The 72,089-nt window shown below is 35.6% G+C and overlaps 2 protein-coding genes across 2 annotated transcripts; one reads left to right on the forward strand and one right to left on the reverse strand.

The window, feature by feature from the left end:
* The first annotated feature begins 9,895 nt into the window (after positions 1-9,895).
* LOC137397351 (guanine nucleotide exchange factor subunit RIC1-like) lies at positions 9,896-10,606 on the forward strand. The gene has a single exon (XM_068083640.1). It carries the CDS (start codon positions 9,896-9,898, stop codon positions 10,604-10,606), a length of 711 nt encoding a protein of 236 aa, XP_067939741.1.
* A 23,847-nt stretch (positions 10,607-34,453) lies between these two features.
* Positions 34,454-37,550, reverse strand: LOC137397352 (uncharacterized). Its single transcript, XM_068083641.1, has 4 exons — positions 36,812-37,550; positions 35,516-36,696; positions 34,861-35,398; positions 34,454-34,767 (listed from the first exon to the last, which is right to left on the reverse strand). The coding sequence occupies exons 1-4, from the start codon at positions 37,548-37,550 to the stop codon at positions 34,454-34,456; spliced, it is 2,772 nt and encodes a 923-aa protein (XP_067939742.1).
* Positions 37,551-72,089: the final 34,539 nt, after the last annotated feature.

Genomic DNA, 72,089 nt, shown 5'->3' on the forward strand with positions numbered 1-72,089 from the left:
CCACTAGCTAAAAAGAAGTGCATATGATAAAGAAGTGCAAACAGGTGTTATCTCACGACGAACAATTGTCAAGCTCATTCAAACAATTACAATGTATGTGTCAAATTTGACACAATGGGAATTTTGCATTTTCAATATGATGTACTGAAAGTTACAATTTACATAGGCAATGTTTCAGAGCAAACTACTAGCTAGTGTTGTCAACGAATTATGATAAACAACTATAGTTTGAATAACCATTGCTTGCTAAGTATTCGGCTCTAAAAATGTGTCAAAAAATTATAACACTATGCGCATTGTTGATCAACATTATGCACTAGTGTGATGTTCATAAGGAATACTCATTAGCAAACTAGTAGCTACCTGTCATTGTCAGCAGATGGTAAATATTACTACCGTACCTTTGTGACTTTCACTGCAAAATCATATTTTTCTCTTACAGTAACAGGTAACTGTGCTAAGTACTAAAATGGATAGAAGTAGAAGAACAAGGATCCGTGTCCATAAGATAGTAGACTTGATAGTTGGGATGTCAGCAATTATGAAGACAGAAAACAGTAATGATGGTGAAGACTTTGAGTCACAGCAGCATGTTGTTTTGGCAGCTATTAGAGTTTTGAAGTATTTGGCAGTTACAATTCTTTATGGCAAACAATTAATAATCCTTGGTCACTGACTGCACTGCTTCAAGCCTCAATCAAACCCCTACATATATATTGAAAGTGTCTTGCGTGTCATTATCAGGATGGTCCTGGTGATGATTCAAATAGTTCTACTGAATATGAAGATGATGTTCCACGCAGCCAGCTCAGACAGAAATTTTTTAAAACCTTATGATTTTCAAAAAATTGCATTCTAAAAGCTTGCCCGTGCAAACCGTAACAATATTTTTTCCACAGTTTAACTATTATTTTTGTAGAATTTTAGCCTTTTATTATACGTGTATAAACAAATATATATGCTTTAAATAGCAAAATAAGCTTAATAAACTAAATATTAATTGATTGTATAATCTTATGAACTTGCACGCTTCAAAATTTTAGATTACATAAGTATAATACCTACTGTCACAAATATGGCATGTGTAAAAAAAACAACCACAAAACATATAAACAAATGACCGCTCACTATTGCTAAAACAAGTCATACGGATGAGTTGTCAGAGGGAAAAAATCTGTCACGGCATTGAAAATGTGGGTGGTACCCACAGGGTTAATTTTATTATTCCTTGACAACATAACCATCAATCTTTATTAAATTTATGGTATTGACAGTATTGTCCGAAGATTTATCTATAAAGTTAACTTAAACTCGTGAAACAATTTTTTTTTTTTGAGAATTTGCAGTTCAAAAATTCACAATTTTGTTTTGACGTTTCACACTATTCTGTGTTATTATGTGTTCCACAAGCAACTCCCGTGTTAAAAACCGAATAGCTTTTGTTGGTGACGTTTTAATCTAGGTGATTTAGATTCAGAATTAATTAAATACTCAAACAATGGAAGTGACAGGAATGACTTTGATGGTGGAGAGAGTACTTTTTCTAGGGGTAACAAATATAGCAGAGGATCGTTATAGCTTTGTAGCAATCATATCTTCACATAGTTTTAGCAATGCACATAGCAATGAAGTTTTTAGATTTTTGCATATTTTGCATAGCTCTCTTTGCTAGTATGTTTGCAACATAATATATATAGCAAAAACTGTCTAGATAGGGTTTGGAGGAAAAATAAATTGTATACATATCATGCGGCCAAATCAGCAATTTGTAGTAAAATGGCTGGCAGTGTATCAAAAGCTGAATTTGTAGATAGATGGGAGTGAAAAGGTTAATACATTTTGGTAAACGTTTATGCAAAAATATCAAGTTGTTTTAAAAATAACTATTTAATACTGAACACCTTAAAAATCTTGCAAATAGCAGAAGGAATATTTTTAACTAAAATACAATTAGTACTAATATCGTAGCTGTTATTCTGTATATTTTAGGATTATATAAATTCAGTTTCCCACCAGATGTAGAAATGATAGTTTCAGAAAAGAAAACCATATTAGTAACTTAATTACCAATGCACCAGCGGCGATAAAACCCTTTGTTGCAATTCTAGAAATGAGTGATAAGGAATTCTGTTTTTCTGAAAATTATAGGTAAATAGTAAAATAATCACTAGTGCTTACAGGTTTCAAAATAAACTTTTCATAGTAGATCCAAAATTATTGGCGAATTAATTTTTAAAGTTTTGTCTATTTTTAAAATTGCTTGTATGCGCAATATGACATTTTGATACATCCTAAAGGGGTAAAATATGTAAATCAGTTGGGTAGACTTTATTTACAGTGAACTTACACAAAATTCTAGTACATTTTATCAGATGTCAGTGTTTTTTACTATTGGCAATTGTTTTCAATGTTTGAAACGATCTGACTGCAAATATTTTAGATGATTAAATGTGCCTAAACCTGGTTTACAGGAATAAAATGCGCCAAAATGATGCTAAATGCGCAGCTGCCTGCTTTTTTTAATTATTGGTATCAGTGAAAAAGCTTTCAAGTTGCAATGCCAAGTGTCCCTATTCTGTTTGGCTCTTCGATAAAGCGCAACTATGGACATCATAACCACACTTTAGTTTGATCAGAACTTTTTGAGCACGATCAAGTTTGGTCAAATTTAACCATGGTTCATCTAATCTGTCAGGTCAGATTATCTCAATCATCAAAAACAAAAGCAAATGCTAAAAAATATTGATATATTTCGATAAAATCTACCAAGATTTTGTTTAAGTTCATATTTAAGGTAACTTAAAAGCCTAGTAGTAATATGTAAAACCCTGTCACCACTCTACTCACAAAACATAGCATCTGTTCTTTATGGTTAGCAAAATGAACTTTGTGGAAAATAAATTAGAATAAAACGGGTGTAACATGAATTTACGGAGTCATATTTTGTGATAATTATTATTGCTATCTTTTCTTTAGCTGCACAGGGCTTGTTCATACACAAACTTAAAGTTGTTCTTTTTTCCTTCTTTGATTTTTATAAGATCTATGTCAATCTGAAGCAAAACATGGCAAGTAAAAAAAGCTTACTGGGTACAGGTTTTGAGCCCACGAAAATCAACCAAACCACTGGCTTACTACTCTCCGCACCCATCAACCAAACCTAACTTGAAAGATATTGCTCAGATAACCATTCTCTGTGATTTATCGAGGCAGTTGATAATTTTTAATATCACACTAGAATGCTGGAGTACTAGAAATTATAAAAGTCTGATAAATTTTTACGAGCAAAAATTTATACGTGTATATGGTAAAACACTTACTGGTAGACATTAGAATCTGCTTCTTTTCAAAATCTGAAAACAAATATTTGTGCTTTTTGTGTGCAACCATTTACCAATAATGTAAAATAATCTGTAGCATATTGTTAATTCTTTTACTTTAAAAGTGACTAATGACATCACAAGCTATTATGAATAGTTCTAATAAGTTTTTTGAATTAAGTTTTTTAAGTATGATATTCCATCTTACATAACATGAAGTTTGCTCCATAAATGTTTTATAAGAATATTTTTTATATCTGAAGTGTACCAGTTGAGTGTTAAAGCATAGATTAAAGCATAGATTAAAGCATAGATTAAAGCATAGATTAAAGCATAGATTAAAGCATAGATTAAAGCATAGATTAAAGCATAGATTAAAGCATAGATTAAAGCATAGATTAAAGCATAGATTAAAGCATAGATTAAAGCATAGATTAAAGCATAGATTAAAGCATAGATTAAAGCATAGATTAAAGCATAGATTAAAGCATAGATTAAAGCATAGATTAAAGCATAGATTAAAGCATAGATTAAAGCATAGATTAAAGCATAGATTAAAGCATAGATTAAAGCATAGATTAAAGCATAGATTAAAGCATAGATTAAAGCATAGATTAAAGCATAGATTAAAGCATAGATTAAATTAGAACTAGTTTAGAAACAAAATTTAAGTAAACAGTTAGATTGAAAGGCTTAAGTGTTTCATCTCAAGATACTAAAATTTGATATGTTTTTTTTATTTAAAGTACTTATTTAATACCAGAATATATCTTCACTTGCTACCAAAACTTTCTGACAAATCATTCAATACTTTTTTATAAAAATAATTAGCGTGTTTTTGTTTTTAATTGAATTTAACATGGGAACTTTGGTAAAGCAACAGTAAAATTATTCAACCAAGAATTTGTGTTCAAGGTAATTCAAACTTTAAAAATCTTTTTTATCTCATAGAAAGCTGCAAAACTTTTCATTAGGTAGTTTTTGTTGCATTGATGAGTAATGCCACTATTGACATACTGATTTCTGGCAATTATATTGTTGCATACAGATATTATTAGCCAAATGCCATACATTGTGCAGGTGATAAAATAATTGTCCAATGAAGTTTGGACACTTTCTTGATAAAGGTGAGCTTCAGTAAATGTAAGCCTACCTTTACTGAAACAGCTTTTGTATTTGTAGATGCATTAACAATCATCGTTGACTACATGACCACAGGCATTTTAGTATGGGTGTTTTAACCAATGTAGTTATTGTTGTAACTAACCTTTTATCACTTCGGCAATGTAGTTTCATGGTTCACTTTACCATATTTTGTTCGTAAGGGTCTGAGATAAAATCGAGTGCCATGCGGATTGTTCTTGGCTAGATTGTAATTACTATAACTAGACACAGGATTAACTAAAAGATAGGCACTTAGATTTATATATATATATATAAATTAAAAATTGTGAGATAAATAAACATTTCTTTTATATTTTAAGTTTGTAAATAATCAGAAAAGAAAATGTTTATTTAGCTTCCTGAACACCTTGGTTCCACTCTGGACTGTCGTCGTGAGTCACAGAGTTCCTACATACTTAGACCCTGCAATGTTTACATTATTTTGGGTGTTTTTATGCTTGTTTTTTTTACTCTTTCACTTCCTTATTTTGGAAAAATCAACAGTCAGGTCGACATCCTTGCAGTAAACCGGAGTGATGTGCATCGGCAAACCAATGTTCTATCTCTTTTTATAAACAACTCGATGACATCCATGTAGAAGATATGATTAGTTTTTTGTAACCCTTATGGGCCTCCTTTCTGTAAACTGCTGAGAGGGGTTAAGCATATGAAAAAAGTGGTGGTTAAATTATAGACCTTGATAAATGCCAGATGAAGTGATATAATCTACGCTATGCCTAATTATTTAATCTCAATGTTTTTTTGTCTGTTCCGTGCTATCTCTTGTCAAGAAAGGTTTGCTCACATACACTTAGTAGTTTCTGATGGGAAAGTTAAAGTTTCTGTCATAGAGTTTCAAATGTTCTCAATTAACCAAAAAGGTCTACTCAAAAATTAATGCATTTGACAATCAAATTTTATGTTTAACATTTTTAGTTTAGTGAAACCAGCAGCAAAAGAAAATTGGTATTGTCACAGTTGACTAAAACGTAGAAGGCGAATCTTCAATAAAAAATATTATTATCGATTGTATCTAATGCATAATGTTGAAAATCATTAATACCAAAACATTTTCATGTGGTTGTTCATAATTGTTTCCATTCATCTTCAACTAAAATAATGACCAATTAGCAACTGTAATATTACGCTTACCATTTTGGCAGAAAAAAAAACTGATTCGATTGTTTGACCAACGTGATAACACCATAGCATATCCTTAATTCATTGCAATAAAGTATTTGGTAGTCTGTTAAAGCTGTGATTTGTGATTTATTTTTGTGTATAAATATTAGTGTGAGCTAATATTTATACATAAACATTATAATTTATTCCATAAAGAAGGAATAAAATAATTTGATAGCAAATTTATCTGCATAAACTTTCTTTTTCAATTCAGTCATAATTTCGAACAAGATTGAATAAAAGACTTCAAAATTTTGAAATATTCTCAGATAAAAAACTCAAATTTAGTAAAAACATCAAGTATTATCTGTTTGTTTCAAAGTTATGCAACACTTTTGCAAAACAGTTTTAACATAAACTTCTAACAGATAGATATTGCATGGATGCAGCAGTATAACTATAATTCTTTTATAACTCATCTCATTACTGCATTAATATCCACATTCTTTACAGTATATATTATCATGCCTTTCTGAAAAATAATTTGCCAAAACTTAATAATCTCTTCTCAAAATAGTAGCAATTATGAATATTAACAATTTTTTTGTTCGCACATAGCGAATTATCAATATAAGCTGTATCATATTTTTGTGAGAGTTGTTTGTTGAGTATTCAATTATTTATATTGCGTTTAGTGATAAAATATTGTTTAATATGTTATATATTGGATTATGCTCCAACAGTGCACTCTGTAATATTTTTGCTAATTTAAATGAGACTTGTGTTATGCTGAAGTTAATGGTGCTTCTGCAGGGTTTGGCTACGAGCAAACAGCAAAGATGGTTTCTAGTACGTTAGATTAACATCTATGTATCTGTTGCTAAAGTTCAATCTGCAAAAAGTTTTATGTGCTTTCCAAATAATTATAATTTTACGAAACCATTTCGTGTCATTTAAGTTAAAATAAGTAATGCAATATTCTTATTCAAGCATTTTTCAAATTATTTTAAGTATTTTTTTAAAATAAATATATATGTCATTATTTTCAGTTGGTAGTAGAAACCTTTATGTTAGTAGAAGGTCTTTCGGTTGGAGCCACAGTTAATCTGATCATCGGAGTGATTGGCTGTTATAAACCTAGACTTTCAATCATAGCTGAAAAAGAAGAACAAGAGCATGAAGAAAAGCTGGACAAAATGATTCAATTGTCTTCAAAGAGAAAATTTTGGCCCAAAAGTGACCAAACACTTTACTCGCCAGCAAGTTCCATTCGTTGGCAAAAAAAGCATTATCAAACAGATATAATAGAAGACGCAAAGAAAGCCGAGGACAGAGACCCGAATCTCAGATAACAACACAAAAAACATTGTCTTTGTTAGGCTACCACATGTATTAGTTCATGGCAAATTTAGCTCTATGGAATGCATGAGACAAAATATTTTACTTGCGTTGAGATATTTTTAGGAGACTAAAATGTTTGTATCTGCATTGAAGTCACCTAATATTAAAATGAGGAAAATGATTAAATAATCACACATTTTATATTCTTCAGAATATATACATGTAAATACAGGGGCAATAAATTTCACAAACATTTTATTAGCGATTACACATTGATAGTTGATTAATAACAACTACATCTGCAGTATAGTGTAGCAACTGCAACAATAGCCTTTTTTATAAACTTAGCTTAGCTATATTTTATCGAACCATTAAAAATTGTATGGCTTTAAAGAATACCCATATTATAGTGGTCATAGCTGCAGAAAGCAGGTACTGTGATAAAAGTTTGGAGTAATTCAAACAAGTTTCCCATAACTGATCTGTATACTTATACAACTTTGAGCTTGTAATCTCATTTAAAATCATCACAATGTTCAAATAATACATGTGGTAAGTGAAATGATTTTTAAAAGAGTTGATTTGTTTAGCTATAAAACCAAGAACGTTATGCTTGCGGCTTCAGCTTGCTTAGTTTGAAATAGGTTTCAATAATATTCAGTCCAATATGAACTGTGTTCCATGATGTTAAAATTATCTTGTTTCCGGAAAGTGTTATGAACTAATCATACCAACTTTTTAAAACAACTTTTACAATCTTTTTTTTAGAATGGCATGTTAATTATCAGAGTTTTCCTTTTAAGAATGTAACAAAAATTATTCTCTAATTATGTACAGTGATCTAAGAATATGATCAGTAGTTGTAATTTTGCAATAATTCATTTGTTATTTCAAGTTTCTAAAGTTTATTAAAATATTCTAAACAAAACCCATAAATTCTTAAAATTGCTCAAGAGTTCCCTGATACAGCTGTTGCTCTCAACATTAAAATGCTTGTTAATGTTTTTTAGTAAAAATATACTCTTACAAAGTAACTATGGTACTATGGTGTTTTAAACTAAATTGCTTTTAGACTTTTAAACCTGAAATACTTTTGGTTTTAATAGAGTTTTAGATTGTTGTTTGACAACTCCACAGTCAATACTCTAAAAAAATTTCTATCAATAGAAAGTAGTTTTCTACAAATTTTCAGTAATAAATAACACAAATCAAAGACAAACATGAAGTTGAGCTAGTGCGGTCTGTAACCATAGTTGGCAATTTGACTCACTAAAATTCAATGCTCCATGCAATAAGTTATTGTTGTGCCCGTCACTGTTGATTAGAGAATTCAAAAACTTTATTTAGAACAATCTACGTGTAAAACATGTAAAAAAACAAATCTTATTGCTAACATAATTATTGATGGAATTATTATGGAATTATCTATTTAGCTAAGTATTATTAAAGAACTTAGGTTTATTTTTTGACATTGTCCATTGCTAAAAGCAGTAAGATAACTTTCGTGTAATCAGGATAATCTTCTTCGAAGAACAATTTATCAGCATTCAACATGATTTCTAAGAAGTAGTCAGCATTTTAACAGCGCACGACAGAGAACAAATCTAGATTTGATTTGAACCAGAGTTGTGTCACATTAGAACTGCACTGTGTCATTTCAATGCAGTACTTTGTAATGCAGTTATTTTACTGTGCATTACCACTTTTAATTCGCATTCTCCATAACATAAAACTGTATGTGAACTGCAACTGCGCATTAGTATGAAGTTGATACCTTGTATTACATGAAACAGTTGGATTTTCAAGCATCCATACTGCATTTTACTGTTATACAATAGATTTTTCCTCTGATCAGTTTAATGAAATGTAATATTTGAGCTAGATACTTAGTTAATGCATGTGTGAGCAGAGCCAGCCTGTTTCAAAAAGAGTTTAACTAGATAAATGCAAGCTACTTAAAAAAGACCCATCTGTCCTCCCTAAGAACAGAGGTGCAGAGTTTAACTATGTATACACACCGTTGCAAAGTTTTAGCTTGAGGTGCAGCTAAAGAACAGAGAGTGAGATAAAAAAATCACTTTAATTGTATAATACTCGTTATTATAATAAATTGATATTTAAGTGATCAAATACACACTGATAACAAACTTACTGTGGTTAATTATTCTGGAGTAGAAAGGCGAGGGCTGTACAGGATCTTTTACACAAAAAAAAGTAAATTGTTATCAAAGTTTAAACAATTTTATAGCGCTTAAAAAACCATAAAATTGAGTTCTGTTAGTTTGCATAAGTATTTAAACTCTAAAATAGTTCAATTTTACTGAATGACAATATCAAAGAAAAAAATAGTAAGACTTCAACAGTTTTTGTCACATAGTTTGTTAAAACATAAATATCATTAGAATTTAAGCCTAAGGGAAAAGCTGATATAAATTATTAATGGTTTTAATTTAGCAATTTCAACCTTGAAGCTCATTGCATGAGTTTTATTCTCAGCCCTTGACAATACGCGGTTGAAGTTTTTTGGAAAGGTGTAGTACGAGTACTAACTAACTCATGATGAACAGTAACATACTATTCATCATGAGTTTTACAGTTTTAAAAAAGTCTCTAAACATTGTAGCTTATTTAGCAGCCAACAATGCTTTGAGTTTTATGTATAATAACTAACGAATTTATTTCAAATATATTTCTAAAACATGAATCTCTACTATAATAAAAGCTACTTTCTTACGTTTGTTCAATTGCCTGTTTGTCCTTCTGTCTATTTGCCGGTCTATCTGTCTTTCAGTCTGTCAGTCTGTCTGCCAGCCTGTCGGTCAGTCTGTCAGTTTGTCACTTTGTCAGTGTGTGAGTCAGTCAGTCTGTCAGCTGGTCTGTCTGTAGGTTCGTCGGCCTGTTTGTCTGCCAATCAGTGACCATGTACATTTGTCTTTCTGTCCATTTGTATGTCCATCTGTTCCTCCATTCATCCGTTCCTCCGTTCATTCGTTCATTCGTTCATTCGTTCATTTGCTCATCCGTTCATCCGTTCATCCGTTCATCCGTTCATCCGTTCATCCGTTCATCCGTTCATCCGTTCATCCGTTCATCCGTCCATCCGTTCATCCGTTCATCCGTTCATCCGTTCATCCGTTCATCCGTTCATCCGTTCATCCGTTCATCCGTTCATCCGTTCATCCGTTCATCCGTTCATCCGTTCATCCGTTCATCCGTTCATCCGTTCATCCGTTCATCCGTTCATCCGTTCATCCGTTCATCCGTTCATCCGTTCATCCGTTCATCCGTTCATCCGTTCATCCGTTCATCCGTTCATCCGTTCATCCGTTCATCCGTTCATCCGCTCATCCGCTCATCCGTTCATCCGCTCATCCGCTCATCCGTTCATCCGTTCATCCGTTCATCCGTTCATCCGTTCATCCGTTCATCCGTTCATCCGTTCATCCGTTCATCCGTTCATCCGTTCATCCGTTCATCCGTTCATCCGTTCATCCGTTCATCCGTTCATCCGTTCATGCGTTCATCCGTTCATCCGTTCATCCGTTCATCCGTTCATCCGTTCATCCGTTCATGCGTTCATGTGTTCATGCGTTCATCCGTTCATCCATTCATCCGTTCATCCGCTCATATGTTCATCCATTCATTCCTTCATCAGTTAATTTGTTCATTCGTTCAACTGTTTATCTGACCATCTGTTTGTCTGTAGTTACCAGCTTAAGTCTTTCACTACTGCGCTAAATTCACTATTTTGACCAAATTAATTTGAACAGACATTTGAAAACTTGATATACAGCTAGTTTTTATGTAATATCTCAAACGTCATTGCAGATATTGTTTTACTGTAAGATGCATCTGCTTTAGAACAAAATCCGCTAAAAGATAATTTTAAAATTGTTTAGTGATCCCTTTTTTGCAAAACAATTGGACGCTTTCTCTGCATTAAACGGACACAGTGAATTTTATATTGAAATGACAATAGCGATTAGGTTTTCCCAGTTTGAAAAGTAATTAGAAATGAAATTGCTTGACACAAATATTTTAATTAGTTGCACATAATTAGCAAAAAGGTTGCTTTGTTGGGGACTAGATTTGATTGATCAAGCTAATGTGTAGGCTTCGCAGTAAAAAGAATAGTGAAACCCTGTTGATAAGCCAATACCTCGGCTTAAGTTCTGTACTTCTATCACCGCGCTAGCCAAGACATCGGCTTGCAGTAGAAAAACAGTTACGTGACTCAATTTCATTGGGTATAGAACATTGGCCAATTGCAACTAAATTGCTTGCGGCTGCTTATAATCTGGTCTACAGGTCTTGAACGGGTGTGCAGCAAAAGATGTAAAAAAGCTTTTACAGCAATTTGTTTTAGCTATTACTTCAGCTTTTAAAAATTTAAATTATGTGTTGCTCAGAAACACGGAAACAAACCAAAAACTTTTAATTAAAATTTAGAATGGTAAATGTTGTATATAATGATTGTGAATAAGTCTTTTATAAGAAAATATTGTTATTCTCTCTACAGTAATATAAAGTAGTACAGTAGTATATATATATACAATGTATATACATACATATACATTAGTATATATATATAAAGTAATACAGTAGTATCTTCTCTTGTAATATAATAATTTCAAAAGAATTGCTTGCATTGCTAATATTCATCCACTGAATGATAGATAGAATAATACGAAAAGTTTTTTTACACTGTTGAAATGGAATGTATATTCACAGTTGTTAAAACAATGCAAATTTAATAGACTTTTCTTACTAGATATGTCCTTCAAGATTCTGGTTATCATGAATAAAGTATTGCTTACTTAAATTTAGATGAAGCTACATTCTCTGCTATTGAAATATTTATCTTTAGGTCAAAGTTTGCTCGCTTTACTAAAGCTGATTGTTGATATCTGTTTCAGGCACAGCACGCCTGCGATTTAACAGAACTCCTACTGTAGCTCCTATGACTGCCAGTACTCCACAAATAGCCAACCCTATTAGCATCATCAACATTTCTACAAAACACAACGTTTATTTATTCCATTAAATATGTATTAAGTTTCTCTACATATGATAGTGTGGTGACATCTAGGTGCACCAGTGCCAAAATACTAAAGTAGACTGACAAACAGATCCTGTTTGCATAGTGTACTATAGTAAATAGGGGTTGTGTGACGTCTCATGTAATTATTAGTCTAAAATAGAAAATATAGATTATAGTGTTTCAATAACAAAACTTCTGTTAACAAAGCAAAAGTAAAAAAAAACCTTTGTGCATGAAAAATTGCAACCCCGCTGGTTGCTGAGGTTATTTCCATGGTGCAAAAATTGCTTATTGCATGACTATTTTTCTTCTAAACAGCACATTGCATCCCAACATATTGAGAATGGCACGGTCATTCTCAAATCATTGGAGCGCCACACACGATGCATCACTTTGCTACCTCTGTAATAAAACTAGAAAAATCTTATATAAAACTTACTAATAAAATTTACTAAATGAAATCACTTTGTTTAAACACTTTTAAAATTGTTACCATTTTATGAGAGACATTGTTTTGGTATAACAATAGTTTTGCTCATTTCATGAATATTTAAGAAGAGAGGAGCAAGGATGAAATCAACAGATGGGCGGATATTTAGCCCCCACGAAAATAGGTGACAGGCATCATATGGGCGGGGCCTAATGATCAAGCTCTGTTGGGATGAACTCGAACACGGCACCTGAACAAAAAAAAAAGCTGAATGGAGCCCCTTGTAAATTTACAAATATTATGAGTGGTTATTTTACTGATCTATCGGTTTAATTTTGTTGTCAAATCAATAAAGTTGCCCAATATTGTCACCGTTTTGATCAGTCAGTTTCTGTTCACAAGCATGCATGATATTAATAGTCGCAATTGTAAAATAGCCCAAATTTGGTTTTATATTTATATTTTGAGTTTGAAAACTGTATTTTAAAGTTTTGCCTGCGCCCCTCTCTTATTGGTCAGGTAAAACAATGTGACAACGATAAAAGACTTTGTAATTATATATTAGGGGTAGCAAAAAATTAATCAAACACTAGGCAAAAAAGGCCACTGGTTGGGTGATTTTGGGTAATTATATTTGATTTTAAGCATATACTATGACACCTACCAATTTAAAAATTAGTAAAAGTAGATAATTTGAAATGTTTTATTTGTCATGGATCCACTTTTTAATTATGTGTTATCTCTACTTTGTAGAAATTCAAGGTTTGCTATTGTGAACAGCAAGGGTCTACACTGACTGAATGCGCTAACGACACGATAACAGCGAGTTGTGTTTTCTAAAACGTAACAAGGCAACGTGACCACCCACAATAATGGTGTTAGCTCTAAAACCCAGGCTAGCACAATCTTAACATAGCACGATCATTAAACCCGGCCCATGTTAAAGCCGTCGTCTATCCTTTAGGGGCTGTATATCATTGCTGAGATGCTGACTTAGGATCAGTAGCATAGAGTCACACAAAGGTTATTGGTATTGCTAGGAAGAGCATCCAATCATAAGTGGTCAATTTTATGAATATTTCAAATTAAAACTTGTATCATTAAAAGATAATTTTGCATAATGTATTTGTCAGTATGATACATATGAAACATTTTTATAATTAGGTCATTTAAACCAACAAGTTTTTGCTAGATTAAAATGGAATATTTAACTTTAGTCAAAGGAAAAAAAATTTTGATTCAGCAAACTCTGAACTATGTTATCATTTGATTATTGCCCTTCATGATGAAACTCTGAGCAAATCTGACTAGATGCTCACCGGACATTTTTGCAATGTTTACACTGATAACTTAGTAACAATTTAAACAATTTTAAAATGTTAGCATTGTTAAGACAACACCTTTTACGTCAAATTGACCAAACATACATTTTGTAAATGTCGGTTTAACAAAACAAAAATGAACGTACAACATTTAAATGACTTCACAAAATGGACTATTTTCTAAAAAAATATTTTTATTGTTAATTACTTCTGCTTTCTGTGGGGCTACTGGAGTAATTAACAGCTACATGCTATTCTGCTTGTTTTACTCGAGTCGATGTTAACCATTTCAACATATAACAATGACGTTTTTTAAGAAAGTTTCAGCATATCTAGAATAAAAATATTCAACCACTAGACCCTCCTACTAAAATGGTACAAACGTGTTAACCCTTTAAACCCCGACAGCCGTAATTCCAACATTGGATAGGGTGTGTCAGAATCCCCAACAGCTGGAATTCCAACATTGGATAGGGTGTGTCAGAATCCCCAACAGCTGGAATTCCAACATTGGATAGGGTGTGTGTCAGAATCCCAAACAGCTGGAATACCGGCATTCACATGGTTTTGTTTACAAATGTTGTTTCTAAGTAACACTGATAAAAATCAAATTATTTTTTGCTCGTGGCATTAGACCCGAAATTTCACTTATGTTTTTAACCATTTTTAAATATCTTCATCTATAACCTTCGTAAGAATAACAATTTTAATTGAATGATATCACAAAAATTGATATGGCTATGTTGGTAGGCCATGGATGATTTTGATGCAGATGAAAAACTATATGACACTAAGTATAAACTTTTTGATTATTCCTAGCCACAAGACAGTGATAAAAGTGTGCTCCATGAATATGATGCTACTGTAAAGAATTTTCAAGGTTTTGAAAATCGTACAACATTTTATAGTTTTATGGAAAAATATGGAAATACCTTTTTTCTGTTTGATGAAATTTGCTGGGTGTTGCCAGAATTTTAATAGTGTTTTACCCAATACCGTACTGTTCAGACTATTAGCTGCTACTTTCTTTTAACGATTTGAGCCATGCGGCTTATATAAGAGTGCGGCGGTTCTGTGGCTGTTTCTTTCACCGCTAGGGCGCATTAACTGAAATTTCCGGTTAGTGCGCCTTTAGCAGTGAAAGAAAATATGAAACAATGCCTAATGGTACTGTGCTGTTAGACACTAGGTTAAAAGGCGTTGGTTAATACGAAACTGTGTCATTAGGCACTGTTCCGTTTTAAATAGCAAAGTTGCTGCCACGTTAAATAACACTGTCCTAGTTCTGCGGCCTATACAAAGATGCGGCTTATGTATGGTTTTATTATCATTTTTTGGAAAATAAAGCAGATGCAGCTTATATAGGGATGCGGTTTATAGTCCGAAAAGTATGGTATCATTGCAATGTGGGTATATTTAAATATATTTAATGAAAGTTGATAATTTTGTGATGGTTGGACAAATTGCCTAAAGTAACTGACACAGGTAAGTAAGGACGGTCAAGGTTCAAAGGATCAAGTGAAAAAGCACTGTTACCAGTTGATGGGTTGCTGTCATCCTCATGACAAGAAAGAAGTTGCAAATTAAACACTGACAGTTACTGGCATCATTCGAAGTTGCTCTCAGTCAATTTTATGTCATAACTTTTCTAACTCAAGTTAGTTATTAATGTGACATAATAAACTGATGGAATGGTAACTAGGAGTTTGTTGAAAAATATAATTACATTTTGATTTTAAAATAGTTACATGTACAACAGGATTTGCTAAAAATTTAATTAGTTCTAATAAATTTTAAATACTAATTAAAGAAAATTGGCCTTGTTACAAAGTATCAACAAATATTTTGATTTTAACAGAAAGTGCTATTTTGCTATAAAAACTATTTTGCTATATTTTGCTATTTCTGCTGATAAAAACTTTACTTACGCTGACATGTCAGGACGTCACTATCATAGTTAGGAAAGTAGCGACACGTGGGTCCATCACCTAAATATACCAAAACCACTTAATATAAAAACATGATCACTTTTATTTAGGCAGCTTTACCGTAAAGCTGAAACTAATGAAAGCAAATAGCCAAAATTTAACTGTCATGAAATAATGAATACATTACTGGTTTGTAGCAAATAGTTAAAGTTGTTCATTTGTTTGCTAAAACTAATTGAACTCTACTACTGTAAGTGTGTTAACATAAAAGAAAATTTCCATGTAATTTCACATTTGTTCTAGTTAGCGTTAAAAATGTTTAAACATTTTAAACTGCGCTTATGCGCGTTTTAAGTTTGGCATTGTAAATTTGACAAAAGGTAACTTTTTGATGACATGACATATTATTTTCAATTTAGCTAAGGTATTCTTGCATTGCATTAAATGCCATTTCACATAACTAAGTTGTGATTTGACCAGTTACGTTGTCAACAGACTAAGTTTCCAGCTTTGAAACAAAATTTAGTACATTGGAACTCAGTGAATCAAAAATTCACTTCCTCGTAAGGTAAACCAGCTTTTAGGTTTGTTGACTAATAGACAGAGCTGAATCTCCCAAACCTTGATGTTGGTACGTAGGCAGATGTCTTAAAAACAAATGTACAGAAAGTTCTAGTCATTTGCATGCAAAAGTTTATATGTTTCCTATCATTTGCAAGTGTTTTTGATGTTTGAAGTATTTTGACTGTCAGCATGTTTACAGATTACAATTGAATAAAATTGTTTATGGTTACAACTTTCAGATTAGGCTAAAGTGCAATCATCACATTTATAGTTGCAAAGAGACCAAAAGAAAAAAGACCCGTAATATTGCAATTTAAATTACTGCAGCGATCGCAAGTAGTGACATCATTTCACACATATTTTTCCACAAAGCGTTATAAGCACAGAAAAGTTGTGTTGACTTTTATCTAAAACATACTGGTATTCAGCTCACCTCAAGCATTAATAATAATGTTAAATAATAAAAAGCTATGGAGATTATCTGATAAAATCTACAAAATATTTGTCTTTAAAGTTTGTTCATTAAAAGTTATGAAAAACAAGTACTTTCAAAAAATTTTCCCTCAAGACTTTTGGCTTGGTACAATGTAAATGAAAAATCTACAATCCAAAATATTGGCAACTTTCCAATTGTGCACACCACTATTCTTTGCGTTTTATCAGCACACCTAATGATTTCTAGCAGCTCAAAAAGACTATCGTGTTACTAGTGAATATAAACGTTAATTTTTGTTTCTGACAAGCTTTTTTGTATGCTGTTATAGTATTTCTACCTTTTAAGCAGACTGGGAGTTTTCCTTCCCATACATTGTTGTCGTTACACCTAAAGTCGGTTCCTTCACTGCTAGCATAGTGTCCTTCTTTGCACTGGTATGTGATGGATATTTCACTCTTTTTCGGAATTGCGAGATCTATTTCAGGTGGATCTGGGCAAGTGTTGTTTCCTTTAAGTCCGTTAGGATTATTTGTAACAGTTTCAGTGATATTTTCTAAAAAAAAACAAAAAAAACGTTGCATTGTAAAGCATAAAAAAGCATATTCCAAATAATAGCATTGTTTGCTGAAGCAGATGGAGAAAACGCCAGCGTAGCTCAGAACCTTTTTGTAAACAGATTTTAAAGAATAGCTAACAGAACTACAGAAAGCCTCTAACAACATTTAACCAAAAAAGGTTTCAATTAACTTAGAAATTTGAATACATATTATTGGAAGATCTTACTAGTTTTCTCAATAAATCAGCTGATTATTTTTTGTTTTTACAAATTTTATTGTTATCGCTCTTTATGTGAAAACAGCAGACCAACAGTCAAACCTAATATATATATATATATAAATATATATATATATATAAATCAGGTTAAATATATATATGTATATATACATTTATATGGATATAAATATGTATATTTATACATATATATTTATCTATATATACGATTATTATATATCTATATATATGCATTTTACGATGCATAAGTTCTTTACAAAACCAAAGGAACCATCTGAAACGACATCTCCTCTACCAAAGAGATTTGTTTGGGAAATAACCCTCCAGTCGAGTTACCCCAAACTGTTTTGGAGGAGGATTCTCTTTTCATTATGTGAAGTAATTGTGCCATCGCTCTTTAAATTTTCTTTTTCCTACAACTTTGGAAGTAGCTGATCTATGGCATTTTCAGCTGTTTCATCATAAATATTTGCATTTTTAGTATTGTATCTAAACTTTTAATGTTTTTGATGTTTCAAGAGCCAAACATACAAATTGTTTACTTTTGCATTCTATTTCCAACATCATAAATAGAAAACCTTTTATCAAGATTAACCCCGATCTAATTCTACCCTCTTCTATTAATAGTATGCAGTATATAGTACAGCTTATGGTGTGAAATGTTGAAAAAAATACTCTATCGAAGTTGTTTTCTTGCCTAAGAATGGATTACATAACTTAAATAAAATTATTTCATTTGGAAAAGGCATTTTTGATTTCGAACAACTCGGTTTTCAAACAGCCTTCTTACACGTCGCTGAAAGTTATAAGATTTTTGACTTACAGTGGTTTGAAAACCTTTACAGTGGTTTTATTCATTTGTAAATTTAGTTGTCCGGGACAAAACTTCTTCATCATGATACCCTACAGGATGAATTTATTCGCCAAGTTAAATTTCGCGAAACTTGCCAATTCATGCATATTCACGGATCAATTTATTTGCAGCTAAAAACTGTCACTCTCTATGAAGAGTTAACTTTATTACATCTACGTAGCATTAGAGTTAAACCTACACATGTGCGCATTCCGTGTTTTGTTTTCTATTTGGCTTACGACTACGGGTGGATCGTGCTAAGCTATAAATTTTTTGCTGCGTTCAAAGGTTTTCACGAATATTCATAGATTTGGAGGCCTTTGATGCACCAACAATTTGTGGTAAGTAATGAGTTTTTTTCAAAACCATTTACTAATTCAGTTGAATTTTACTTTGGTTCTTCGGTAAAACGCAATATTTATTTTTCCATCCCTACCGCTTCATTATTTGTTTTAGTGTGAGGGAGAGATTTTTCATCACACACGCAAGCACAGTGACTGCAAGGGTAGTATATGTCATTCTTAGAAGATCACCAATCATTTAGGGAGGTCTGGAAATTGAGGTACATGTAGAAGTGACCACAGCTACTTACGAGGAGAATATTTCTGTTTTAAAAAGGGAACAAAAACGCCTTTACGAGCACAAATCTTGGGCCAACCGGCAGAACTTTGCAATAGTAAGCCACAAGGAGAGTTCTGATGATAATTTCTTTACCCGCCATGTAGTAACGAGAGAATCGCCTTTAACATCTACCCAAGACAGTGACAGCGATATAGAGCTGCTATTACCAAAATAACTAGTCAGAGAGCATCATTACACACTAGTATTCACTTATCACGAGTATCAGTTTAATTTTATTGCTCAAGACAACCGCCATATAGACTAAACTGTTTATATTTACTCCATTAATCATTTGTAAAATTTTATTTGTATTTGAAATATTTTATTTGTACACTCAAGTTTGTAATAAATTATAATATACCTAAACATGAAATAAAATATATAATTTAATTATCTTTGCTGCAGCGATATCAAGGAGTTGTTGTCAATAAAGTGGTCTAGGTTGACTGGTGGCTTCTCTGCCAATATTCCTGCCTTGATGAGTATTACTACTTGTCTCTAGTTTTCGTAATCGGAGTAGGTTGTTTCATTCTCAATCTACAATAAACTCCCAAAAAATATTAATAAGTGTTAAGGAAGTACAAATACAATAGCTGAAGTATTTAATATAAGTGATCAGTTTTTAAACAAAAGAATTAACTAATGCAGTTAATTATGGAAAATCGTATCTGCACTGCAAATAAAATACGTACCATAACGTCCAGATCAGAATCGTTATTGTCTTCAACTTTGGTATTAGAGATTGATAGAGTTGATTTCAATGTAAAAAGACGAGGAGAAATGTTTTGCGATGACGAAGCCATGCCGAATAACTTGTGAAAACCTTGAATAATTTTGTAAAGTTTGATACAATGGCATAAAAGCTCGAAGCCCGGCGATGATTTTAAAGAAGTTTTGGAACTCGGCTACGTTTAGTACTTCTGCCTAGCGGCTAATTTATGTGATGACGCCATTCTTCATATCTTGTGACAACCTTGAATAATTTTGTAAAGAAATGTGATGCATGGGCAATGGTGTTAGCTCAAAGCCCAGGCAATGATTTTAAAATGTTTTGAAACTCAACTACGTTTAGTATTTACATGTATACTAAAAACTAGCCTAGCAGCTAGTTTTTAATTTGATGCAGTAGTTATTCTCCTTTGTGATTAAAAATAAAAATAATTATTCACGGAATTTAATAATTCGCGGAACTGACTGTTCGCGAAATTGCGAATTTTTTATAACCAACGATTATTTTCACCCAGTAGGGTATGTTATTGGAAAGTTACAGTTGTATAAAACAGTTTGAAAACCTTTACAGTTGTTTTTATTTCCTTTCTCAATTTATTTCAATTACACATAACACTTTTTTCATGATATGTAGTTTAAATGTTCGAATGGCAAATTTGGTTATATGTGAAATAAAAATAAATTATACCTAATTAAAATAAAAATTATAATTATATAAAAATAAAATATACTTTTTTATTACCTCATTAATTGAGTAGCTTTTCATTGTAATCATAGCCAAATAAATTATATTTAGTCAGTTCTCGCTAATTATTTCACACTTACATTTAAATGCATTTACTGTTTTATTTTTCTTCCTAATTTATTTCAACAAAACACTTCTTTCATGATTTAAAATTTAAATGCTTTAGTTTTTGAAAACAACTTGAAAACCTTTAAAGTTGCTTTCTTTTTACTCTTAAATCTTTTGAACTGCTTAAAAATATTTTCTCATGATGTGAAGTTTAAAAGTTATAATTGTAAATTATCTATACGGTATGTTATATAAAAATTGTGGTTCTGTTCAAAAACTTTTTTTTTTATTTGGGCAATGCCGGGTAGTAAAACTAGTACATATACTAGTATATGTATTAATATATATTTAAATATATTTAGGTATAATTTTATACATATATACAGTATATTTATATATATAACTACATGTATATATATGGTTAATTTACATATATACAATATATGTTTATACATAAATTTATATTCCATATATTTAATCATATATATAGTTATATATATATAAATATATATATATATATATATATATATATATATGTTTATATATTTTTAATCATATATATAAGTATTGCTCTATATAAGTATATTGTAAGTCCTGCTTGAAGAGGCAGAAAGAATTATAGTTTGTAGAGAAAATTAGGTGTAACATACAAAAAATAATGTGGTATATTTTGTTTAAGAGAAGTTATTTTAGGAAAAAGTATTTTGCATCAAATATCTAATAAATAAATTTTATTTTAAAACTAATAACTTTATTTAAGTTATTAAAAATATGCTATATATCTCAAAATATTTTAACATAATTAGACATTTCTTTGTTTCTTCAGAAAACATGCTAGTGACAGTTTACTTGCCGTCAACTGAATTATTAATACAGTTAAAGGTTACCAAAGCTAATTTTCAACAATTGTATTGTTTCAAAGTTTGACATATTCAGACATCAAGTTTTGATCACAAAGTATATGTTATAATTACCAAAATTTGCTTCGAACCAGCAAACTATTTTGTAATAGTATACAGATTTTGCATAAGGCATAATGTGTATGCAATCATTTTCAACTCAAATCAGATAAACCCTATTTTAAAATCAGTTAAATTATGGATTGCAGTGAATTGCAAATAAAGTATGAGCCAACAAAATTATTCCTAAACATGAAATATACGACTTTTAGCATAATAATGCATTTTCGTTTGTTTAGCTAAACTATTCTGCTGAGTCAACTATTTTATTTTTCTATGTTAAGAGCATTTATAAAGTTATTACGTTTTAGTTTTTTTGTATAGAGTCTTTCTCTTCTTCAAACCTATTTGCGCATGCAAAAAATACAACCACGCTAAGAGTTATCTATTATTCTGTTGCTTTGCGCGCAGCCGAAGTATCATTATATTCATTTAGATTTGCATGGCCATTTTACTGAAATGCTGCAAGTTGATTACTTTTTATGCAAACGGGTGGAGAGCCAGTCCACTCCTTTTCCCATGAACAGTTGTGAATTTTGTCACCCCTGGCAAACTCGTAGTCGCTGTAGCACTCATACTTCACCATTGTCATATCTCCTTTGTAAAAGCCATTTGCAATTTCCTCTGGAGTAGAATTACAAGCGGGAGCCACTGCAACAGAAACATGTTTAATTGCTGATAAAAAGGCCATCAACGGAATGCCTGATTGACAGTCGCAAATACAATTTAAGCTCTTAAAGTAAAGTTTACGATTTTATGAGCAATTGCTACATATTTGAGCTTGCACTGGCGGTTTTTTGATTTTGTACCCTCCTAAAACTGTAAACCTAATTTCTTCAACGAGACAGTTGGCATGCATTTCATATCAAGCCAGAGTGTTAGTTTTAGAATTCATCATAAAACAGCACGTAAAATCATAATTATTTATCAATGTCGTATTTAACAAGCATAATAGTGCTTATAAATCTATTTACACATTTTGCTTCACCAAAAGTTTCTCGTGTTTGTGACAATGAATAACATCTAGTTGACGCAACTAGCTTTTGATAATCTTTTGATTTGTCACAAAAATAGGAAAATATAAAATAATTATTAGAAAATAATAATATAATAATGTGTACAGAAGGTAACTTACTACAAATCCAAATGGCAAGTTAGCAGATAATGCAACTAAAAAATTCTGAATATCTTATTTTGCTGTCCAATTTCAATATGAAAATAATTGAAATTAATTTTGGACTAAAAGTTTTGTGAATCTATCTTTGGTGAACAAGAATATTTTGGACATCTCACTAATTTTTTTCTTTTTCATTTTCTCTTACTCATTTTCTCTCTCTTTCTCTCTTTCTTTCTCTTTCTCTCTCTCTTTCTCTCTCTCTATTTCTCTCTTTCTCTCTCTCTACCTCTATCTCCCTCTCTCTATCCCTCTCTTTCTCTCTTTCTCTCTCACTATCACTCATCTCTCTCTCTCTCCTTCTCTATCTCTCTCTCTCACTCTCTCTCACTATCTCTCTCTCACTCTCTTTCTCTCTCTCACTCTCCCACTCTCTCACTCTCTCACTCTCTCACTCTCTCTCTCTCTTACTTTCCCACTCTTTCACTCGCTTACACTTTCACTCTCTCTCTCTCTCACTCTTTCTCTCACTCTCTCACTCTCTCACTCTTTCACTCTCTCACTCTCTCACTCTCTCTCTCTCTCATTTTCTCTCTCTCTCTCTCTCTTTCTTTCTCTTTCTCTCTCTCTCTCTCTCTCTCTCTTCTCTCTTTTCTCTCTTTTCTCTCCTTTCTCTCTTTTTTAACTCAATGTTACTTTGGAATGATCGAATGTAAACATATCCATCTGAATATATCGGGTTAATATACACATAATAATTTACCAAAAATGATTTACCTTATAGTAAAACTACATTGCAAGCCATTGTTATAAATAAATATGTAGAGAAAAATAGTTATTACACTTTTGAAGGTAAAAATTATGTTGCATCATGTCTTTTCAGTTAGATTGCATGTCAATTGATATGAGGTATAAGTTCAAACTATTCAAAGTAAAGTTTCTGGAACAATGCTGAGACATTTAACAACAATTGGCTCTAACACCATTATCACAACATCAGCAACGCTTATTTCTGTACCATTCTTTCTAGATTCTTACAGATCAAATAAATAATGTTTCGAATTTGCCTTCCGTTAAAATAAAATTATTTCACATGAAGCAAAATAAAGTTTTTTTAAAGTTTTACTATAAGTATAAAAACGAATAAAAAACATTAAAAACTTTATGTTCCTTTTAAATGATTTAAGAAGGGAAAAACAAAAGTAATCAGAAAGTTCAATTTTCGCCTTTCGTAGCAAGTATCTCAAAAATTATTAGCTACTTTCAGATTGCGAAGTCCATGAGAGTATATTAGTTATCCTACAATCAAAATATTTTTTACAAATGTTTATGATGTCATAATGTTTTTAAATGTTCATATGCTATTATATTATTGAATATGCTCACAGTAAAATAATATAAAATAAACAAAAGTTTTGGTTAAAAGTTGTTAGTAAATAGCCACACAAACGGTCGAACACGTTACCCTTTACGCGTTTACATTTATACTTTTAATATTCTTTAAAGCTGAACAAATTGTTTTGTAGGAGTGGTATGCTCAATGCATTACAGTAAAGTTTGAAGGGTAGCGGGCGTTTTGTGAAGTGTTATCAGAATGTTGGAAAAGCTCTAACTTTTTTAATTAAGGTTCTGCATGTATCATTCGTAGCGAAAATCTTTTAGGCTACACGATGAAAAGAACATTTGCGCAATGTAACTCTCTCCTATCAATGAGTTAATGTAGACCAAAATCATTTGCTGAAAGTTCCAGCATGGAATCTTCCACAGCGTTGTAGGAAATGCGTTCCAGCAATGTATTTACTAAAGTGTTGCGGTAATGTTAAAAAATGTCTAAAAGTAAGCTTGTGAAAACGTTGCAATGAAAACGTCCAAGATTTTCCAGAATGTCATGCTCTGTGTGTGTAAAATTGTTAGATGGGACTGTTATACAACTGAATTAACTTTGAGAAAATAAAAGCTGAGCTGCATACCAAAGGAAACTATAATGTTTATTTACGTGTACATTTTTACCTTCAAGTGTTAGTATTCGTCCACGATCAGCAATATATACAGTGCTGCCATTTTGTGCGAGACTGTGAGGATAAAGTAATGAGCATTGGGTTATTTTTCCAGTTGAAAACCCAGAGCTCTGGTCATTACAAATAGATGAAACAGTTTCTGTTACAGTGTCAATAACCCTGATCCTTCTGCCATTAAAACGGCTAGCCATTAGATATACACCTTTTGCTATTTCTACTACCCCTTGAAGATTTGATAGTGAGGCAACTGAGAAATTGCCGTCTTTGGAACCTCGTCTATTTATTTGAAAAACTTTCTGGTAAGGTGGATTGGCCAGTTGAAAAAGTGGCAGCTTTATCATCCATTTTTGCCCAAAAACTAAAAGAGTGGAAGGATCCCATTCACTGATTATCAGCCCGGCAATCACAACGTCTTCTAACTGCGCCAGTGTTTCCACCATTTTTGTTTGTAGATTAATAGTTCTTATTTTAACTCCATCCGTGTTTGTTTCAGCAACAAAAAGCAGATGTTGGGACCTCCCACTACCGTGCAGCAAACAAAGCAAAATATTAAGCTGCGCATTAGCAAAAGTTCCATCGCTTGATCCAGCTTCTGTGCATCTACCTGTGAGAGTACTCACCATGTTTCCTTCTCTGTCAACGTGTCGTATACACTTATTGGTCCCTTCTGCTACAATCAAACTGGTCATATTTATTTGAGCAATTCCAACGATGTTTGAAAAACGTGCTTCATGGCTTAATCCATTTGCGTACCCCGAGTTTGAACCTGCGACTAGAATAGTATTGATGCCGTTCGCAGACTTAATATAATTGTACTCCGAGTAAAGAATATTTCCTGGAATGTACAAGTCTTCAGCCAAATGTGATGGAACTGCGTCATCTTCAATCACCGCAAACAGATTAACTTCTTGAAATGACAATCTAAAATTCACTTTAAGGCTAAAAATTTTACATACACAAACTGCAACTCTAAAAGGCAGAGATAATTTATCAGAAAACTAGATGAATGCTCATCATTGCATATGTAAAAAAACAGCTTACATTCAATGGCAGGATACCTAGTTACTATTGGCAAAGTTGATAAATTAAAATGGTGAGCGTTGTAGCCAGTCGTGTGACATTGTGCACCACGCAACATTGTTACGTGTTTAAATTGATTTAACAAGCATATGTAAATTTATTCGATTTGTACTGTGAGTAGGCAGTATGGCCTAATAGGCTAGTCTGCCTGCCTTCAAAATTGGAGTTTGCTAGTTTAAATTTAGTGCTAAGCTGGTTTTTCGCTACTAAAAGCTTATCATTATAACTTAACATACCGATGACAATCTGTACATATATATGTACATTGTATATTACAGCTAGTATATATATATATATATATATATACTAGTATAATATATATATAGTATATATAACTATATATTTTATGTAGAGTATATATATACTATATACTACTACACACTACCCAAAATTAGAAATTCAAGAAAACACACAAACAAAATTGTGTTTTATAGAGTAAATAGAATTCATAGAGTTTAAATAGTACATCATTTAGCATATGCATACGCTATGAGGTATATGATAATGATTTTTAGATCAATACGCCTTGTATTGCTTAGTAATAAAGCGCTCGGATAAGAAGGTTGTGGTTGCATTCGTGAGTTCAAGTCTATCAGAAGGCGCAATTTTAATTTTAATAATTTAATAGCTATATCTGTACAATCACTCAAACACAGCTGCACACACACAACCAGCTTTCAGAAATATATACATATATATATGTATATATTGATATAGATAATCATTTAATATCTAGGATCATCATTGATATTATGTAGGTTAGTTTTCAAGTATAAAAATAAAGTAACAATTTTGAAAGTTTGCATAATGGTAAAGCAGATAAAATGTCATGTTTGATTTGCTATGCATTCAAGTCACGAAAATAATTTTTAAAATATTGACTGACCAATTCTTGTAGAATTTTATTTTGTTAGCAGTTGAGGACGGCATAAATTAAAGCTTATATCAAATACAATTTAGGTAATGTCTTAGTTTGAACTTGAAAAAATAAAAATACTCAAGTACTAAATCGACTATTGCTCATTTTTTTGCTTTTATTTTTCAATAATGCTTTTACCATTACTATCATGTTATATAAAACTGATAATAATAATAATTATCCTAATATTGGAGAAAGTTTTAGAGCTATGCTGGTGTCTGTGGAATTTGGTATCAACACTCACTGGCAAATATACAAGTAATATAAAGTAAGAAAGCAGTATAATGAGTGGAATAATTTATCAGAATACGCACACATATATTAAGCTGAATCTGGTTAAATTTACACAATGACATATTGAAACACAGTTTGTGACATTCTAGCTTTAAAATGATTCAGGCTCATTCAGCTTATGTTAAATAAACACAGCTTAAAAAAACACTGACAACTAAATTCCTAATTTTTGTTTCAGGACTTCCAATCACAATTTTTGAGACTGGAAACTTTGTCACTACAAAGAGGGCAGTTAGATTTGCAAGTTATGAACACTAACACTTTGGCATTTCAGTGCTTTGTGAAAGGTTGTTAGGTGAAATAACTACATGGTTGTTTCAAAACGGATGGTTGGTGCAAGTAGCATGGTGTTGGTCTACCAAGTCAAAGGCTGATAGCTCAAATCAAGATGAAGGCAGTCTTTTTTCTAATCTCTAAGCAAGGAAATAAACGCAGCTGCTATTTATAGCAGACATTTAAAAATATGTAAAAACTGTTCAAAATGTAAAAAGAACCAAAGTTAAATGATCACTCACCCAGCATGCTCTATTGTTTCTATGAAAAGAGCTTCATTCCCTTGTACAGAGGTGATGTGCAGAGCCTGAAAAGGATAAGCGTAAAAGTTTTTGTTAGAATCTTGATAACTTCATATTAGCGACTGCTACTCAGTTTAAAATATATGCAAAAAAACAATTATTTTAAATTTTTTACAGATAAACAAATTCACCTGCAACTCTAAGAATGCTAACATTTTGTGCAAATTACTAAAAAAAGTCGATATTCATCTGCTGGGGCAGAAAACCAGATTGGCTTTCCTAGAATGAATCAATATTTCCTCTAATGAACAATATGCCAATTTTCAACATTTACTTCATTTATGCCAGTGTTTAGTTGCACTCTTACACTGCAAAAGGTTATCACCTTTTTAGTGCATTAAAACTTAAATAGTTCACACTTCAAAAGGTGTAAAAACCAAAAGTTATTTATCATATTATTTTACTGTTAGAGCTTCACGATATGGCATTTTAATCTTTTTGTTGTGATTTCTAAGGTAAAAGATTTGAAAATTGTTACCATTTCAAGAGATAGCAACAGTTAAACAAACAATATAATCAAGCAGTTGCAGTTTATCTGACTCCTGATGCTTTCCAGGCCAAGAGATACTGGAACTAAAGTGAGCTGGGCCATTTAATCCTACAATTAGCTCATTTTATGGCATTACTCGAGCCTTCATGAAATAAATGTTTTGATTATTACAAACACAAAAAATGTGGTTTTTCGCTGAAATATGCCAAAAAATAGCTGTACTACCATGCGTTGCTCGAGTAATAAAATGTATTTGGACAGAAAACTGTTTTGTATTTAACATATAACAACATTGGCCATTTTAACCTTTAAACTACATATCATGAGATAAGTGTTTTGTGCAGTTGAAATAAATTAAAAGAGAAAATAAAAACAATTGCAAAGCTTTTCAGACTATTTCAAACAACTGTAACTTTTAAACTTCATATCACAAGGAAAAAGCTTTGTGCAGGACAACTAAATTAAAAATAAATAAAACAACTGTAGAGGTTTTCAAAGATCTGTAAATTTAAAACTTCGTAACTTTAAACTAGTGTTTCGCTGAAATACCTTAAAAGGCAAAATAACAATATAAGGTGTTTAGATGTCAATGTGAATTCATTACCAAGCAATGGCTAAATATAGTATATTTCTCTATGACAACAATACAAAATATTTGGTATACACTTACTATATGATTGCAGTTCGTTCTAGGGTTTGCGTGCAAAAATTTACATATAGGCTAATATCGTAGGCTATAGACACACATAGAGTGGTATAAAAACCGGTAGTCACTATCCGACGTCATTATAGTTCACCTCCTGATAAAATTCATCATCTTTAAAAACAGCACCAAAGTACTATGTTAACCTTAGTAGCTATAAGTACCTAAATTGACTTTAGCGTATTTTAAGGTTATGATCTGCTGGCCCAAGCTAAAATAACATTACAATGTACTATGTGGAGAGATTTTAAATTCGATACAGACATGTAACATAAACTTTTAAATCTTATGTAACTTCAATCCATTTAGTTTACTTAACACATAATATGTGTTAAGTAAACTAAATGGATTGAAGTTACATAAGATATAAGAAAATATTATTTGAAGTAAGTTTTACTATGCATTTTAGTGAGCTTTAAATCAATTTTATCATTGCAAAATGCTTTTATTATTACAGATACCTGATAACTCGCCATGGCAAGTTCGGTGATGTACATCTTTTAATAACGTATATAATCAGTACACTAATCGCCAAGTTTTAAGTTTGAGATAAATTATTGTCTTTATCGTTAGGCAGAATAAGTTAGCTCTAACGAAAAACAGGAAAAATCATCTTGTCGCATAAACTTAGGTCCAAAAATATGTCTTGTTAGATGCATCGCAACGTGTGGTGGCAAAACTGAAATAAATAACATGCTTATGTGGTATGGGGGTATATGAAAAGTTTTTGATCAGTAGGCTATGCTGTTCTAGCTCAATAGTAGAGCTTCCTAATACAAAACTTTTCGATGCAATAGTATTGAGATCAAACCCATCAAAATGTAAAATTGAAATACCAGAATTTTAATAGCTATAGTTGAACAATCCAAACAACAAATACACACATGACCAACTTTGAAAAAAATATATATACATGTAGAAATGTTACAAAATAATTAATAAGTGTTTCACATAATAATGACAATAATAATGATGCAATATATTGTGAATTGTTTATTTGCTATATCAAATCATCTGGAGATTTTTGAAACTCACAAAGCTCTAGCTGCTCTAAGTCATTTTTGAAAAATTCTGGTTGGTTGTTTGTGTAAAGGTTTGCTTTATTGATCATTTAATAAACTGGAGAATTTTTGCAAAGTTTTATGCTGTTGAAGTTCCTGAACTAAAAATTGTATATATGAGAAAGTGCAACAAGTTTTTAAATTATTTTTGCTGCCATGGTAGCTAAATAACTGGATACAATACTTTTTCATTGACACAAAAAAGTGGCTGAAAGAGTGCAAGAAAAAGCGCTAAATAATCATTCAATAAAGTTTTGAATGTAACAAGCTATCAAAAAACTTGTCAGCTTTAGTAACTGCACTAAATATTAGCAAATGGTGTTATTAAATATCATAGCATTTCTGTAAACCATGTTTGTAGGGGAAATGGAATAATTATGATTTTCTTACCACAAGTAAGCAACCTATTAACGGTGTTAACATTTTAACTCTATTATCGTAGGTTTTGCCGGCATTGCTTGTTTAATAAATTGTCAAGATTTTATAAATATTTTGCTTATTTCAAATATTCTAGCTATGAAATAAAGAGCTTTTCAATAAAATGAATATGGGTCAACTTTTTTAAACTTACAAAACTTTGTGGAAATAAATTATACTTTGACCTATTGCTAGGACATACTTTTTTATTTTATATCTAATCATATCAAACAGAATAAAGTAATATCATAATAGCTAAATAGTTTCAATATACTTTAATAAAAACAATATGATATATTTAAATATAATATAATATACTACAATTTAACAAAATTATATGTAATATGATGTATATACATCAACATATTGTTGCTTGTTATATTACTTTATATTAAATTTATTACTTTATTTATAATGTATTATATTACATATTATATATATGAATGTAGCAAAAAAAAGATGAGAGAGCTGAGAGTGACAGATGAAGGTGCGAAAAATAGCCGTACATGAAAACTGCCTATTTGCAGTGGCGGCCATGAGTAGAAAAAACTGTGAAAATAAGTTTATGCTTTAGGGACTAGTATAGGCTATCAGCTTTGCTGACTCCCATCGAGCCAACTAAACCTAGTTACTCTGCTGGTTGACAGCATGCGATATTTAATATGCGCTCATTATTAATAGTCACAGTTTGACATAGGAGTATGTCAAGTGTATTTACTGCCTTTTCTGGAAGAAGCCAAAACTTGTAGGCAATTTATATTACTAGCAACAATTCATGTAATTGTTATTGTATCTGCATACTATAAAATCTTATATATCCTGGCCTGCATAAGTGTCAAAGAAAAAATTTGAAATATTTAACTTTTATTTTTTTATATTTCAAATTGAATATTTAAGAGAAAAAGTAATAATAATAATAATTTGATATCTAATTAATAATATAAAATTTATTGTTTTTGTGTGTTTCCTCTGAGTGTAATAATACTATAGCTCTATGGTTCTATGTGTAATGGTTAGCCTCTAGACTTTGATTTCAATTTCTCCCAAAACAAATTTTGACCTCAGACTAAGTGGCCCTTCTGCCCACAAAAATCAGACTGCTGATATAAGGCAAAATTGAAATAACAACTCAGTCAGTGAAGATGGGCGCTACTATAGTTATCCTTGCAATTTGTTATGACAATAACGCTGTTGCAATGATGAGCCCAAGTATCCAAGTTCACAACATGTATTTTGATATTGCAAGGCCTACTACTACTTGTGTGAAGGATTTTCCCTAATACCTACGTATTAATACACCTTCAAGAACTCACGGACTATAGTTTAAATGCCGTCAGATTAATATTAACCCTAATATTTAAATAGGCCTAGATAGCTACACTAAACTGTGATGAACAGTGTTAGCGTAGCCACATAACCCTGAAAGGATGACTTACGTGTTATAATTGCCACTTCAATAACGTAGTCCTATGTAATTGAGACAACCAATTGACATAGGATAATCAACTTGACATAGTGATATGATGACTATGGAAAGTTGTACAAACTCAAACAATATCTGAGATAATCAGATATTGATAGACCAACGCTGTTCAGTGATAAGCCGTTACAGCCTAGAATAGCATAGCATGCGACTAAAATCTCTTATCCACAATCTAGATTGATAGATATAACAACAAGCTTAATTTCACAGGTTATAATTCCTTTTATTTACTAATTCAGACTAAGACATACCTTGAATATAGAATAAGGCTTAGCATATATTCAGATAACAGCAGGAAAAAGACTAAGTAAAAATAAGGTAACACATTATTTTATACCTTCTAAACATAAATGGTAGACCAATAAACTTAAAGTCTCTATTTACTTGGTCCAAACATTATCTTTTCATGTGTAGGCTATTTACTCTGTAGTTCCGGCGTCAGCAGAAATACCAAGCTGACCACCGTTCTTAGCAAACAACATGATTCATAATTTTGTAATTCAAGTCTACCGGTTGTTTGTCATGAAGAAGGCAAAATTCTCAGCCAAACAAAAACGGCCAACATATCGCAGATATTATATATAAATCCATTACACAGCCCCTTCCTTTAAATGACTTAATTAAAAAAAGGCATTTTAATTCGAGATAATATACAACAGTAAGAGTAACAATAATAATAATGTGAGTAAAAGATTAGTCAGTGGGTTAAAGTATCATTTGATGCTCTCTGGAGTCTTTCTTCTTTGACCCCAACTTTGGAGGCGAGACGACGCTAAATGGATTTCAGTTCTCTCAGTTCTTCGAGCATGGTGATAATAATATAATAAAGTATAATGACATGAGACTAGGTATATATATATATGTGTAACTAACTACTTCCCAACACAAGATGGGCCTGTGAGACGATCACAGCCGTGGCAATGGAGACGATCCATCACTTATTTGCATAATCTACGAGATAATGTTTCAGTGAACGTCTCGGTCTTTCTTCTAACACCTCAGGCTGGGCAATCGCTTCTACTACATCTTCCGTGGAAGCTCCTTGCTCAGTGTACTGTCGCTCTTTTGGGTTTGGTATTAGCGGAGGAAAATCTTCTAAACTAAACAAAGGATTAGGTGCCTTTTTGAGTTTTCTAGCTCCTTTCATGTTAGGATGGCGCACAGGCTCCGGGATAAACAGAGCCTGACCCAATTCTTCCACACACTCCACAAACAGTTTTAGTCGATCTTCATTCTGAATAGATTCCTGACCATTCCGCTTCAGTTTGTAAGTGTGGTTGGGCCTCACCTCAGTGATTCGGAAAGGACCAACAAATTTAGGACACAGTTTCTCGCTCTGCCCTCTCTTCTTTCTTTTTCGTGTCATGCTAACCAAGTCACCGACTTCGTATAGTGGAGGTTCGTCAGAATCATCTGTTCGAATTTTGAGCTGCTGCTGCTGCCGCAGCTTGTCATGGGCCTCTTAAAATCGCTCCAGCAACTCTAGGGCATATTGTTGGGTGGTAAAATGTTCAGTATCTGTTACCCCATAAACGATTTGATCCGGAAGTCGCGTTTCTCTTCCAAACATAAGATAGTTTGCTGTCTTGCCAGTTGCAGAATGGGGCGAGGCACGGAACCCTCTCATAATTTGAGGCAACAGAATATCCCAGTCCTCTTGTTGTCTTCCCAACAGGAGACTGCGCAATGAGTCTCCGAGCGTCCGACTTATTCTCTTTACCATACTATTCCCTTGAGGGTGGTAAGGAGTGGTTTTACTTTTGGCTATCTTCCAGAGCCGACAAAGCTCTACCATTAAGGCGGATTGAAATTGTGCGCCTTGGTCGGAGTGTATTTGTTTTGGCAATCTCAAGTAACAGAAGATACGGCTATCAAGTGCTTCTGCTACTACCGGAGCAGTAGCGTCAGGCAGAGGTAGAGCATCTTGCCATTTTGTGAAATGGTTGGTTAAGACCAGAATCCATTGGTTCCCTCGTTCAGTTTGGAGGAATGGCCCTACTAAATCTACAGCCAATTTTTGTCAGGGTCGGCCGCTGTATAGCCATTGGCGGCTTCCGGACTGTGGAACTGTGCTGTGTTTTGCTAGTTGACAAGTTTCGCAAGTGCGAACGAGCTTGCGAATTTCCGACATCATGTCGAGCCAAAACCACTGCATGCAAACGCGACGAGCAGTCCGCATTATACCACTATGGGTCAGATGATGAGTCTCCCATGCAACTGTTTTACGCGCCGTTTTGGGACAAATAGTGCAATTATGCATCCGTCCATTTATTTTAACCTGGATCACCAGCCTCTCGTTTAGAATCTTCAGTGATGGTAACAAACTGTGTAATTTCCTTAACTTCTTACTACCGCATTCAAGCTTTTGCCGTGATATCTCTTGACCGTTTTCCACAGCATTTTAAATGTCTGCAACCTCACTTGGCTGCTGTTTTTGTAAACTCACAACTTTGTTATTCATAGACTGCGAGTCCACGACAGAAATGGTGGGAGACGATCCCGCCATTTCCATCAGGTTAGAGGGCGATGAGCCCTCCACCTTGTTGCTACTAAGCTCACTACGTCCAACTAAACCAATTTTACCTCTAGCGGGATAATGACATAGTATCGGAGATGATCCGGTGCTCCATTCCGTATGATCTGGTGGAAATAGAGATGATCTATTTTCATCCACCAGAAGTTCTGCGCCTATTTCCTCTTTTGTAGGTCCACCATCTCGGATCTCTATTTGTTTGCATTGTTTACAATCGAAACAAGTCATTCGACTTAGACCATCCACGTTTCCGTGGCGGATGCCTTTCCGGTGTTCGATCCGATACTGGAATTTTCCGAGAATTTCTAACCCCTGAGCCACCTGACACGAAGGCTCTTTTCTTCTAGCCAACTATATCAATGAGGCATGATCCGTTCTGACAAGGAACTGTCGACCATACAGATAAGGTCGGAAGTGTTTGACACATTTGATGACGGCAAGAAGTTCCCTTCGAGTTACGCAATAGTTTCGTTCAGAAGGGCTGAACGACTTGCTGTAATAAGAGATAACTCTTTCTTTGCCATTTTGGATCTGTGACAAGACTCCTCCTATACCTTCAGCACTAGCATCCGTATCAAGAATAAAAGGGAGGCTAGGATCTGGATACCCAAGAAATTCTGAAGTCACCAAACTCTGTTTCAAACTTTCAAATGATTTCAGACATTCTGGCGACCAACAAAACAAAGCAGATGTAGATGTTATCCGGTGCAAAGGGCTAGCAATAGCTGAGAAATTAGGAACATACTAGCGGTAATAACCTGCTGTTCCGAGGAAAGCTTTTAGTTCACGCACCCATTTTGGAATTGGCCAACTCTTCACATCTTCAATCTTCTCTGGGTTGGTGGCAACACCTTCCGCGCTAACAACATGGCCAAGGTATTTTACTTCAGCTTTGAAAAGTTTGCATTTACGTGGCTTTAACTTTAGACCTGCTGCATATAAGCGTTCAAACACAGCCGCTAATCTCTCAACATTTGAATCAATATCGCCACTAAACACAATAATATCGTTCAGATACAAGAGCAAGGTTTTCCAATGAAGACCTCTCATTACGCGCTCCATCAAGCGACTGAAACATGCAGGAGCAGAAGTGAGCCCAAATGGAAGTACTCTCCACTTCCAAAGTCCATCTCGAGTGACAAATGAGGATTTGTCCTGCGCATCTTCATCTAGAGGAAGTTGCCAGTAACCTGAGATTAAATCGAGGGTGCTGAATATTTTGCTCCCTGCTAAGGCATCCAGACTTTCGTCAATTCGAGGCAGAGGATGACAGTCTTGTTCGGTGACTGAATTTAACTGGCGGTAATCAATACAAAAACGCCAATTTCCATCTTTTCTTTTCACAAGGACAACTGGCGAACTCTAAGCACTATTATACGGGGTAATGAGCCCCTGCTCTGATAGTTCTTTTACCTGCCGCTCAACTTCCACTTCTTTTTCTGGTCCAAGCCGTCGAGCTTGCTGCTTGATTGGTCGAGTTCCTGGTTTAACAAGTATGGAATGTTCGACCAAATGTGTACGGCCAACATCAGTGTCCGACCTGCTGAAAACATCCTGAAACTCCTCTAGCAGCTTTCCAATATTACTTCTTTCTTCGTCAGTTGTGCAAAGCCTTATTGCTTCCAGATACACCGAGCGAATGTGCTCAGGCATAGAGTCTACAGAGAGATGATCTCCAGTTCGACTACTACTCTTATTTAACACATCAGTTATCTGGCGTATCTCTACCTTTCCCTCACTGGGAACCTCTACCGCATGGAACATCCCCACGCAACTACCTGCATTTATCACAATCAGTGCTCGTGTTATATTAATGCAGCGTATTGGGACTTGCAACTTCTCACCTACTTTTGCCAAACATGTTCCCAGCAACAACCCAGGAGCAGCCTTGGGATTCTCCTCCCATCTGTCAACTACTCCAACTTCGTTTGTCATTTTCCCACATAGTCTACCCTTCACCATCATTTCAGAATGGGATGGAATGATAACTTTGTGAACCACTTGAACTTTGCTCTGCAGTCGATCACCAAACCGATTAGTACACTTCAGCTCTCTGCCTTTCATTTTTAAACTCTGAAGTCTAAAATCCATGACACAAGCATTGTTTTCTAAAAATAGCATTCCTAGTATTGCACTTTCAGTGACAGGGCATACTAAGAATTCAGACACAAAAGCAATATCTCTGAGTCTTCCTGACAACTCGATTGTCCCTGAGATCTCCATCTGACTACCATCTGCGAGTCTTCCTTGAGACTCATATGGCATCAGCTGATCTCTAACTCCTTTAGATATTCTTTCAAACACATGCTGTGATATGATATTAGACGTACAACCAGAGTCTATCAGAAAATAAACAGGTCTGCCCGACACCTTCCCTGGGAGGAAGTAACTGGGGTTGATACGTGTAGGTTCAGTTACCTGGGATGAACGAGGTAACTCCTTATTGGGCCCATCTACCGCCAAAGACAAGAGACTATCATTGCCATTTTGGGGTGATGTCGATTTAGAAGCGTTGGTAGATTTCTGACTTTTTGACCTATCAGTATTGCCAGCGTCAGCAGGTCTTACTGCTGTGGACTCTCTCCATTTCCTGCCTTTGGCATTGGTGGTTTTAAGGCGGGACAGTTTTTTTTAGATGGGGACCCCCGCATCCATAGCATTGGAGAGGGATCCTCGGTCCGTTATTTGAGGTTTGCGCGAAAGATCTACCCGTATTGATGGGTTTCTGCTGTAGAAGTTGCTGTACAACCTTTGTGTTAGTTTCCATTTGCTGCAACATCTTCTCCATCACCAGTTCCATTGGTGACTTCTTTTCGACTGACACCTGGTCAACTTCTACAGAAGCAACGTGGTGTTTAGATTTTCTAGAGTTGTTTTCCACTTGGAAATACTCCTGGGCAGCTGTCACAGCATCAGCTACTGACTCTATTTGGAGCACTAACAGATGGCGCTGAAGCGCATTATGATTTAGTGCTCGAGTGAAAGAGTCGATAGCCAATGTGTTCTGAATTTCTTGGCCAGCTGCTGGGTAAGCAATATCTACAAACCGCTCTACTTCAGCTCCCAGCACATGTAACGATGAGTTACTCTCGTACCTTAGCTGTCCCAATTTGTCTCTAGCTTGTCTTGGACCAATTCCAAAGCGAGCCCGCAGACCTTGAAAGATGATATCAAGCGTCTCTCCGCGGTTGCATGCCGCAGCCGCCACTTCCAAAGTGCACTTTAGATGTAACAAGGAGGCTCCCTTCTCCCATTGATTAGCAGCACTGATGTCAACAAACTGCTGCAAGTATAATTCAACATCTCCACTACCATCATACTTGGGCAGCTTGAACGTTGTTCTCCTATTTAAATTTACGTTAGCTAAAACCTGAGCTAATTGGTCTATATTTGCGCCTCCTGCTATCATTGTTTCAGGTGATGCTTGATGACACCGACGCGGGGGCATTATAAACTATATAGAATCCCACCACTGCCACCAGAGTGAAGGATTTTCCCTAATACCTACGTATTAATACACCTTCAAGAACTCTCGGGCTATAGTTTAAATGCCGTCAGATTAATATTAACCCTAATATTTAAATAGGCCTAGATAGCTACACTAAACTGTGATGAACAGTGTTAGCGTAGCCACATAACCCTGAAAGGATGACTTTCGTGTTATAATTGCCACTTCAATAACGTAGTCCTATGTAATTGAGACAATCAATTGACATAGGATAATCAACTTGACATAGTGATATGATGACTATGGAAAGTTGTACAAACTCAAACAATATCTGAGATAATCAGATATTGATAGACCAACGCTGTTCGGTGATAAGCCGTTACAGCCTAGAATAGCATAGCATGCGAATAAAATCTCTTATCCACAATCTAGATTGATAGATATAACAACAAGCTTAATTTCACAGGTTATAATTCCTTTTATTTACTGATTCAGACTAACACATACCTTGAATATAAAATAAGGCTTAGCATATTTTCAGATAACAGCAGGAAAAAGACAGTAAAAATAAGGTAACACATTATTTTATACCTTCTAAACATAAATGGTAGGCCAATAAACTTAAAGTCTCTATTTACTTGGTCCAATCATTATCTTTTCACGTGTAGGCTATTTACTCTGTAGTTCCGGCGTCAGCAGAAATACCAAGCTGACCACCGTTCTTAGCAAACAACATGATTCATAATTTTGTAATTCAAGTCTACCGGTTGTTTGTCATGAAGAAGGCAAAATTCTCAGCCAAACAAAAATGGCCAACATATCGCAGATATTATATATAAATTCATTACACTTGTAGGCAATTATTGTAATAGATAACAAGAATGCACCAGTGGTTCGTTTTCAAGTTTCTGTAACTCTATTTTCTTTTAGAAGAACAAAAATAACAGTAATGCTGTCAATACTTCATAGCCAAAGCAAAAATAGCAATACGCTCGTATAATTAGCCCTATTAGTTATGACCTTTCTATGTTGAATAGTTACGTGTCTGCAAAGTGTGTAGTGAAGAGGCATGTAATGATGGCTCCTTCTGCTGGCAGGGGGCTGAACGAATTCTATTTTCTCAGGGCTTTGTAGTTTCCTGGCTCTTTCGGTAGAATGTATCTGCTGTATGTTTCCTCCTCAATGGGATGATCCTCAGCAGGCTGTCTGCTACAGGCTCCTATAGCTTATATTAGCCTCTCTCTGCGCCCTCTTTTGCTGCTTGGCTCGCTGCCAAGCTACTGTCTGTGGCTCGCTGCCAGATATGCTCTGCCTTTCTCTGGCTCGCTGCCAGTTCCCCCAAGGATTTGGCTTGCTTCTAGCTCCTCCTTATATACTCATTCTCTGGTTATTGACAAGTGTCATTGGCTGCCTGAGTTCATTATTGTGTATCGTACAACATACCTGTAATGTCTATTTTAGTGATTTCGGTATCAACCAGCATTCCTTTCTGACAGCTGATATCTGGCGTCATCTTTTTTGAGATTCCATGACCATGCTAGAAATCCCAATAAGCTAACAAGTCAATAAGCTAAAAGACTATGCCGATAAATTCTACAAGAGTTGCCATAATATGAAAACCATTAATAGCTGATTCGTACAAAACGAATTGTGTTATAATACTTACCCTGAGACAGCTAAAGGTATAGTTATCTATCTAACATAAGGCAAAAGCGATATTCCTATTTAATGTGATGCATTCTATAGTCATTATATAACTTTTTCCGTTTTCCATAATATTAAAATTCATGCGAAATCATATTATTATTCCACAAAGTCATCTTATCTATAATAAATGATGTTATGAACTATATATATAAAAGTGTTGTAAATACTCGATCGGGTGATGGTTTGATGTATATGTGTCCTTGCTTGCGCTTGTTGTCACTCTGCAAAATAATATTGGACAGCTATTGTGATATTTTCTTCTCCTTCGTATGTAGTGGTGATAATTATAATTGATTAGTAGATGGTCACACATCTCCTTCATGCGTAATGGTGATAATCATATTTGGAGAGGGGGTACATCTATCGTGCTTGTTAATGTCTCTCATCAGCTGTAATGGTTAAATGGCTCATATGCTTGGTATTTTCATCAGTACATCATTTACTACGCCGTTTGTGGCAGCGGGTAACAGTGCTTCAAAGCTACTATTATGCTGTGACTGTAATGCTCCGTTGCTTCTAATACTGATGCATTCCTAGCCCCGTGGTTTCTCACGCTGACCTGTCAGCGTTTTAATCAATGATGAATTCCTAGCTGTCATATCTAATGCTTTGGCCACTTATCTCTGTAGTTTCTCAGGCTGACCTACATTCCGATCTCTGCTGACTCTTACGTTGACTCTCAAGCTGGCCTGTCAGTGCTTCCAACACTGATGCATTCTTAGCCTTGTAGTTTTTCTCGCTCTTATTTTAGCATTGCAATTCTTGTATGCTAACCTTAGTGCGGTTGCTGTTTTTTCTTACGCTGTTTGATGCAGATACCAACTTTCTTTGTTTCAAACCCTGGCATAAGCTTATATAAACCATGGTACAATACTTTTGATAAGTGCTTTTATCTTGTGCAGTATAATATAATGGGCCTATAGTATAGTATATTTGCTATAAACGATATTTATCTGAACCAGTTAGACCAGTTTTTTAAATGATTTCCAATGTTCACCAAAGCAAGCCATAATTTATTTGACACTAGCAGCACGATCATCACATCCTATATCTTGAGCTTTACATATAATTATGAAAAATATTTTAATATAAATGTTTAATATGCAAATATATAATATATTGTATACAATAATATATATTACATGGTAAATATAATTACATAATATGGTAATGTGTAGATTTGATATGCTTAAATATACAGTTCAAAAAAGATTAGTTATATTTGGAATTTTTTAGCTCATATCAGTATCTTTTATACTTCAAACCTATAATATTTATGAAGTAGCAAATGGCATAAACCATGTAATATATAATCCACAATTTATAAACCAAACCCTATGCCTTTTGGCTAAGCTGTACACCATAAAATCTACACCCTACAATCTATGCACTATTGCCTATCGTGTATGACATGTGATATATATATATACACACACATATATATATATATATATATATATATATATATATATGTATATATATACATATGTATAGTTCATGATTTGACATCTATGCTAGTAACCTAGCAGTCTAGTGTATTGAGAGAGATTGTTAAGTGTACCAATAATGCACTGACAATAAGGAGCTGTTCAATTATTTTGGTAGCGGAGCGTTGTTTTGCCAAGCCGATTGATGTTGGGCTAACATCTTGTTGAAAGTAATCTCTTTTCTGCCTCTAAGCATAACTTCAAGCAAAAGAACAATTGGGAAAGGCTCCTAATATAATAAAACTCAACTAAACATCATTTTATAATTACAGTAACACCCTTTGGTGTTTATTATTCTTAAAAGATATTCAAGAACCACAATCAGAAATTATTGCAAATTCTCTAAACTTATAGACTGTATAGAACAACAGCTAAAGAAAGGTAAGAAGTCTTTAAATGTGATGACAACAGAAAATTTATTTGATGTCCATGAAATAGAATATTTCAAAAAAAAATTTTTTTATTTTATATACATATGCATAATTGAACCACGTAAAAACTTTTAGCGGTTGATAAAAACAATGAACTGGTGTTGTTAGAGAGGTCAGTGGCTCCGTTCTGTTAGACTGGCTGACCGCTGACTACTATTTTTGCTGCCGCGGCGTGTTTTGGCTGATACACTTTTCTTTGGCTCATCAAGATTGAATGAAGGATCAGAAACTCCGGAAGATGTTTTAATTGCATTTGAGTTGCTTGTTCTCATGTTCATTTTCCTCCGCTCTATACTTTGGCCAGATTTGGGTCGATCTGTACGCTGCAAGGTTGAGTCATTGCTTAGTTTCTGGCTGACACTTTCTCCACCTCTCGTGCTACTGCTGTTCTTTTCAACTTTTACCTTAGGCTTTCTTTTGTCTTTGCTGCTTTTCACTTTTTGCGGCTTCTCTTCTTTGTTCGTGGGTTTGTTGTTTTTTTTGGCTGGATGTAAAATGTTTTTTGTTTCAAAGTCATCGTTTTCCTTGGCTAGACTCTCGTTGGTTATGTGTTTTGAAACTGGTTTAGACTCGCCTTTTCGACAGTAGATTGTTAGAAGAACCAACAAAATAATTGCGACTAGTACAATCACTCCAGCGATGATAAGTTCTTCTACAAAAAATTCAGATTTCCTATCATTGCTGAAAAAAAGGTTAAATAATAGTTTTGATCGAGATCCTCAACAAAAATTTAGCAGATTTCAGCCGAAAATCCCGCTGTTTGGTAAGCATTTGCAACTGTTTTGCAGTTTTTATGTGATACTAATGCAACCATGTTTCAAGATTAAAATTGACCATAATGAAAAAATTAAAAAGAAAACTCGAAAGACACTTTTTTTCAAAAAACTGTCATAAATCGCTTAGAAATTTCTACGTTCAAAATTATGTCATTAGTTGCTATCATCGCAAGATTTTATATCAACAATTGCGTTCCTGTCTCTGTCCTGTCGATTGCTTTGCAACCATACATGTCATGGTCACACTGTTGCCCAATCTCAGTATTTAAACCGTGATCAATACATATTGATTTAGAAAGATCATGGCGGTCAGATCAGGTTAAAAATAAAATACAATGAAAATTGATGAAAAACCAATACCTCCTGATAAGGTTTAAAAAACTTTGTGTAAGTTCTTTTTTTAACTTTTTTTATTTTTGAATAACCAAGTAATTTCGTTTATAGTCGTTAACTAAACATTACATAATTAAAAATAAAATAAAAGTAAATTCTGACTTACTCAAACAGCCAATAAAAAGTTTCCTTGTAAAGGACTTTCCAAGACATCGGTTTGTTGAACTTTGAGCTGTAAAGTATAAGGAAAATTAAATGACTCCATATTATTCAAAATTTGAAACAAAATAAAACAAGCATTTGAGCAACTCTTTTCTTTTAACCTTTAATGCATGTTGAAGTTGTCTCATCCCATTGCCCACTAGAGTTACAGAACAAAGTATCATCTTCTCCATTGACCGCATAGCCTTCATTACAATTTAATATAAGACTGCTGTTGTCTCCTACAAATGTGCCATGTTTTACGGCTGGCGGTGGCCCTGAGCAGTTATAGCGTACTAAAATGAAAGCAATTGAGGAGTTAGAGAGCATGATTGTTTAATTTAGCCTGATATACTAAGATACAGAGCATGATCTTCAACACTCAGATTGGTTGTTAATCAGTATATTTTTGCAGTTAGGCTCCTTGGCTAAACCTACAGTAAAACTTGTAAAATATAGTATCATGGCATTTGAATATAGGTTTCATACCTTGAAAAATGATTCTCTAAAAGTGTTTCAAAAAAAACAAACAGGCCATAAGCTACCTGAAGTTTTTAAATGTGACTTCTTTGATTAAGCTACCGCAAGGAATAGTTATGACACAGCAAGAAGTATCTTAAAGGAAAATTATGACGTAAGCTTCTGATAACAAACTGGGTTAGAATTTCTTACACACAACCTATTTCAAGTGGGCATGAGTTGAGTTGTTGTGTGAGATTTAGCACTGGTAAATCTGAATATGCTCGACATGTTTTGTGGAAGCCACAACAATTTGCAATTTAGGATAAGTTAGACCATAGTTTAGTTCTTTGCTCTATTATTTAATGTTTCATTTACATGTCATTAAAAAGTGGTGCAAAGATGCAGCTGCAAAAAATTTAAAATTTCAGTATTTAAAATATGACAAAATTCAGATGTACACTTTAGGAGCTAAAAACAACTATATTTTGAAAGGAAAAACAATGACTAAAAAGTAAAAATAATTCAAATACGTAAAATTAAAAGTGTTAAAACTTTGGCTACCTGTAAATATCCAAACTTGGATTTATTTTTTAGCTTTTCAAACATTGTTATCTCACGACCAATTACGAGCGAAGCGAATTTTTGAGAGCTTTATGATAAATACATATGTGCACACAACTCACAAAAATTATTCATCAACGGCCGTCGCAAACCCTTACACCTAATTCTCATCAACAAATTTAGCCATTTATCAATGAAGTCGTTTACAATAAACAACTTAAAGGCAATGCATAAACAATGCAAACACTGCATAAAAACTGCATAGTTTGACATCAGTTTGCATTTTACTTTTAATTTGTATTCAATTGTATTAGACTCTGTCATCCTGTACTGTGCTGCGCGTTAGTTTGTTATGTTGCATCCCACTGTATTTACATGTTATGGGTAACATAGAGTTAGTATCTATTGTAATGAACGGAATGTATATTAGACCTAAGCGCCTGTTAGTGCATCATATTGTGCCAGGGTGTGTTTCATTATGTCATACTTTCAAGTTTATATTTCCGCATTGTATTGTATAATATCACTTTTCATTGTACTATAATATATTTTATTGTGTTTCATTCCATTATGGTGCATGGAATTGTCTTGTACAACACCGTTTAGTATTTCCACGACCCAAAACACGAGTGAAGCAATTGTTTGAGAGCTTTATGATAAATGCATATGTGCACACAACTCATGAAAATTATTCATCAATGGCCGTCGCAAACCCCTGCACCAAAATCTCATCAACAAATTCCCCAATTTTCAATGGAGTCGTTCAAATATAATAATAATATAAAACACATATAAACCTATTTAAATATGTTACCAAGTCTTTGAAATTTGTAGACAATATTCTAAACCTCACCCATCTGATCGGATTCTACATAAATAGACAGATTATTTTGACCTAAAATTGCCATAAAACTTGACATGCATGTTTAGATAAAAATTAAGACCGGCCAAGAAAACGTCGACCAGGCCGTGCGACAGAGATTAGAAGCATTAAGTTGTGCACATTTCACAGTCTATAGCATTGTCGAATTGCTAAGCGTTTCTGTAACTAATATAGAAGTATTGAAAATTACTTGTTTCTTGGTTGCCGATTTCAAAGTAACTGACATTTTAAACACTTATAATAAGTACTTTGCTATTCCAACTGAGGTCAAAATCAAGGAAAGCAAAGGAAATGATGATGTGATTTGTTTCACAAATCTTATAAGTTATTACAACGTTCAACTATAAGAATAATTGTTTGATTTTATGAGATTTAATTATAAGAATAGTCATTTGGATTTACAAGATCGAAGTATATAGTGACCGATTTTGGGCAATATGTTACTGTTATTATTTTTTCTGAATAATTTTGTCAAATAAATTTTCTAAAAATCTAGATAAATATCACAACTTTTTGATATTGGTTGCTATGAGGTTTGTAAATGTAAACAAATCTGTGAATTGGTTTTCTATTATTGCTATATTACTATAATAATATTTGTTATTCTGATAATATCAGTGCATTTTACTTATAATATTCCATTTCTCCTATTGCAGAGAAAAGATATAAACATATAATATTTTCCTTTTATTATTGCTGTTTGTTGTACATAATAACACCCAGTACATTACAGCTACCATTGCAGTCATCCTATTGCACTGCAGTGCCATTTGACTGGTAATATTGCATTTCCCAACTATCAGTACTCTTTCTTTTTTGCAATATCACTTTGGTCTGTATGACAGATGAATATCTAGTTTAATAGCAAAACACTTTTAACAAAATTTAGAGGTGGTGAAGTAAAGACTTTTTATGAATTCATCAAATGAAAGTTGCGAACTTATTATTGGTAGACCAAGTGTGAGTTGTTGGAGCAGTTTTTGATGTTTTTTATTTATGAAGAATTATGGTTTGGCATCTTTTCATAGGTTTGTATATAGCAAAAGAATGCATTGAACTGGCAAACCTATAGTAGAAGATTTTACTAAAAGCTCAAATAATTGATTAGAATGTTATACTTTTTCTTACTTCTTGTGCATTGAGCTAAATCTCCTTCCCATAATAGCTCCGATGAGCATCTCAGTCTGTTTTCTCTTTCACCAGCTTCAAATCCTGGTGAGCAAATGTATTGACCAAAAGCTTTTTCACCTTCCCAAACAGCATTATCAATTTCAGGCGGCATATTTGCACATTCAAATCTTTCTACAAAGTAGCAATTGTCTTCAAATTAGTAAACTATGTAAGACCAGCTAATTTTAGCAATGCCGCAATTATTTATTAATTATAATGCTACTCATTATTTTTCTAATTAAAAGTGTCCTTCACAAAAAATTTATAAAATGTTTATTTCAAAAATTATGAACAAATTTTCGTACTAAAAAACTTTTTGGTGATTTTGTGACTTGACTGTCAAGAGGTTTCAGGAAAAAATTGACAAAAGTGGATCGCGGTTAAAAAAAACGAAAGAAAAAACCTTCCCAGACTTCTCTAAAGAATATATTATTATAAAGCAATAAGTGTAAAGACTTGTCAGCATTGGGTACTGATATGTTTACATAGCAGTGAGAATAAAAATGGAACAAATTCTAACCAACTTATCTTCAAATTATTTAGCCATTTATTACACTGCATCTCATGCTATATTTGAAAATTTGTTTACCATTGATGAACGAATAAAAAATAAAACATAGGCTGCCACACTGCGACTTAAATTCAATAGCCTTTGTAGGAATAAACTGGGCAAACAGAAAGTGCAAGAACTGACATAATTTTAATAAAAGTATTTTTTTAGCCTTTCAACTGCAGCAAAAGTTTTCATTTCTATTCTTGAGACAACATGAAAGTCGGATCACTTAAAGCAGCTAAATTAACTTCTAATTAATAAAAAGTGTCCATTCTTCCCATTGAAGCTTTTAAAGATTTGCCACAAATAACCCTTCAGTGAACCATTTGAAAATAAAGGCCAGTTTTTTAAAACATTAAAACATGAGAATGAGACAAGGAAAACAAAGAAAATACTAATACCACTTAAACTCAACTAACACCGGTGTCAGCGGTGTTAACTGGTAAACCGAACGAGACAGTTTATAACATGTTAATCTAGTAGCGAAGGTAATTGAGTTTATGTGTAAGAACAGTCGTCTAACATGATTTTAATTAGCTGAATGATCATATTGAATTACCCAACAGCAAAATATATCAAGAAGCTTGCACAATTGTGCAGGATGGCAAAAAAATTGTTTTCATATCACACACTTAGTTGCATAGGAAAATGTAAATAAACCTTGACTAACTCATGCAAAAACCATAAAAAGCTAAGCTAAAAGTTTAATGGAAAGCTTTCCTAGTTTTACCCAGAAAAGTGTCAAACCTTTAGTGACATAATATTTATTTGTTAACCAAAATTTGGTTTCAGCGTGTCAAGTCTGCTGTAATGTTCCTGGTAATTTAGTTTAGGTTTTATAATATACTATAGATTGGTTGTTAGACATACACAATTTGCTAGCATGCACGTAACGGTAAACAACACATTTTAAAATAGTTGAAATACGTAAAAATCTTTTTAAAAACATCAAGTATAAATTAGATTTAGCTATATAGTTCTAACTTTTAAGAAAAGCTTGTTTTCTAATCTCCTAACGAGAATGTCTACATAATAATATGTGTTAATATATATTAGTCAGAGTGTCTGTATTTTCAGCAGGTGTGTACCTTTGTGCATGCATGTTTGTCAGTGAAAGTGTCAGTGAAAGTGTCATTGAGAGTATCAGTGAGAGTGTGTGAGAAAGAAAGTGTGTGAGAGAGTGTGTGTGTCTGTGTGTGTGCGCATGCGTACGTGCGTGCATGTGTGTGTGCCAGTGAGCGTGTCTGCTAGTGAGCATGTGTGCCAGTGAGCAGGTGTGAGCCAATGTGTGTGTTAGTGAAAGTGTGCAAGCATGCTTAGGTGGCTGAGTTAACTTTTAGGTGCGCACACATGTCTATTAGCCAGTGTAAATTGTCACTTTTCTTCAAACTACACATGTAGGTTTTCTATACTTAACACTAAATTGCCAAATATACATGTATTTGCTTTAAAACTGGTTTCTGGAAACCAGCCTCTTTTACAACAAAATTAGTCTACATGTAGACTAATTTAGTTGTAGCTGCAGCTACAACTAACTCTGAAAAAACCATGGCTAGTCACTCTTTTATATCAAATTTTTTACAACACTCGCAACAGCCAGTAAATTTACTACTTTAAAATATGCTGCAACGTTCATAGCAAAGTTTAAAATGTAAAGTGTTGCGATGCTTTAAAATGTTGCCACACTTGTAGCATAGTCTTAGAATTCAGAAAATGTACTTTTTCCATGACCACCCATAATTTATATTTCATTATATGGTCAATGCGTGCTTTATATTTCATGGGTATTCTTTTCAACTTGAAACCACTTTTCTGGTTGGTAAAACTGTTTATTTGTTTATCAACAGGCTTTAATACAATTTACAATTAAATTGTAGTCATCATTCAAAAATGTTTACTGTTGCTGATTTCCAATAGCACCACAGATAAGAATCTTTTGTAAAAAAAATGTTAAAGGAACCGACTGAGTCTTTCTATTAGCTCCCCCAAAAATCAAACCATTTGAGTACAAGGCAATGAAAGTATATATTTCCTAAATATATACTTATATAGGTATGGCTAAATATGTAAAGATTCATATAAGTAACTGCAAAGAGTGAAACCTCTAGGCTCTCTGTTTTCCTTTGCTCATATGGACTCTTCATTGTCGCTTTGGCTAATGAGGCTTTGCGTATGACTTGGGGGCCAACTTGGCAGTTAACCCTACTAGCCAGGCCTAAAGTCAGGACCCTCGGCTGACTGGAAGCACTGCTGGTCTTAAATCAACTCGGTCTTGGCTGCGCACGCCTTGGCATTGATATTCATCAAACTGTTGACTCTAGCCCCAGGGATAAGCCACCACATACTGAATTACAATTGGTATGTAACTTTTTGAAATACATAGCGATTTGCAAAAGTGCTAATTTTATAACTGTTACAAAAGTACCAGTTAAATGAATAACAGATTTATAATCTTTAGTATAACCTCTACTATGAGAGAAGCCATGTTTGTATGTCAATCTGTCCAAAACTGTAGTTCGGTGCTGGAGATAAGATTGCATTATAAGGGATTTGAACCCTTCCTACACAGTCGTGCTAACGCCTGGGAAAATCATTAGCCTTTTATATTTTTAGAGTTGCTTTGCCGATATTTATTTTCTGTACTCCATCAACATACCTGACTATCTCTCTCAGCATACCAAGCTGCAAAAATACTAATAATAATTGTTATTATAGTTAAAATAATAAAATAAATAACAGTAATCAGCTTGCTAATAACCATAATAATAATTCTAATAATGATAAGTTACATTACCTTCTTAAAGACTAGTTAACAACACAGGCATAATTAAACATTGTTGTTAAATATTTGAAAATTTTCAGTTTTATAAGCATTTCATACAGTTTTTATTATAGCGATTCAAAAAAATTCATTCATAATTAGCCAATAAATATAACATGAAACTTGAAAATTAATTTAGAAGCTTTCACCTTTTTCACAAAAAACTGCGGGTCCATCCCATGTTAAAGTTGCACCACATGTTAGAAGATTTTTTTCTGACACAAGGGAGTAACCAAGGAGACAGGCATAACTCCCAATCGAACTGTTCCCATTCCAGACAGCATTCTCTACTCTTGGAGGATCTTGAGTACACTGGTATATAACTATTCAAAAGCAATTGACAGACATGAACATTTTTATTTAAACAAGTAAAGTTTGTAGGCAAAAGTTGATGTTATATTTAAAAAAATTAGCTAGGCAGTGTTCTGCATTTAGGGATGAGTACACAGTACACTAAAATTCACATGCATAAAAATTATTTTCAAAAAAGGTGCTGCTAAACTGATCAATTTTTTTGCTACTAGCTAGGTTGTAAAAAAAACACATTTTGTCGTAGATATTTTTTCAAGATGACTACTTGAAAAAAAATTTTAATGGCATAATATATGTTTATGTTATATAAAAATTGTAAATAACATGTGACTTTTAAATGAACAAATATGCTGGAAATAGGATCAAATTTTCTCATAAAACAATGATTCCTGGCTTGATTTCAAATTTCAAGTTGTTTTTTCCAAACCACTTAGTAGTATTAATTAATCAAATCATTAAAAAGATCCTGACAAAACTTTCAAATGTAAACATTGTTTTGTTTAAGTCCTTTAGTACTTTAAAATAACACATTTTAACATCAGTTTGTGGTGCAATGCGAAGAAAATCACACCGTTATAACTTTTTATAAATGGCTATATGCATCTCACTTGATGTGCAAGCAACAGGTGTTCCAACCCATGTCAAGTCTGCTTTGCAACTGAGACTGATGCTGCCCGCAGTGTGCTCATAACCTGGTGAGCAGACATAACTTCCAGCAGAGTTGCTTCCCTCCCATTCCGCATTAGGCACAGTTGGAGGAGGGTTGTCACATTCATATGTTCCTAAATTACAATAACAATCATAACTACCAAACAAATAAAATACGAGGAAATACCTAGTTTAGTTTTTCAAGACTTTTTATTTATTAAAAATAAAAGTGATGATCACACAAAAACATGTTTTAGGTCACTTTTAATACAAATGATTGGTTGAAATTAAGCATAGAAAGTTTTTAATCACTAATTATACCTATTTTTAACTATGCATTCAGAGGTAAGAATATCTCATTTACTAACTACAGCCTTCATTTACAATTTATATTAAATTGTATTATAACATGAGTTTGATGTATTTCATAGAGCAACCCGAACATCAATTACTATGTGCAAATCTTCAAGGGATCACGTTCTATTTTAAAAATTTTAATTTCAATTTGTGTAATTAATGAATGGTCAGAAAAGTACTAAGCTCTCAAAAGTTTAGCAAAAGGTGGCACAAGATTAACAGCTATCAACAAGTTAGCCCTAAAATTAAAACTAAAAAAATATAAGTTTAGTTTTACCTGTCAACTTTAACGTTTGTCTATAGCTCTGTTGTGAAATAAAATTACCTTTCATATTTCATTTGCCTTACATTTGTAACTGGATGTAAAATACTATACTGAAAAAATATAGTTTAAACTAAATATCAAAGCCAAAAATTTTAAGTCCACCACAAACCTGCCAAGGATTAACTTGATGTTTAGGTTATCTGATGGCCATCATGTTTCCTCATTAAAGATTGGTTGCAATTAGGCAGCTCAAACCAATTGTAGTTATGACGTCTATAGATGCAATGAGACTGACAGAATAAAGATGCATAACCCTACGACTTGAAGGCAATAGCTGCAATCAACTATAGTGACTATAGTGACAAGTAGTGCCATCATTTTTCACTTACGCTTTTCCAGTTTATCGGTTTTACTCTTGATATATCTTAGGAGTTAAATCACCTCCACCGCAAAAACGATCAAAAAAAAATATTGATATTTTCTTACAAAATTTAAAACAACTAGAAAATAAGATGTAAAATTTAGTTTCAGTTCATTTTTAGCTAGCGTTGTAGTTTATACCAGGAAGTTAAAATCTCTTTGTTGGTAACATCCATACAAACATATCTAAACCATAAAGTAATTATCAGGAAAAAATTTAAAAATTCATGATAAATAGTTGGTATTGGAAGACTTTTGTTACTGGTCAACTAAGTTAGCTTCAGCTTTAACCTATTTGATGTTAAAAATAGAAATTACCTTCCTCACATATGGGAGTCATGCCAGCCCATTGTCTGTCTGATCCACAATACAATGTAGAATTTCCACTTGCCATCACATAGCCTGGAGAGCACCGATAATTGGCCATTTTTCGATCTCCAACAAAAACGCTGTTAGGAACTGTCGGAGCGTCACTTGAACACTCATAGAAAACTAACAAAGCAAAAAGCAAAATTTATGTGTAAAATTACTCTAAAGATTATTTGCCTGAATGTACAAAATTTTAAAACCCAAAGTGGAAAACCAGTCAATAGTTGACACACTTTTGAAAACTGATATATCATTGAAAAGCAAACAGGATGTGTTCGAAACTTACTACTAATATTAATTCCATGTTTATGGCTGTAAATAATAAAACGTGTTGCTATTGCTCAATTTTTGTAAAGTTCAATATAATGTTAATAGAGCTCACTTTAGTGTCCTAACCTAATCATGCACAAAATATGTATATATATAAGATATATATACAAATTTAAATTTATATATATATATATTTATATACATTGATGATAAACAAATTTGATCACAGCATTATTTACTAATTTAGAAGACTTATAGCGATTTATTTAATAATAATATATGTTATGTTAAGAATTCGTATTTTTCCCAGGATTTGCCTATTGATGAGTTAACCAACTAATCTTTAGGTCTATTTTATGGAAACACCAGCCTCGTTAAAAAAAACTTATAATGATCGCTTTTTATTGGCAGTTCATCGTCAGGAGTTTTTCTCAACCCTTTTGAAAAAATCTGAATGCCAAACAGAAAAAGATTGAAAGAGATTTTTTTATGAAATATTTCTTTAGAACCTATTCCCAACAGTTAGGAAGAATTGAACAAATTTCTTGCAAACAGTTTTAGCGCTACGGTTTGGTAGATTTGATCACTTTAGAGTGATTGAGTTATCAATGAAAATAGCAAAAATAAAATCAAAACAAATCAGAAACATAGAAAGAAACTCTCACTCAAATGTGTAATTGGTAAGAGATGCAAGGAAGGCATCCTTATGATGCAAAATACAAAACTTGAGAGTAGCACAACTCTGTATTTAAAGCTAATATATTGTTTACAAACTTAAAATTTGCAGAAAATATATACCTAACAAGAACTTTGGAAGACTCTAACATAAGCTGTAAATAAAAAGAACATTTTTTACCAGATGTCAGCTACATACACGTATATACAAATTTTAAACTCTCAGTTTTGATGTATAACTTTTCGAACACCTGGTAAACTCTACTGATCACAGTATTGTGAGGGAAACACATCGCGAGCAGAGCCAGTGATGGCCAAGTGACAGGCCAGGCCAGGCTTCCCCCTTTCGCCCGGAGGCTGGGCCAGCGATAAGGCAGAGTGACGCGGGTCACGTAGCCACCAAACATACGGCGGGAAGCAAAACCCCAAGTTGGCGGAGCCAACAAGAAAAAAGCAGATAAAAGAACAGACGCGACGGAGAGGAAGGCGGAGCAGCGCAGCTCCCTGCATACGAGAAGCACTTTATCCTTATACTGTGTAATATTTATGTATGCATGACGTTGATACATTAATGCAACTCTATTTATTATGTAAATATACATTGCATGCTCAGTTAACAACTCGGTTTTCGCGATTACTCGGCTTGTGAGAAACCGTGAACATAGCACGATAAAATCCACCACACTGGCGGCAGCAGTAGGATACTTAGCCCGAATCCACAACAACCGAGTAAGCACTATGAGGAGCAAACCTGATCTCGGCTGCTGACCTTGCTTATAAGCATCAATCAAGCAAACCGGGGTTAGCTAGCATTCGGATGAAAAAAGCACACCGGATCTGGCTGCCGAATTTGCTGTAGCATTGCTCAGACACACCGAATTGGTGAAAGCCTCGAAATGAGAAGAAATTACCGAGACGTTATTCCCTGCTATTGGCCGACCGTGCTGAGGCACGCAGTCGAACCCCAGTAAACAGGCATACTCTCAAACAAGATGCAAAGGAGAGCATAGAGTGCAGAACGTGGCACCGACCGATTGACCGAAGTGCTGGAGTGCCTAGAAATGGCACCACAAACTGAGGCCCCAGGGTCACAGTTCAAGACTCCTCAGTACAACGGGACTGGTGACATGGAGTATTTCATCTGCCATTCCCAGAGGTTGCAGAGGCCAACCGATGGACGAATGTAGCCAGCCTGTTGTATCTGAGAGAGGTACTCCGCGAGAATGCTGAGAACAGCGGAGAAGCAGGCCTGGTGAGAGCCATCTTTGAGATGCTCCGGGCTCCGATCGGTCGACAGGCAAGGACTCGAATGAACAGCCTTTGGAAGACGGCGGCTGCATTGCTACAGAAGCAAGACAAGCTACTTGCCTGTCAAGTAGAACGCCTAGTTAAGGTGGCCTACAGGGACTTGCCGGTACCTAACCAGGCCGATATGCCAAAAGAAATATTTTTCAGCTCGCTTAATTACACCAATCTGCAGCGGCATCTGCTGGCTGTGGCCAAAGTGACCTTTACAGACGCTGTGCAAGCCGGCACAGAATTTTTGCAGATCTAGCCAGAAAGGAGGAACCAGCCAAAGGTGCGAAGCATTGAGGAGTCTGCCGGAGACCAGGCCGTGGTGGTCCAAGATGCCACGCTGGACCAACTCACTCAATTGGTCCAACTCCAATTTGGTCCTCACCCAGCAAGTACAGAATATTACGGAGGAACACACACCTCGTAAAGATGTCCCCATAAAGCGACCTCTGCGATGTTGGGGGTGTGGGAAAATAAGACACGTCCGAAAGGGGTGCCCTCGGTGTAGACCCGCTGTTCCGGAAAATGGGAAAGGGCCGCAGCAGTAAGGCCAACTACTGCCTGTACCATGGCCCCAAAGTCTCCACCACCCGGCAAATACCATTGGGCGAGATCAGACCAATCCAGTCGGGCTTCGGCCCCTAGAACCCGACAGGAAAAGAGATCAACTCCAGGACAGGCGAGGGTCGTGCGGTGACAACCTTATGGCCAGACCAACCCGGACTTGTTCTTTTTCGCAACTACTGCGAGTCTTTGGGAGGATTGAACCCAACTCCTGTCCACAAAAAAAGAAGACACGGACCCCGGTGTCTCCAGACACCGGGGAGGTCAAAAACTGAGAAGCCAAGGGAGACAGGAGAAGCAGCTAGCTAAACCTGTTGGTATCCCTGCAACCCAGTGGAAAGACACAAGAACGAGTTCCCACCTGAGGGACCTCGGACGCCCCTGTAGGGCAGATCAAAGGAAGGGACCTCCTTCCCCTGGTGGAAGCCTGCCTTAAAGGTGGCAGGGCTCACCAATAGCAAAACACCGGAACCCTCCATGCGGATATCTCAGGGCTCAGGCCCAAGAATATCCAAACCTGTTGCAGGTACCTGTAATGGCGCAGAGCTGATCAGAGCCCGAGTACTGAGCCAGCCTCACTCCATGAGCTACTTCCTTCCAAGGAAGATGGATGGGAAGCCCGCCCGGTTTCTGATCAACACAGGGTGCACCACAAACCTCTTGAGCAAACAAATGTTTGATAAGCTCTCTCTCTGGCCACAAGTAGTTTGTTGGAAGAGGGTGGCAGCCACGGTCTCATGACCAATGGGACCCGGCTGACATTCTACGGGGTTGTACGCCTGCCAGTACGACTCCGGGACGTAAAGACCAAGGAGGTATTTGTGGTGAGTCAGATAAGCGAAGACGCTATTTTAGGAATGCCCTTCCGGGTGGCTCACCAGTGCGCAATGAACTTTGAGCAGCCCATCGTGACCGTGCGGAGTCGTCCTTTGACCTGCACAGACCGATTGCTCCTGAGTAAAGTTCAAATATTGCACGACGTGGTAGTACCTGCCAGGACAGAGAAGACAGTGCCTTGCCAAGTCACCATGGGGAACCACTACCCACTCGGATTAATAGAGAGTTGCCTCGGTGGAGTGCCCCCAGCGGCCAGTTTAAACCGGTCTGGGCCAAAGGGAGGCATGACAGCTAGGTGTCTCAATTTCATGAACCAACCCTATCACTTGCGGGGAGGGTCGGATGTCGGCAGCTACACGGGAGTAGACGACCATCAGGTGGATGACGAACCGCTTTTCCCTGTATTCGGGCCCCCCTTGCGAGGCGTGGAAGCGATGTCGGGTGTAAAGGTGCCAGCCCACCAGGAGAATCTCTACGTGTCTGCCGGAAGAACTGCCAAATGCCGGACAAGCTGGCACGGCTTGGGCAGCTACGGGTGCGTTATCAGCACACCTTTAACAGGGGAGACAAGGATGTGGGTTGTGTCTTCGAGGTGGAGCACTCCATTCCACTAAAGGGAGGTACTGGCCACATCTGAAAGCCACCTGACCGGCTGGAGCCAGAAAAAGTGACAGAAGCCGAGCGGCAGGTACAGGAGCTGCTGGATAGGGGGTTAATCGAACCAGCCGGAGGAGCTTGGAGTTCCCTGGTAGTATTAGTCCGAAAAAAAGTATTAGTCCAGTTCTGTGTCGACTACCGGTGACTTAGCGACGTGACCACACAGGGCGCCTAACCCCTCCCCCGGATTGATGATAACCTCAATGCCCTCTCTGGCAGATGCTATTTTAGCCCACTCGATCTGGTGAGCGGGTTTTGGCAGGTACCCCCGGACGCAGACGCACAGGAAAAGTCCGCCTTCACAACCCGATTTTGTCTCTGGAAATGGAAGGTGCTGCCATTTGATCTGACCTTGGCACCGGCCACTTTCCAGCGGCTTATGGAGCATGTCCTGCGCAGGCTGCACTAGAAGACACTTTTGCTATACTTGGATGACATCATCGTCGTCGCCCCAGACTTTGATATCCACTCGGAACGGCTGGAGGAGGTATTGCAGCGCTTGAAGGGAGCTTGACTAAAGCGCAAGCTTTCCAAGTGTGAGCTCCTGTAGCCATGAGTTTGGTACTTGGGACATGTAGTCAGCGAGGAAGGGGTAGCCACAGACCCAGAAAAAACCCTGGCAGTCCAGCAATGGCTGAATCCCAGTGGTCTCTGCGAGCTACAAGGCTTCCTGGGTACCGTGGGGTAATACCGGCAGTACGTGCCTTACATTGCTGACACAGCCCATTCGTTAAACCGACTCACCAGCAAGGAGGAGGCCTGGTCTTGGGGCCAAAAGAAACAACAGCCCTTTAACAAGCTAAAGTAGACGCTGTCGTCAGCCCGCGTACTGTGTTACCCAGACCTAACGCAGCCGTATATACTGGACAGGAACGCTAGTAATGGCGGAGTCGGTGCAGTGTTGTCCCAAGTACAGAAGGGAGTTGAGTGAGTCATCGCATATTTCAGCAAGACACTGAATCCGGCGGAGCGGAATTACTGCATGACTCGAAAGGAACTGCTCACTGTGGTGAGGGTCGTAAAGCACTTCCGGCCTTACCTTTATGGGTGCCAGTTCTTCCTCCATACATATCACGCATACCTCCAATGGCTGTTTCGATGCAAGGAGCCTTTTAACCAGGTAGCCAGATGGTTGGAAATCCTTGCCGTATTCCAGTTTACCCTGGAACACAGGGCCGGCCTTCGACACAGCAACGCAGATAGGCTCAGCCAACAGACCTGCAAAGATTGTCGACTGTGTGAGCTGATTAGGTTATGGGATGGAGAACCGGCCTACAAGGAGTTGGCTCTGGAGAACCTAGCAGAAAAAAACCCGAGTTTTGACCCGAGAGTTGCAGGACCCGCATGCAAGATGGCCAGTCGTTCGAGCCCGCGTCTGCCCTTAGAGGCATCGAGGTCCAGCTCGAGGCTGGCCGAGGCCACTCCGGAACTCTGTGAGACGGCTCGGATAAGCACCAGAGAAACTGCTACAGGAGAGTTGGCACGCATGCAGGCTGTCAATCGTGGACAAGTGGCCTCCATGTACCACTCTATGCAGCAGGCGACGGAATTAACCCCCGAGCAATTGGAATTGAGCGGATTCGAGCTGCGGCAGCTACACAGCAATCGCCATTCCTCCACCTGCAGAACGGGGTACTGGAGGCTGTACTACTCCACATGGTCAGCCAAGGTGGTGTTCGGTCTGCCCCCCACTGGTCTGAAAAAACAGCCATTTGGCAGACTCCCGCCCTGGCCCACTCTTTGGTGGGAAGAACGGTCAGCCAGCTTCGACTGACCTGGTATTGGCCAGGTATGATGGCCATGGTGAGAAAAATGGTCAGTTGCTGTGAGGTCCGCCAGGCGGCTAAGCACAGTGGCAACAAGGGATAGGTAGCCGGCAGAGGTTATACGCAGGTCGCCCTTGGCAAAAGGTGGCAGTGGACCTAGTTACATCAATGCTGGAAACATTGAGAGGGAACCAGTGGATCCTGGTGCTAACAGACCATTTCACTTGGTGGCAAGATGGACTGGCCCTCCCGGATGCCACGGCGCTTGTAGTTGCCAATGAGCTAGATGGGCGAGTATTTTAATACATAGGCTTGCCTGAGCAAATAAATATGGATCAGGGGGCACAGTTCTAGAGCTAACTGATGGAAGAAATGTGCCTGCTATGGCGAGTGGAAAAAACGCCCACCATACCATACCACCCTCAGCCTAACGGCATTGTGGAAACAAACAACCGGCAACTGGGAGACTCGCTTCGAGCGCATCTGCTAACACAAAGACAGTAGGAGCGGGACAGACTGCTGCCTTAGCTGATGCGGGCCTACAGTAGTACGCCACACTCTGTTAGGGGCGAAACACCAATCCTGCTGATGTTCGGCCGAGAGTTACGCCTCCCTGACCTGTTGGAAATCAGCCCACCTCTGCTGGAGGAGCGGCTTTCCGACCAGTACGTGCAGGAAACAAAGAAAATGTTAGAGGCGGCTCATGAGATACTGAGGGAGGCCCAACAGGTGGTGAGACGGGAGGACCAAGAAAAGCCACCACTATAAGCGCTAAGAGAGTGGGTGTGGCTTCAGAACAAGTGTCGGCAAAGGGGAGAAAACCCCAAATTACGAGCCGAGTACGTGGGCCCTTTTAAAATCATAAAGGCTTGGGCAAGCTATAGCTATTTGATCGAGAGACAAGGCCAGTCCTCTATCCAAAATGAGGGATGACTCAAGCCGTACTATGCTTGAGAGGGAAAGCTAGGCTAAGCACTAGCTACACTAGAGCCGCGACGCGGCCTAAACATGGAAGGGGCCTACGCAAAAAGCAGGAGAATGACTGCCAGCTTGAGCTAGCAAAAAGGCAAGCAGAAGAAATTGCACAGCAAAGGACAATAGGCAGTGAAAAGGAAAGCCAGTCAGAGTTGGCTCGGATGCAGGCGGAGAGGCTACTCCAATCCAATCAAGAAATAATAGCTGATGGTAACTCAGAACAAATAGAGCCTACCGCAGAAGAGTCGATTAGTGAGGAGTTAGAAGATATGCCAACCAACCCAGGCCGGACTGACAGCCATTTCCCAGCTCACCATGGGAAGGAGTCTAAAGAGCCCGTACGACATAACCCCCGGCCGGAATGAGCTACTGGGCCACCGGACAGGTATGGCGAGTGGGCTTGGCTGCAACGATTAGTAGGCAATCCAAGCCTGCCTTAGGACAGCAAACAGACGTATAGAAGAGCTGGGAGGAGGGTAAAACAGAGGTCACTTACTCTTACACCCTGCAGCTACACAGACAGTCTCTAGGGTCTCTGCACTGCTACTACTCTGAACACTCTTATCGACATGGCTAGAACAGGTGAGTTCGCTAGTTTGCTATCTACCGAGCCTTACCTGTCCGATCCCATGGAAAGTGACAAGGAAGCAAGGCTGGTGGATTTGCCTACCCCGGAGGAGGAGGAGTTTGCACTCTTGAGCCAAACTGCCTCTGACAAACCGGTACGTGTCACCAGCAACCGAGTCACAGAGTGCTCTGGCCAGGCTGCCTCCTCGAGCTCGAGTTGAGTCACACGTGGTTCAAACTCTGTCAGTCATCGGCCAGTCTCAACCTGGGGGGGGGGTAGTTGGTTTCAAATTTATCTCAAATGGCCGAGATGACACCGGTAACTCAGCCACGACCGACTCGACAGTGTCTACCAAAGAAGTTCTCGAGATACACGAGAGGCTTGATTGGATGGCCGAGATAGAGGCGGTCAAGACGGCTGAAGCGACTCGGGTCTCTTACATTTTAGAGATCAAGTCTAATCAGTCACCGGCATCTCACAAGCCCGACAGGAAACCAATTGTAAGGACCGAACGTTTTGTGGACGGAACCACTTGGGAAAAAACACAGCCGCCATGTCGGCACCAGGAACCTGTAATCTCTGCCAGGTAAAGACAAATCATTGTTGCATGTCATGCAACACTTCGCTGTCCTTGTGTGCCACTGCCAACGTCAGTATGTGTCACGAAACCAGCTGATGTCATACAGGATGACCTTCGGAGGTGGTGAATGTGGAAGCACCATTTACCTGGTGGACGGACTAGGCTGGCAGTCTTTCTTGCGCCTCTGCGGATGGCCGGCAGACCTGCCCATGCGGGAGTGTTGACCCACACTCACCCCATTTGAGAAGCCCGCCTGGGCCTCGATCATTTGGGCAGAAAACAACCACCCCCGGAAGGAGCCACGACAAGAAAAGCCAGGACGAAAGCGGTTCATACCTAAGGAAGAGAAGGTTTGACCCGCAGACAGACGGCCTCTCCGCCCCTATAAGGAAAAAGAGAACTTTCCATCAATGCCAACACTACCCACCAAAGCAGACCGACTTCGGAACCTGTTGGGAGAGCGGTTTGAGGAGGAGGAGCTCCGGCGACTGCGAGAGGGCCACCGCGACTGGTTACAAAAGAATAGTCGCTGTTGGCATCGGATGGCCATTTGGGCTCGAGGACTCGTTAGGGGTGCCCGACATTGAGGCCAGAATGCCCTGTTCTTGGAGGACACAGTCTCCCAGTGGGAAGAAGAGGCTCGACAGCACCGGCTCTGGGCCCAAATTTTCTCTCCCTCCAGCGTCGGTCGGTTGGCCCCCATGGCCAGTCCTGGGGGAGAGTGTGAGGGAAACGGATCACGAGCAGAGCCGGTGCCAGCGTGACGGTTAATTGACAGGCTGGGCCAGGCCTCCCCCTCTTGCCCGAAAGCCCAACCGGCAATAAGGCAGAGTGACGCTGGTCACGTAGCCACCAAACATACGAAGGCAAGCGAAACTACAACTGGGCGGAGCCAACAAGAATGAAGCAGATAAAATAAAAGATGCGATAAACAGGCAAGCAGAGCAGCGCAGCTCCTTGCATACGAGAAACACCTTATCCTTATACTGTGTAATTTTTATGTATGCATGACGTTGTTATATTAATACAACTATATTCATTATGTAAATATACATTGTATGCTCAGATAACAACTCAGTCTTCGTGATTACTCAGCCTGTGGAAAACCGTAAAAGTGACACAGTAAAATCCACCACAGTATCATATTTGATCAAATTGGACCACAACCTCTCATCCACTTGTCATCTGCCAGTCATGTGCTTGTCACCTGAATGTCATCATCCTTTCAATAAATTTAATTTACACTATGTTAATTTTTGCTTCTCTGTTTCACAACCAACCATTTTCAGCCATTACCCACTATTACAGCTGTAAGAAAGAGTTTTTAAAACCAGCTGAGTGGCTTGGAAAAATTGTTTTTTACCCAAACAATTAGAACAGAAAAGAGACATTGCAAGTTTAAAGAGTGAAATCACTGCATCAGCTCTCTTGCGTGAAAACAGCAAACCTTTACTTTTCATAAATTTGTTATCCATCTATACTTTTGTAAAATCTTACTTCGTTGGCAGATTGGTAAAACACCAAGCCACTTATCATTAGCCGTACAGTTTAAAATTAAGTCTCCTTTCACTAGCTGGTGTGGAGGATCACATACACAAGTGACACTGATATTGTTTCCACTGCAAGCTCCATTTTGGATATTAGGCAGTTGTGAGCATTCAAAGGTTACTACAACATATTAAAAGTTTTCATTTTAAAACAACTTATGATTAGAATAATTGCAATATAATTGTGGTTTACACTAGAAGCATAAGTTGTTTGGAACATAATCTACTTCGCAATATCCTTTCATTTAACTTTTTTAATTTTAAATGATTCAAAGTATCTTGACTAGACTTTTTAAACAGGGCACTTAAATATTCTTTTGCACTTTTGTCACTAAAGCTACCTGGGAAGAATAAATACCAATTTTTTAAAGTTTTTAACAGCAATAATTTAAATTTAGACATGATTTTTTCAAATTATTCTATACAACAACAGCCAAACAAACACAAAATAAAAAAGGGGAACAGTTAGCCAATAAAATCGAATTGACAATTTGACAAACTGTGTTTTAACTGCTTTTCTCTGCTAAGAGAACACATGTTAGTTACAATATTGCTAAAGCAGCTAGCAACAACATTTTAAAAATAATTTAGAGTGGTTGTTGCAATTTATTAATATCAAGTAAGTTGAATGTAGCTGAGAACCTGTCACTTTCATGTAAAGAACAAAACACAAATTATGAAATATACACGTAGGTAGTTTCATAATTTGATAAAAACATTCCAAAGTTAGAAAAACAATATTTATTAAGACTAATTTATTTGTATATGCTAAGTTTCATTGTGAAATCCATTTGAAAAATGTCATGGAGCAATGCAAACCTTAGAAATCCTCTACATGCTGCAATAATTCACAAAAGAATCAAATGCTTTTAAAAGAAAATAATAATATTTGTGTAAAAGACAAAAAGTTGAAACTACTACCATCACTAAGAGATTGTGAAAGTGGAACTGAACTTTTAGAAAAGCCAATAAATTTGTAAGACTAGGTAAAGTTAACATATAATTAAGAGTGAATGCACATACTTGCTTATAATGGTTATCAACATACACACAGTTTTTTAGGTAATCTACTGGTATTCTCGTAATCTACTGGTAATCTACTGTTAATCTACGGATAATCTACTGGTAATCTATGGTAGGGTATCTATTACTTAGATCATCTACCAAACATTTTTTCTACACTCTTCCTAGTACATAATAATTTCACTCAATATCATGATAATAAATTATATGAAATTAAAATCACCAAGTTTGTTATAGATGGAAGTGTTCATTAACAAAATTTTAACTCGCTCTGTCATGACTTGCTAAAATGGCATTATTTCGCTTTCTGCTAAGTAAAGAAAATTCCAATATTCATCAATATAAAACTGTGGGCATTCTTTTCTCCAAAAAACTTCAAATAAGTTAAAATTCTATACTAATCAAGAATGGATTCTAACATGCAGATATTTACAAACGTGCATGCTAAGTACATGTACAACTATTTTGTTCGACAATATTGCACATATTCACTTGCCTTTAAAGTTGCACATAATATAGGTGCACTAATTTTTCGCATAGTTTTGTTTGTTACATGGTGAATGCATATAAAATGTAACATAAGTTTATTATAGATAGTGTTTGAAATTTAAAGATTGGTATACCTATCATTCAGTTCAATCTGTAATGATTTGCATAATGCTGGCAGTAGGCCGAAATGTAAGTTTGTACACGGATGGAAGTAAAAAGGTTAACTGCTCTCACCTGATAGTTGAATCAGTTTCTGATGAACACCAAAGTAAATATTGTTGTAGAGCAGCCCTATTCCATTAATATCATCAATTGTACAGTTATAAATAGTTCCAGGAGTGAAAAAGATTTCCTGCTTGTTACAAATAGAAGAAACAAAGTTTTCTTCCAAGTCTACCACTCGAACGGACCCATAATAGTAATTTTCTGGAATCAGATAAACGCTTTTCCCTAAAGATAATATTTTTTTTGGAGTATGAAATGTTGCATTGATAAGGTTTCCATCATCTGTTAGGTTATTTATGCCTTGATTGAGAGTAGTTATAACATTTGTACCATTGTTCAGAAGCGTTATCCTTTTAAGGTAAATCTTTCCGACTACTATTATTGAGTTTTGAAATGAACTATCCAGGGCTAGACCTTCTTGACTACTTAGTCCTTGAGCTATTGTGGACACTGTGCCAGAATTAATGTCGATTATACGAATCGCATTGTTTTTTACATCAGATACAAATACACTATGGCTTAATTGGTTTTCACCCAACACCATTGCGGCTGGATAAAAAAACATGGCATCAAAGATATTTCCATCTACATTGCCACTTTCGGTACAAGATCCTGTGTAGGTTGACACTTCATTAGTCAAGCGATCAATCTTTCTGATGCAGTTGTTAAAGCTGTCAGTAATTAGTATTGTAGTCAAATTTAGCTGAATAAAAGAAAATATATTTGTGAACCGAGCATTGCTACCTATTCCATTTACAAATGCTCCATTGTAATCATCTCCTGCGATATCAATTTGGTGAGTTGAATTTATAGACTTAATAAAATAAGCCGAGGCGTAAAGAATGTTCCAAGGTATATAAAGATCTTCTTCAAAATGAACCACCTTACTTGATACCTGTAAGCTTATTGCCAAACTAAGCTCTCCAAAAGTTATTCTACAACAATATAAACAAAGATAAAATGATCAGTAGGTAAACTACAGTGTGCTATTAGAGTTCTTGCTCCAGTGGCTTCAACAGTGCTAGCTTATAGTACTCAGTGCTCAGTGACATATTCTCTAAAAAATCACTGCTCAATGCTCAAAGCTTAAAATTTATTACAGATGATTCAATAATTTACAATACATCATGTTAGGTCACAATACCTGATGTTCAATATGCTATGCTTGATCACCAACTATTTATGATCGATGATCGAGATTCTTCGAAAAATGTTAAGTAATCGATGTTCAAATTTCATTGCTACATGTATGTATTCAATGGCTGTCATTCTGCTTTTGTTGAGCGCATAACTCAATTTTTTTAGCTCAGTCCTGAGTGTTTAATATCATTCACTGCCTCTGTTTCTCTATGATGAAAGTTTTGTGAAAACACAATAACACAGCATCCTAATGCATGCTTTTGTGTAGCGTGGTTAATGCAACAACACTTACATTCTGTCGAAACATCTATATATCAAAATCTAACTACCACAACTTGATTGCCTTTAGCATCTTGTACATTGTGTATTCATTTAATCAGCTTGTCGTTGAATTTGATTGACTCAAAGTGTTTACCAATTAGTATTTACATACAAGGTAGAACATTCTACAGACTGTAAAAGTGCATACCATATTATTTACAATTTTGTTGGCAACAGGTGCTAGCACACATTTTTTAAACCAATTATGAGAATCACTTCTACATGCTGTCTCAATGGAACTAATGAGTATAAAAACTACAATAGCTCAACGCAAATCAACCAGGCCAAGAGTGGGCAGGCTGATGGTTTAAACTGGCAAATTTTTAAGAAATAATATGTGCTAAGATTATATTTAAGACTTTAAGCAATACACTATTTCACTTGCTCTACACTATTAATGTGAGTATTGAACTTTGTAGTATGAAATCTAAAGCCTTTGCTAAACATATTTATCTCTATGTTAATGGCTAGATTTACTGGTTGTATTGAGTAATATAGTTTTGAGACACAGTAACAAGTCTATGCAAATAGGCACATTGTACAAAAATGAAACTATCTGTAAAATAGCATTGTTAATGTACAGCAATAATAGCGCTATTATGCATTGGAATACTACTGAAATAACTCTTTCCTTTTAAACAAACTCTATGAGATGAGGCGGCTGAAAATTCCAACTGTAATGAAGCGATAGCGCATGTCTAAAGCTTTACAATCTTAGTTATACATAAATATTTAAATAGGATTACAAAGCTATTTTCTATAAAGATATATATTATATTATGTATTGTAACTACAACATGTCGGTCAGGTATTCTTTCAAGAATATTTTACTTGTATTAATTAATTTTGAAGACAATATTTGTCGTGATCTGTTCTTTTTGTGCAGTGATAATAACATTTTTAATTTTTAAACAAAGAGAAGTTATTATGTTTTGTTATTTTGTAGTTAGAATTTGTTATCTGTTTTTAAGAGAACATTGAAGAGTTTTCTAGCTAAATTTTTATACTGTTGTTTACTCCCAAAAATGTTGCTTAAAATATCAAATGATCAGGTTGTGATCAAAACTTAATTTTGTGTGAATGTATGCAAATGGAACAAGTGTTTCTTTGAAATAGATGAAAATCCTGACAATTGCTTGAGTAGCAGCAAAATTAGTAAGTTTCGTTCAAAATTCAGTTCATCATTTTTTGGTAGCATTACTCGGTTTATAGCTGATAATTTATATAGATTTATGTCTATGATGTTTATGTTTTCTTGTGTTCAGCGGGCTATTTTTTCAGGCTATCTCTAATCTTCAACGGCTCTTGGAATCATGGTGATGATCATTTTCTTTCCATTCAGTTTTTATTCCCGTACTAGTATGACTTTATATATGATCTCCTTCTAGTTTATCATCCATTTATTTTGTTTTAATTTTATCAGCTATCCGTGCTACCATATATTTATAACTTCCTGATCTTAGGTTCGTGATCTGAAGATGCTATACTCTTATGTACATCCTTAATATTATTTTGGAGTAAAATCGCATTACATTTTGTACTCCGAAATTTATTTTTATGTAATGGGTGAACATATTGGCTATTTATGCCAAATAATTTGGTTTTTATTGTTTTTGTCATGTAGTTTTAAGTCAAACTTGTAGAGCTAGTAAGTAATTTTGACAGGATGAGACAGTCTAAGCATATATCTTTACTTTGCATTTTTGTATCACACTCTATTAGATGATAATTTGAATTAGCGGCAGTCATACTGAAATCCCCAAAAACTTCCTATATTAATTAATAAAATGACTAAATTGTGACTTTAAAATTCTAGACATGCTTCCTAGTTTTGATAAATTTTTGTTTAAAAACTATTGCTCTTTTCTAACACCCCTGTTATCCACAAAAACTCAAGAATTCAGGACTGGGTCACTAACCTATAATATTTCTAGTAATCAATCCATTTTGCTGCTAGTCCAATCTGTTGATGTTTACAGTACTTCAGTATCACTTTATCAAGCATTAGGTAATTTTTAGTTTCTTTGTACTTGGCTCTGGATATTTTCACTCTTTACCCATCCAAGCGTCTTTTTGGTGTCCAATCATTTGAGCAACTACCAATTTCTTGAATAGCTTTCATAAAATTGGTAGGCAAGTAATTTGTCTACAGTTTTCTGCTGTCGTATTTTATCATTACCATAATTATTTTCATTATTTTCAAGTCAAAAAATTAGCAATGATGTACTCCAGTCATTGAACCAGTCCTACTAAACTGCGATAGATGGAGTAAAATCTATTTTTAAAGTAAAACTGCTGAGTCAAGCAAAGCTGCCTGTTGTATAAAAAATATTTTTTTCGTCTCAACTCTGAAGAGTGCCATTTATTACAGAATATCTGTTGTAGATCCAGAAACTTTAATTACTTTCCACATTTAGGCAGTTCCACTACAAGTCTTGAAATATATTCTTTTCTTATTTCTTGTTCTTTCAAACTAAAGTCACCGAAGAGTCATATACCGGTAAATGTTTCTTCAAAAATGTATTAGTTTTTACTCTTCTACAACCTATCAAGAACAGTCGTCACTCCAACATTTTTCAACTTTCAAACGGCCACTTGTAGTGACAAAATGAAGTTCAACCATAATTTGTTCTCTACAGCTGAAAATACTTTCAGTAAACTAGGTTGCTGTCACAGCGTATGGTCACACTGAGTGCTAACGACTTTACCAGCCCTAAAGTATCTGAGACAGCTCATTCTCATATTATTATAGGATTACCTATGCCAGCTATATTTGTACTAACAACATTTTACCAGTCTCTTACGCACATCCTACACATGCAGTATTCATTTGATGTAACCTTATTATACTGAAAAAATACTGGCTTCTTTGATATGGTGTCAGGAGAGGAGTTTTTGAAGAAAACAAAAAGGAAACATGGCATAGGGAGGGTTGAAACTGCCAGCAAGTTTTTAAGCGTACAGCCCCAACAAGACTAGTAGAAGTTGAAAAGCTTGGCTTGAACAATATGAATCTTACATGATAACGACAGAAAAGACTAAAAAAAATGGAGCGGTACAACTTGCAATTTTATTGACACTTTTTGGCACACAAGGCCAATAAATATTCCAGACACTGAACGATCCAAAAGTCGGTTCTAGAGTAGGTTCCTAAGTCGGTTCGAGAGGATATATTCAACTTGCTGGGCAATCCTACATTACAGGAGGTTATCTCAGTACGCAAATGTAAAGAAGCTACAACATAATACCTAAGAGAAATGTGTACTGAAAGATGTTGTTAATGCCATAGGAAGAGTTGAACTTCCACAACAAAAAATATCATTGTCACAGAGCCAGAGACCAAACCCACAATAAGATAGAAAATATAGAACTGGACTATTATAAATGATAAAAACTGTAAATACTGCGCTATAGAACATCAACGAGAGATATGCCCGGCTCACGGAAAAGTGTGAAGAAAATGCTACCTTAAAATCACTCTTCCACTACATGCTGGTCTACTGGAAATGACGGTCACAACACTGAAATAGCGTATCGGAACCTAACAACGTTAACACCAAGTGTTAACATTAAGACATTGTGTTTGTCATCAATGAGCGAAGAAAATGAACAATCAATGCTAAGTGCAACGAAAGGCAATCATGATTAAAAGTGGATACAAAGGCATCATGTAATGTAATTTTACAGACTGCACCAGACAGCGTAAATAGTCAGGTGACAATTGTCAAGCATGCTAGATCATTAGTGTCTTTTAGTGGACATCAGGCCTGTATTCACTGGTTGCAAGTTGAGGGCGGCTAATGTTAGGCGACTATTTATGAGCACCTGGGGGTGTTGAGGGGGGCGGTGTAAGCCCCCAACAGGTTTCTCTTATGTAATGCCTCACCTCAGCCGGACCTCTCATATGAAGTTTTAAAAAGTTTAATTGGAAAGTATCAACATTTTGCTATTTTTTGAGATTTGTTTTGTTTTAGGTGATGTGACTGACGAAATGTTTTTAAATTAAAATAGCCAAAACTTGACCACAGTTAAAACACTCAGAAAAAAGAAATATTTTTTAGCGTCTTACCAAAGATCAATTTTGCCGAATTTATTTTAAGTTCATATGGAGGTTTCTACGCATTCGATGGGACATGGCCAAGCGGATGTTTGGTAAATCTTGATATTTTGCAAACTTTTATAAAGGTCGTTAACAAGAATATTTTGCCACTGATGATGATAATAATGACGCCTAAAAACTACTAAAAGTAATGTTTGTCTCTATGGTCTGGAATAAAGTTATATTCTACAGCAATAAAAACCGTCTCCATGCCCGTTGGGCAAATAACCTTTCGAATAAATGTCTTGAGGTCGAGTTATCTGAAGCATTTTATCATTGCGTGGGAATGGACCAAACTGATCCGTTCGAGTTAACCTTATGTTTGAACTGAAATGTTACATTTTATCCGAGGACGAGTTATCCAAACTTGACTGTACTTGGCCACGGAAACTTAGCAGCCTTAATACTTCCTTCGGCTAGCCGCCCCTCCTGGAATACGGGCCTGGTGGTCATGCACTTGATGTATTAGACAAAGTTATGTTACTGGTGGATGTTAGCAATAAGTATCATACAGTTGAGTTTATAGTCGTAAAAAACTGATACAAACATGGCAACTTTATCGAGGCTGCCTAGTTGCATTGATCCTTGGTTGGTTAATAGGGCGGATTCTGTTAAAGATAGGGTGCTAAACAATACATTGATGTGTTCAATAGTCTTGGCAGGTTGTCATATAAGCATGCATTGCAGCTAAAAGAGAGTGCTCAGTTTTTTATACCGAGTGCTAGGAAGGACCCTTTTAGGCTAAGAGATTGTAAGGGCACAAGAGCTAAAGTAAGACAGGCTACTGACTGGGTTGCACCCTATGGTAAACCTACTGAAAGTTGATGGGTTACTCAGGATTTGTCTAGACCCTACGCAGTTAACCAAAAATCTAAAATGTGAACATTTTGCATTACCAACAGCTAGTGAAATATTTGATAGACTTTCAAAGTCTTGAGTATCCATTATATTACAAGCACCCTCAGGATTTTGGCAGACCTAACTAGATGAGGCTAGCAGTTTGTAGACAACATTTGCCACTCATTTTGGTAAATATTGATTTCTTAGATTGAGTTGTGTGATATCCTTTAGTACTGAGATATTCTGTCAAGCCGTGTTGGATGTAATTGAAGACATCGATAGAGTGAAATGTTACGTAAAGGATTTTTTGATTCATGAAGCGACTGAGGCCAATCACGATAAAATCTTAAAGTTGATGTTGCAGAGATGCAGAGATTGTAATTTGAAAATGAAAGAGACGCAATACAAGTTTAGGCAGTCTGAGGTGAAATGTCTGGTTCACATTATAGGCAATAGTACTGTCATGGCCGATGTCCATAAAAGAGAGGCAAAACAAAAATGCCAAAAGCAGACTGTAAAGATGATGTCAGTAGGCTCTTAGGAATAGCCACCTATCTAGATAAGATATGTTCAAATCTATCAAAAATTACCATCTCACTATGCGAGCTAGCTAAAAATAGTGTGAAATGATCATGGAGCAAAGCAGCTGAACAGGCATTGGAAAAACTAAAGTTGCTTGTATCATCTAGCCCAATGTTAAAAAATGTTTGATCCAGAGTTCCCAGTTACTCTATTAGTTGATGTCAGTCACTTTGGCATACATAGGAGCAGTAATAAAGCATGCAAGCCAACAAATAAAATATGACAGCTGTTCCTTTACAGAAACTCAGAGAAAATATGAATAAACTGAGAAGGAATACCTCGTGTTTCAATATGGTCAAAAGAGGTTTCATCAGTACATATACTTCTAGCATGTCATAGTAGAAACAAATCATCTTCCACTAGTTGGAATTATGAAAAAAGGTTTAAGTGAGTTTTGCCCTAGATTAATCCTTATGAGACTATGTAATCAAATATTTGATTAAAATTAAATTCATGAACCAGGTAGATACCTAATTTTGGTTGGAACATTGTCACCCACATTTTTCCTTAGCTACAGTGATGTGGCTAATAAACTTGAGGCGCTAGATCATAATCAGATTGGTTCAATAACCACAAGTATTATCACACAACCTCTGTTCAAGGAAAATTTGAGTCAGGCAATCAAACTAGATCCCACAAAGCAGATACTAGCGTCAAACATAGAGCATGGCTGGCCAATGACTAAACCTGCTTGCCTTGAGCCACTAAAACTTTACTAGAATGTAAAATTTGATCTCAAAATGCATGATGACCTTCTGCTGTGTCGAGCCCAGATTGTTTTTCCTGTAGCAATGAGGAAAACAGTGTTGAACCAAATACATGCTGGTCACTTGAGAGTAAGTGAATGTACCGAGTGAGCCAAAAGGTGCAGTTTATTAGCCAGGCTGTTTAGTTCAGATTAGAGATTTGGCCGAATCATGTTTGGTTTGGCAGGAATACATGAGATCAAACAGAGAGTATACCATTGAACCAAATGATATCCAAGAATAGCCTTTGCAGTCAGTTAGTATAGGTATTTTCCACTTAGATAGAAACCATTATTTGGTAACAGTGAATTGATACTCAAAGTAGCCCACCTGCTATCAAGTGAAAACTTTTGGTCTTTAGAAGTCATAAATTTACGAAAAAAGCGATTTATCAACTTTGGTCGGCCCGAAACCTTAGTCAGTGACAATGCGTCATATTTTACATATTATGAATTTAAATGTTTTGTTGAGCATAATGATTTTAAACATATAACTTTTTTTCTTACAATCCACATTCTAATGGGTTGGCGAAACGCATGAATCAAACCATTGCAAAGTCTAAAAAAAATAAAGATATCTGGTCAGACGTTGTGTGATGTTTTATCCAAATTACAGTCAACTCCATTGGGTGACCAACTTCCATTCCTATCAGTTTTGTTACAGGACCAATATATAAGAGGACATTTACATAGCCGACCACACCAAATGAAGTCCTAAGAACTAAATCTAGGGAAAATACACAATCGATTGGTTTAAAAACAATCACAAGCTATATTTCAGAATAATAAAGCTACCCTTCCCACAGAGTATTGTATAGACATGAGGGTTTGGCATAAACTAGACCATAGAAAGTAGACAAAAAACGTTCTTGTTGAACACACGGAAACGTCTCAAAGTTACTAAATCAGATGGCAAGGTTTTCTGGCGCAACATAAAGGCTCTGAGACCTTGTTCTGAGACCTTGAAAATGCCCACATCCCATCATAACAGCCTAACCAATTTTTTCATGCTTATAATAAAACCTCGATTAATGATAACATTAGGAAACAACAGAGACCTCATTAAAAGCACTAGTTCTGATAATACTTTGGTTCCGGTCTATTCTGCTCAGCAAGGTCAGCTAGCTGTTGTTTCCAGTTCTGTTGACCAAAGTGGCGCCGCCATTCTTGCGTCGACAGGTGCAACCTATCCTAATCAAATGAGTTCAAGCTTTTCCTCAGTTGTCACTAGGTCAGGGCGGGACAAGTGTTCAAACCACCCAATCGTCTAAACTTCGCTTGATTAGGACAAATATTTTAAAGCTACATTCACCTGATTTTGGTGTTTTATTTTTATTTAAAGAGACATGTTGAGTTTTTGTGCAGTTTTGATCAAAAAGTTAGTTTTGTGCCAATAATCAGTTTTTGTACAATTGTGTTTTGTAATTAACTTTTAGGGTTTATGCAATCAACTTTTATTATTTTAAACTGTTATGTGGATATGGTATTTCCCTATGAGTGTCTGACTTTTGATATTTTTAGAGCATTTTAAAGTGCAACAACTAAATAAGATAAAAAACTAAATAAGCTGTCACAGTGGGTGCT

The sequence above is a fragment of the Watersipora subatra genome, chromosome 5, assembly GCF_963576615.1.
Source record: "Watersipora subatra chromosome 5, tzWatSuba1.1, whole genome shotgun sequence".
NCBI classification, from domain to species: Eukaryota; Metazoa; Bryozoa; class Gymnolaemata; order Cheilostomatida; family Watersiporidae; genus Watersipora; species Watersipora subatra.

Excerpts from the sequence above, each read along its gene's own strand:
- LOC137397351 (XM_068083640.1), top strand. The coding sequence starts at position 9,896 with ATGTCCATCTGTTCCTCCATTCATCCGTTCCTCCGTTCATTCGTTCAT.
- LOC137397352 (XM_068083641.1), bottom strand. The coding sequence starts at position 37,550 with ATGCCCCCGCGTCGGTGTCATCAAGCATCACCTGAAACAATGATAGCA. Across the intron at positions 36,697-36,811 it reads GCAGAAACCCATCAATACGG|GCAGGAAATGGAGAGAGTCC; the intron begins GTAGATCTTTCG and ends CCAATGCCAAAG. Across the intron at positions 34,768-34,860 it reads AGCTTTCCTCGGAACAGCAG|AATGTCTGAAATCATTTGAA; the intron begins GTTATTACCGCT and ends GTTGGTCGCCAG.